General features: G+C 47.1%; 1 protein-coding gene across 1 annotated transcript; it reads left to right on the top strand.

Annotated features, from left to right (window-relative positions):
* Positions 1–12,227: 12,227 nt before the first annotated feature.
* Positions 12,228–52,386, top strand: LOC141217697 (isovaleryl-CoA dehydrogenase, mitochondrial-like). Its single transcript, XM_073665835.1, has 4 exons — positions 12,228–12,504; positions 15,076–15,162; positions 48,110–48,182; positions 51,897–52,386. The coding sequence occupies exons 2-4, from the start codon at positions 15,118–15,120 to the stop codon at positions 52,028–52,030; spliced, it is 252 nt and encodes an 83-aa protein (XP_073521936.1). The 5' UTR covers positions 12,228–12,504; positions 15,076–15,117; the 3' UTR covers positions 52,031–52,386.
* The last annotated feature ends 19,703 nt before the right edge of the window (positions 52,387–72,089 follow it).

Raw genomic sequence — 72,089 nt, 5'->3', positions numbered from 1 at the left:
TATATGTATATGTGTATGTGTGAAAAGTTGTTTGCCCCTTCCTGATTTCTCATTCTTTTGCATGTTTGTCATACTTAAATATTTCAGATCTCAAAACAAATTTTAATATTAGACAAAGATAACACAAGTAAACACAAAATGCAGTTTTTAAATGAAGATCCTAATTATTAAGGGAAAAAGAAATCCAAACCTACAGGGCCCTGTGTGAAAAAGTGATTGCCCTCTAAACCTAATAACTGGTAGAAGCACCCTCAGCAACAACAACTACAATCAAGTGTTTGGGATAATTGGCAATTTTTGCCCACTCATCTTTGCAAAATTGTTGTAATTTAGCCACATTGGAGGGTTTCCAAGCATGAACCGCTTTCTTAATGTCAGGACTTTGACTAAGCCACTGCAAAGTCTTAATTTTGTTTTCCTTAAGCCATTCAGAGGTGGACTTAATAGTGTGTTTTGGATCATTGTCCTGCAGCATAACCCAAGTGCACTTCAGCTTGAGGTCATGAACAGATGGCCGGACATTCTCTTTCAGGATTTTTTGGTTAACCAGCAGAATTCATGGTTCCATTTACCACAGCAAATCTTCCAGGTCCTGAAGCAGCATAACAAACCCAGACCATCAAGCTACCGCCACCATATTTTACTGTTGGTATGATGTTCCTTTTTTGAAATGCAGTGTTACTTCTACGCCAGATGTAATGGGACATACACCTTCCAAAAAGTTAAACTTTTGTCTTGTCAGTCCACAGAGTATTCTCCCAAAAGTCTTGGCGATCATCAAGATGTTTTCTGCCAAAACTGAGATGAGCCTTTGTTCTTATTGCTCAGCAGTGGTTTTCGTCTTGGAACTCTGCTATGCGTGTAATTTTTGCCCAGTCTCTTTCTTATGGTGTAGTCATGAACACTGTCCTTAACTGAGGCAAGTGAGACCTGCAGTTCTCTGGATGTTGTTGTGGGGTCTTTTGTGACCTCTTGGATGAGTCGTTGCTGCGCTCTTGGGGTAATTTTGATCAGCCGGCCACACCTAGGAAAGTTCACCATTGTTCCATATTTTCGCCTATTGTGGATAATGACTCCCACTGTGGTTCGCTGGAGTCCCAAATCTTTAGAAATGGCTTTAGAACTTTTTCCAGACTGATAGATCTCAATTACTTTGTTTCTCATTTGGTACTGAATTTCTTTGGATCGCAGCATGATGTCTAGCTTTAGAGGATCTTTTGTTCTACTTCACTTTGTCAGGCATGTCCTATTTAAGTGATTTCTTGATTGAGAACACGTGTGGCAGTAAACAGGGCTGTGTGGGGCTACGGAAATTGAACTCAGCTTCCCAAAGATGTGACAAATTACAGTTAATTTATGTTTTAAGGAGGGAGGTGCATCACTTTTTCACACAGGGCCCTGTAGGTTTGGATTTCCTTTTCCCTTAATCATAAAAACCTTCCTTTTAAAAACTGCATTTTCTGTATACTTGTGCTATCTTTGTCTAATAGGAGTCTGCTGCTGACATTGGTATTGGGGTAATGTCCCCCAATTCTGTTAATATCCTCCATCCTGGTATGTATGGTCCCTCCTTCCTGGTTATATGTGGCCCCCATCCCATCTTGGTATACGTGGCCCTCATCCCCATCCTGGAATGCATGGCACCCCTTGATCCCCCATCCTGGTATTCATGGCACCCCTTTGATCTACCATCCTGGTATGCATGGCACACCCTGATCCCCATCCTAGTTTTCATGGCACCCCTTGATCCCCCATCCTGCTATGCATGACACCCCTTGATCCCCCATCCTGGTATGCATGGCATCCCTTGATCACCCATCCTGGTATGCATAACACCCCTTGATCCCCCATTCTGGTATGTATGGCACCCCTTGATCACACATCCTGGATATATACAGTAACAGACCAAAAGTTTGGACACACCTTCTCATTTAAAGATTTTTCTGTATTTTCAATGACTATGAAAATTGTACATTCACACTGAAGGCATCAAAACTATGAATTAACACATGTGGAATTATATACTTAACAAAAAGTGTGAAACAACTGAAAATATGTCTTATATTCTAGGTTATTCAAAGTAGCCACCTTTTGCTTTGATGACTGCTTTGCACACTCTTGGCTTTCTCTTGATGAGCTTCAAGAGGTAGTCACCGGAAATGGTTTTCACTTCACAGGTGTGCCCTGTCAGGTTTAATAAGTGAGATTTCTTGCCTTATTAATGGGGTTGGGACTATCAGTTGTGTTGTGCAGAAGTCTGGTGGATACACAGCTGATAGTCCTACTGAATAGAATTTGTACTATGGCAAGAAAAAAAAGCAGAAAAACACTTCCCCAGCATGAGACACCCATTCAGGGCCGGTGTAAGGGCAGGCCTCCAGCCCGTGGCGTGCCGCTATAGGGCCCGTGAGTTCGTTCCCCCGCATTGCGCATTGAACTGTATCGGTAGCGGGGGAATGACTGTGCCTGCAGAGTGGAGCTGCTAAGACGCTCTGCAGAGCATGGAGCAGCTGGAGAACGAGGAGAGGGGAGTATTGTATGTATTTGTTTTTTATACGTGGTGACCATAATACTGCAGAACTGGGGGGCTGCATTATACTGTATGGAGTGGCTGAATTATACTCTATGGTTGGGGCCGAATTATACTTTACGAGGACTATGGGTTGCATTATATTATATGTACTATATGTTTGGCTGCATTATACTCTATTAAGGACTGAGGAGAAAGCATTATACTATATGAAGGACTATGGGGAGTGCATTATACACTATGAAGGACTATGGAGAGTGCATTATACTATAGGGAGGGCTATGGTGAGTGCATTATACTATAGGGAGGGCTATAGGGAGTGCATTATACTATATGGAGGGCTATAGGGATTGCATTATACTATATGGAGGACTATGAGGTGCATTCCATTCTATGGAGGACTATGGGGAGTATAATATACTATATGGAGGGCTATGGGGAGTGTATTATACTATATGGAGGACTATGAGGTGCATTATACTATATGGAGGGCTATGGGGAGTGTGTTATACTATATGGAGGACTATGAGGTGCATTATACTATATGGAGGGCTATGGGGAGTGTATTATACTATATGGAGGGCTATGGGGAGTGCATTATACTATATGGAGGGCTATGGGGAGTGTATTATACTATATGGAGGACTATGAGGTGCATTATACTATATGGGGGGCTATGGGGAGTGTATTATACTATATGGAGGGCTATGGGGAGTGTATAATACTATATGGAGCTCTATGGGGAATGCATTATACTATACGGAGGACTATGAGGTGCATTCCATTATATGGAGGACTATGGGGAGTAAATTATACTATATGGAGGACAATGAGGTGCATTATACTATATGGAGGGCTATGGGGAGTGTATTATACTATATGGAGGGCTATGGGGAGTGTATTATACTATATGGAGGGCTATGGGAAGTGTATTATACTATATGGAGGATTATGGGGAATGTATTATACTATATTGAGGAATATGGGCCACATTATACAATATGGAGGGCTGTGGGGCGCATTATACTATATGGAGGACTATTGGGAGTGCATTATACTATATGGAGGACTATGGGGAGTATATTATACTATATGGAGGACTATAGGGAGTATATTATACTATATGGAGGACTTTGGGGAGTGCATTATACTATTTAGAGGGCTATAGGGAGTGTATTATACTATATGGAGGACTATGAAGTGCATTATACTATATGGAGGGCTATGGGGAGTGCATTATACTATATGGAGGGCTATGGGGAGTGTATTATACTATATGGCGGACTATGAGGTTCATTATACTATATGGAGGACTATGAGGTGCATTATACTATGTGGAGGGCTACGGGGAGTGTATTATACTATTTGGAGGAATATGGGTCACATTATACAATATGGAGCTCTGTGGGGCACATTATACAATATTGAAGACTTTGAGGGAGTGTATTATACTATATGGAGGGCTATGGGGCAGTATATTATACTATATAGAGGGCTATGGGGCAGTGTATTATACTATATGGAGGGCTATGGGGCAGTGTATTATACTATATGGAGCGCTATGGGGCAGTGTATTATACTATATGTAGGGCTATGGGGCAGTGTATTATACTATATGGAGGGCTATGGGGCAGTGTATTATACTATATGGAGTGCTATGAGGTGCATTATACTATATGGAGGGCTATGGGGAATGTATTTACTATAGTGAGGAATATGGGCCACATTATACAATATGGAGGGCTGTGGGGCACATTATACTATATGGAGGGCTATGGGGAGTGCATTATACTATATGAAGGACTATGGGGAGTATATTATACTATATGGAGGGCTATGAGGTGCATTATACTATATGGAGGACTATGAGGTGCATTATACTATATGGAGAACTATGAGGTGCATTATACTATATAGAGAGCTATGGGGAGTGTATTATACTATTTGGAGGAATATGGGCCACATTATACAATATGGAGGGCTGTGGGGCACATTATACAATATGGAGGACTATGGGGAGTATATTATACTATATAGAGGGTTATGGGGAGTGTATTATACTATATGGAGGGCTATCGGGAGTGTATTATACTATATGGAGGACTGTGGGCCTCATTATATAATATGGGGGGCTGTGGGGCACATTATAAAATATGGAGGACTATGGCATGTATTATACTAAACAAGCAAAATGCTGCCTATTCATCGAGTAATTGGATTGTTTATGCCAGAACAAAAATCCTTGTTCTCAGCAGCACATCGGCCGGTGTAACCTGCAGATGTGCTGCTGATAACATGATGCTGTATGGGGACAGATTGATCTATTAGTGATTGTTCTGTATCCATCATTCTTCCTCAGCTGGTGTAAAGAGGCCGGGAAACAAGTGTCGAACGGCTTCAGTATTGTGGATTGCGCTCGTTTAGCGGCCTGATCTCAGCGCATGTAAATACAAGCTAAATGTTTGTGTGGTGCTGTATGTCAGCATTTGGGACCCCACTTTAAACTTTTCCCCAGGGCCCCACTTTATCTAAAATCGGCCCTGCACCCATTTAAATGGTTCCCGTCCGCTGCACAGACTGGGAGAGAGAGGGGAGACTATTTGGGGCTTATGTAGTGGCGCTCAGTTTTGTGGACATCGGAGGGAAAGTTTTCTTTTAATTTATGAAATTCAATTCATGTCCTAAATGTAAAAAAATATTAGTAACAATTCAACTTTATTTTAATCCTTAGGTTATGGGTGAGGATCTTTTGGCAGAAAGAACAGAGGAAGGACAAACGGACACAAAAACCACTCAGACATTGGCCTCTTACATAATGGCGTCTGACGCCGAGTTCAGAGTCAAATGGTTTCAGAAAGCGACCACTTTCCTAATGAGCAGCGAGTAAAGATGATCAGCTCTCCGCCATCACTGACTGTCTGCCAACTGGAGCTTGTCCATCTCTAATCATTCCTGCTCAATGGGGGCCACAATATTTTGACTTCACAGTAATCACTGACATCTTTTTGGAGTATATTGTATACATAGTGATCTTTATACGGCTGGAGCACTTACAGTAGCCAATCAGATGGCGTGCAGGTAGCGTTGTGCGAGATCCAGTATGCCGTCCTGCTTCTATCATTAGAGGGTCCTGCTAGAGAACAGCGGCCACACTATTATACTGTGTCCAGAGTTACAGGAGTCTGTCAGATGTGGACTGCTACGTTCCAAAAAATGCTTAATGAGTTATTTTTTTTCAAACTGGATTGATATGCAAAATATTTTTAATAAAATCATTTTCTTATACTTGCAGGGTTTCTGTTTATTCAGTAATGTTGTAGCTGTTTTCTCTCATGCTGTGGATGATTGTAAATGAATACAGTTTCCTACATAATCATTGCAGCGGATCAGTTAAAAACGGGTGCCGTATGTGTTGTACCCAGGGCCGGCATCACCACCCGGGCAAGTGCCTGGACCCTGAGCGAGCAGGGGCCCACTCACCCTCTGGGACACCAGCGCGCTATGGGGCCCATGAGTCAGCGGGGCCTGATGCCAGCGAATGGGCACTTGCACTGGGACTTCCCCAGTGCTTTAAACTGTTTGCAATACTTACCTCTCCCTGTTCCTCTGCTGCTCCTCTGTCTTCTGCGTCTTCTTACTCTGTGACATCTCAGGGCAGAGGGCGCAATGACGTCACTACAGAGCACCCTCTGCTGAGCAGTCCCAGTGCAGAGAGTCAGAAGACGCTGATGAGACAGGCCTGCTTCCAGCAAGGAGCGGTGAGTATTTGATTTTTTTTTTTATGTTATGAGTATTATATGGGGCTCATTATCTATTGAACAATATATGGGGCCCATTATGTATGGAGTATTATATAGGGCTTATTATCTATTGAACAATATATGGGGCTCATTATGTATGTAGTATTATATGGGGCTCATTATCTATTGAACAATATATGGGGCCCATTATGTATGGAGTATTATATAGGGCCCATTATCTATGGAGCATTATATGGGGCCTATTCTTTATGGAGCAATATATTGGTCCCACTATTTATGGAGCAATATATAGGGCCCATACTGTATGGAGCAATATTTGGGCTCCATTATTCTGTATGGAGCATTATATGGTACCCATTATGTATGGAGCAATATATGGGGCTCATTTTACTTTATGGAGCAATATATGGGATCCATTATACTGAATGGAGCAATATATGGGGATCATACTGTATGGAGCATTATATACGATCCGTTATTCTGTATGGAGCAATATATGGTGCCCATAGTACTGGATGCAGGACCATGTGGTGCCCATAATACTGTATATGGAGGACCACGTGGTGCCCATAATACTGTATGGAGGACCACGTGGTGCCCATAATACTGTATATGGAGGACCATGTGGTGCCCATAATACTGTATGTGGAGGACCACGTGGTGCCCATACTACTGAAAATGGAGGACCACGTGGTGTCCATAATACTGTATATGGAGGACCACGTGGGGCCCATAATACTGTATATGGAGGACTACGTGGGGCCCATAATACTGTATATGGAGGACTACGTGGGGCCCATAATACTGTATAGAGGACTATATTGTCTGGTCTGAACTGTGCGCTGGGAGGATTCGCCGGTTTCTGAGCTGTTGTAGACTTTACAATAGATATCACTCATGTAATGTGAGAAGTCAGTGAAATCTTTAGCATTGTACTATACCTATATTTCTGTGCATCATGAATCGTGGTAGGTGTGAAAGGGGCCCACTGAGACTTTTGCCCGGGGCCCATGAAGTCCTGGAGCCGGCCCTGGTTGTGGCATCTATTTCTTTTTGTACTGTATGCATGAGTTTTAATGGCGAAATTCTTTCAAAAAACAGTGGGATAAACCGTCATCTGAACTTGTCCCTTAACTTACATTGGTCTGTGAGGTGATCTGAAAGCAGAAAATCCAGTGCTGACTTCTAGAACATTTGGGGTAACTTTCCCGCATTGGTCTCTACATGATCTGTGAATTCAGGGAACTGCTAGATCTGCGGCAGATAAAAGAGGGATTATATCAAAATGACATCATGCAGACCAGCAAGTGACACATCGCTGGGATAAGGTCCTCTGCCCCGACTTGTTGCTTTTAGATTACATAGCAAAAACCTGATGACAGTTTCCCTGTAATAAAATCCCAGAGCTTCTCACATGGGAAATCCAGCGGGTGGCAGATACTGGCCTGGAATCCTGTAGATACACAGCACTGCCGTCGCCTATACACTGCATTGTGAAAGGATTTGGCCCCCTTGAACTTTTCTACCTTTTGCCACATTTCTGGCTTTAAACATAAAGATATAAAATTCTATTTTTTGGGGGAAGAATCAACAACAAGTGGGGCACAATCGTGACGTGGAATGAAATTTATTTGCTATTTTAAACTTTTTTAACAAATTAAAAACTGAAAAGTGGGGCGTGCAATATTATTCGGCCCCCTTGAGTTAATACTTTGTAGTGGTAGGGGTATGCCTCTATCAGTTTTGCACATCGAGTGGCTGAAATTCTTGCCCATACTTCCTTGCAAAACAGCTCGAGCTCATTGAGGTTGGATGGAGGGCGTTTGTGAACAGCAGTTTTCAGCTCTTTCCACAGATTCTCGTTTGGATTCAGGTCTGGACTTTGACTTGGCCATTCTAACACCTGGATATGTTTATTTTTGAACCATTCCATTGTAGATTTTGCTTTATGTTTGGGATCATTGTCTTGTTGGAAGATAAATCTCCGTCCCAGTCTCAGGTCTTTTGCAGACTCCAACAGGTTTTCTTCCAGAATGGTCCTGTATTTGGCTCCATCCATCTTCCCATCAATTTTAACCATCTTCTCTGTCCCTACTGAAGAAAAGCAGGCCCAAACCATGATGCTGCCACCACCATGTTCGACAGTGGGGATGGTGTTTTGAGGGTGATGAGCTGTGTTGCTTTTACGCCAAACATATCGTTTTGCATTGTGGCCAAAAAGTTTGATTTTGGTTTCATCTGACCAGAGCACCTTATTCCACATGTTTAGTGTGTCTCCCAGATGGCTTGTGGCAAACTTCAAACGAGACTTTTTATAGATATCTTTGAGAAATGGCTTTCTTCTTGCCATTCTTCCATAAAGCCCAGATTTGTGCAGTGTATAACTGATTGTTGTCCTATGGACAGACTAACTCACCTCAGCTCTAGATCTCTGCAGTTCATCCAGAGTGATCATGGGCCTTTTGGCGGCATCTCTGATCAGTCTTCTCCTTGTTCGAGATGAAAGTTTAGAGCAGTGTTTCCCATACTCCAGTCCTCACAGACCCCACAGGTCATGTTTTCAGGATTTCCATAGTATTGCACAGGTGAGAAAATTCCTGATGCCTTGATGATACTTCCATCACCTATGCAATACTAAGGAAATCCTGAAAACATGACCTGTGGTGGTCCGTGAGGACTGGAGTTTGGGAAACACTGGTTTAGAGGGACGGCCGGGTCTTGGTAGATTAGCATTGGTCTGATACTCCTTCCATTTCAATATGATCGCTTGCACAGTGCTCCTTGAGATGTTTAAAACTTGGGAAATCTTTTTGTATCCAAATCCGGCTTTGAACTTCGCCACAACAGTATCTCGGACCTGCCTGGTGTGTTCCTTGGTCTTCATGGTGCTCTCTGCACTTGAAACAGAACCCTGAGACTATCACAGAGCAGGTGCATTTATACAGAGACTTGATTACACACAGGTGGATTCTAGTTATCGTTACCAGTCATTTAGGACAACATTGGATCAGTGGATTCTAGTTATCGTTACCAGTCATTTAGGACAACATTGGATCATTCAGAGATCCTCACTGAACTTCTGGAGTGAGTTTGCTGCACTGAAAGTAAAGGGGCCGAATAATATTGCACGCCCCACTTTTCATTTTTTATTTTTAAGTTTAAAATATCCAATAAATTTCATTCCCACTTGTTGATTCTTCCCCCAAAAATGTGAATTTTATATCTTTATGTTTGAAGCCAGAAATGTGGCAAAAGGTGGAAAAGTTCAAGGGGGCCAAATCCTTTCACAATGCACTGTATCTACCACTCGCTGACCTCCCTCTGTGAGAAGCTGATGGTTATTAATGATGGAATACAATGTTTTATTATAGCGGTGAGTGCCGCATTCACTTCTTACACTCATTCATGTGGATTTGTCTGATTAGTGACCTGCACCAGCTTATATCATGGGGCTGCTCAGAGTATAAAAATTTACCAAAAAGGTGTGTTCTGTTTATTTTCTTTTGGTTTCCATTTTTTTTTACTTTTCTTCTTTTTTTCCTTTACGTGGATCTGTAAAAAATAAATAAATAAAAAATAAAATATAGTCAACCTCTGGTATGCTCTACTACCATGAGATCCCCATAATAAAGGCAGAATTTAATAAAGGGTTACACATTTATCCAAGACATTGAAAGTTATGGTTAAAAAGGTAAAAAGACTTTTCTTTTTTTGCAGCAAAATTGGCTACAATTGCCCAGACAGGTTATATTTGCCCACAGCGTCGGACTGGGGAGACTGGGGCCCACCCTACAGCTAGATGCAGATACCTGTTAGCCGTTATCCCCGTTATAGTGGGACCTCGACTGTAAAACACAGGCGGCTCCTGCACATCTACTGTGCGCACAGCACAACTGGGATGGACAATTACGGTAGTTTGCATTAAAGGGCTTCTTTGGTGAAAACAAGTTATCACCGATCCATGGGCTCCTCAGGATTGGTGATAACTTAATGATCGTTTGGGTCCGACCATTGGAAACTGCACTGATCAGAATTGGGAAGTTTTATCCCTGACAGGACACTTTTATCCCCATTTTAAAATGCAGCGGCAGGTGGGATGTCTGACCGCAGATTCATTCATTCTCTTTGGGGCTTCCAGAAAAAAACAAGAGCAGCGCTCGCAGCCATTGAGGGAATGAATGGATCAGTGGTGAAGTCGTACATGCTGCTCCAGTCTAATGGGGAGAAAAGCTCCACATTCTACTAATCGGTGCGGGTCCCAGCAGTCAGACCCCCACCAATCAATACCTTATCACTTATCCTTTGGAAAGGTGATTACTTGTTTTCACAGTAGAATTCCTGTAAGTGCATCTTGTTCCAAGTATTTAATCACAAATCTAAATAAAGATTATTCTCCTAATATCAGAGAGAACAATTGACTGCTGTACACAACACACTCCACTTTTTCAAGACCAATAATACCACATTCAAGGGAGAACTAAAGTGACACTGTGACCAGACCACATATTACCAGCATAAAGCGACCGAATAATCCCACGTAGAAGGGAGAAATACAGCCACACCGTGACCAGACCACATATTACCACCACATAGTGACCGAATAATACCACATATTGTATAAGGGACAAATATTGCCACACCATGATCAGACCAGATTTTAGCAGCATATAGCGACCAAATTATTCCACATAGAAGGGAGAACTACCGTCACACCGTGAGCAGACCACATATGACCACCACATAGTGACCGAACAATACCACATATTGTATAAGGGACAAATATCGCCACACCATGACCAGACCAGATTTTAGCAGCATATAGCGACCAAATTATTCCACATAGAAGGGAGAACTACCGTCACACCGTGAGCAGACCACATATGACCACCACATAGTGACCGAACAATACCTCATACTGTAAAAGGGAGAAATATCGCCACACCATGACCAGACCAGATATTACCAACATATAGCGACCAAATAATTCCACATACAAAGGAGAAATACCACCACACCATGTCCACACCACATAGTGACCAAATAATAACACATACAGGGATAAATACCACACCATGACCGGACCAGATATTACAACATAGTGACCGAATATTACAATACTGATCATTAATGAAATGTCCTCGGATGCACATTCAGTTGAAACCAGTGGGCCCCCTCTACGTCCTGCTCAGGGTCCTGCCAAGGACCCTGGCCCACCGGATAATCGTCCAGTGTCCCGGTGCTCCAGTCAGACCCTGTTTGCCCACCAAACTCATCCATTTAAATGTCTGATTTTAGAGTTTGCATTGTGTTCCTTTTCTTAGCTTATAAAAACATAATAATTATAGTCTATGGACCTTTTCTGATGCTGATGGTTCACAAAAGAAATTTGAGACATGTTTGATTGTAATCTGATTTGCAGATAAAACTGCCCATTCAAATGATTGGATTGCCAAAAAAAGATCCATTTGCATCCTTGTTCTGTATGTTTTTCACTGACTAATGTTAGAAGTTTGTAAATCTTCATCACTTTTTTTCTCTCATCAATAGGTGGCAGAAAATGTCATTTTACAACATGAGGAGAGAAAACTTCATTCCATCACTTTACCTGATGGGCCCATGCAGGGTCGGACTGGCCTGGTGTGATAAATTCCCGGTGGGCCCCGATGAGAGAGTGAGAGAATTGGTAACGGGGGCTCTTAAAAAGTGCGGGCCCTTTAAAAGCGCAGCCGAAGGAAATGTAGCGTCGCGTGCGGCGCTCCTACTATTCAGTGGTGACAGCGGGTGACGCGCATAGTCACATGACAGGAGGACGTGTTCTTGGTGGGCGGTGACACGCACCGCGCTCTGCTTTCCCGCTGGTGGCTGGCAGTTGTGTGGTGTCAGGTGACACGCTGACGTCACGCTCTCCTCTCCCTGCTCCCCTGCCGGCTTTTGATACGCCGACGCCGCGCTCTGCTCTCCAGTCCCGGCTCCTGCTCCCTTGGAATTGGCCTTGTAACACCGGCTCCCGTCCGGGTATGTAACACCGCACCAGCACCGCGCACCGCCCTCTTCTCTCCTGCTCTCTTGGCCTTTTAAGCCGGCTCCTGGGCTGAGTATGCGGTGACCTGCACTCTGCTCTCTCACCATCACCCTGGAAACAAGGCTGCCGGCCCCGGCTACAGCTCTCCCTGCTTCAACTTCAAGTCAAGTGCAATAGCCACATTTTTCTGGGTGAGTGTTCCCAGCATTGGTCATCATCCATATATGGAGGGGTCGCAGGCTGGTCACATGGGGACATGGATGGAGACATGGGGCTGAAGGGGGGGCTGGATGGACCCGTGGGGACATGTATGGAGACATGGGGCTAAAGGGGGGGGTCTGGCTGGACCCGTGGCGACATGGATGGAGACATGGGGCTGAAGGGGGGGCTGGTTGGACCCGTGGGGACATGGATGGAGACATGGGGCTGAAGGGGGGGCTGGTTGCACCCGTGGGGACATGGATGGAGACATGGGGCTGAAGGGGGGGCTGGCTGGACCCATGGGGACATGGGGCTGAAGGGGGGGCTGGCTGGACCCATGGGGACATGGGGCTGAAGGGGGGGCTGGCTGGACCCATGGGGACATAGGGCTGAAGGGGGGGCTGGCTGGACCCATGGGGACATGGGGCTGAAGGGGAGGCTGGCTGGACCCATGGGGACATGGGGCTGAAGGGGGGGCTGGCTGGACCCATGGGGACATGGGGCTGAAGGGGGGGCTGGCTGGACCCATGGGGACATGGGGCTGAAGGGGGGGCTGGCTGGACCCATGGGGACAGACATGGGGCTGAAGGGGGGGCTGGCTGGACCCATGGGGACATGGATGGAGACATGGGGCTGAAGGGGGGGCTGGCTGGACCCATGGGGACATGGATGGAGACATGGGGCTGAAGGGGGGGCTGGCTGGACCCATGGGGACATGGATGGAGACATGGGGCTGAAGGGGGGGCTGGCTGGACCCATGGGGACATGGATGGAGACATGGGGCTGAAGGGGGGGCTGGCTGGAACCATGGGGACATGGATGGAGACATGGGGCTGAAGGGGGGGCTGGCTGGACCCATGGGGACATGGATGGAGACATGGGGCTGAAGGGGGGGCTGGCTGGACCCATGGGGACATGGATGGAGACATGGGGCTGAAGGGGGGGCTGGCTGGACCCATGGGGACATGGATGGAGACATGGGGCTGAAGGGGGGGCTGGCTGGACCCATGGGGACATGGATGGAGACATGGGGCTGAAGGGGGGGCTGGCTGGACCCATGGGGACATGGATGGAGACATGGGGCTGAAGGGGGGGCTGGCTGGACCCATGGGGACATGGATGGAGACATGGGGCTGAAGGGGGGGCTGGCTGGACCCATGGGGACATGGATGGAGACATGGGGCTGAAGGGGGGGCTGGCTGGACCCATGGGGACATGGATGGAGACATGGGGCTGAAGGGGGGGCTGGCTGGACCCATGGGGCCATGGATGGAGACATGGGGCTGAAGGGGGGGCTGGCTGGACCCATGGGGCCATGGATGGAGACATGGGGCTGAAGGGGGGGCTGGCTGGACCCATGGGGCCATGGATGGAGACATGGGGCTGAAGGGGGGGCTGGCTGGACCCATGGGGCCATGGATGGAGACATGGGGCTGAAGGGGGGGCTGGCTGGACCCATGGGGCCATGGATGGAGACATGGGGCTGAAGGGGGGGCTGGCTGGACCCATGGGGCCATGGATGGAGACATGGGGCTGAAGGGGGGGCTGGCTGGACCCATGGGGCCATGGATGGAGACATGGGGCTGAAGGGGGGGCTGGCTGGACCCATGGGGCCATGGATGGAGACATGGGGCTGAAGGGGGGGCTGGCTGGACCCATGGGGCCATGGATGGAGACATGGGGCTGAAGGGGGGGCTGGCTGGACCCGTGGGGCCATGGATGGAGACATGGGGCTGAAGGGGGGGCTGGCTGGACCCGTGGGGCCATGGATGGAGACATGGGGCTGAAGGGGGGGCTGGCTGGACCCGTGGGGACATGGATGGAGACATGGGGCTGAAGGGGGGCTGGCTGGACGCGTGGGGACATGGATGGAGACATGGGGCTGAAGGGGGGGCTGGCTGGACGCGTGGGGACATGGATGGAGGCACGGGGCTGAAGGGGGGGCTGGCTGGACGCATGGGGGGACTTATGGATGGAGGCACGGGGCTGAAGAGGGGGCTGGCTGGACGCATGGGGAGACACATGGAGGTGAAGGTGGCCAAGTTGGGGACCTGGATGGACACATGGAGGTGAAGGGCGGCAAGCTGGACACATGGGGACCTGGATAGATATATGGGGTGGGGTGGGATGCATATATGGGGGGGACAGGGTGGACACATGGAGGCCCGGATGGATATATGGGAGGGGCAGGCTGGACACATGGAGACCAGAATGGATATATGGGTGGGGGGGGGTCAGGATGGATAGATGGGTGGCCTCGCTGGACAAGGGACTTTATTACTGTTTAGTGGCCAGATTGAGGAACTTTATTAGTTTATGATGGCGAGTGGGGAACATTATTACTTTAAAGTCCAATTAGGGACATTATTACTTCTGTAATATAATTTACTTTTTAGGAAACTGTTTTCCATAAGAGGGGACAAAAGGGGGGTCCTGTTACTGTGCAGGGCGCCACTATGTCGCTTTATTTCTTCAACTGGTGTAGTGTAGAAGCCTGGGGAAAAGTGGGAATGTGCTCTAAAAGAGATCAGTTATTGATAACTGTGTGTTATTTTCTGCAGAGATGATTCCTCGCTGGAAGAAGTGATGGCGGACTGTGCCAGATGAAGAAAAGCGAAGATGAAGAACTTCACCTAGAGACATCACTGGTGAGTCAGTGTATTACTGTACACTTACACTATATAGTATATTCAGAGCTCCTGTGTATGTCACTGGTGACCAGTGTATTACCTATACACTATATACAGAGCTCCTGTGTATAATGTCATCGGTAATCACTGTATTACCTGTACACTATATACAGATCTCCTGTGTATAATGTCACCGGTGATCACTGTATTACCTGTACACTATATACAGATCTCCTGTGTATAATGTCACCGGTGATCACTGTATTACCTGTACACTGACACTATATACAGAGCTCATATGTATAGTGACAGTGTTGTTAGTATTGTGGTTTGTATTCCTGATCAGTATTGTAGTATTTGGTCACTATGTGGTGGTAATATGTGGTCTGGTCATGGTGTGGTGATATTTGTCCCTTTTGTATGTGGTATTATTGGTGTTATTATAGTGGATTATGTTGTGTATGGCGGTCATTTGTTCTCGCTGAGATTAACTAGGAAAAGATTTTTTTCCATGAGGCCACGGCTTCACTATCAGTATTTGGTCAGTATTGTTTCTCAGTAGTGAGAGGCAAAAGCAGGAGTGGGTGATAAATCCAGAATTGGTGACTTGTTTCTATTATTCTCTTTCTCTGATTGTTCCTCACCTGGTTTTGGCTCCCACTCCTGAGAATAATCCTGACTGAATACTGATAGTGTGGCTGTGGCCTTAGAGATGAAATACTTGGAGCAGAGCGTCAGAGATGCACTTACAGGGGTTCTCCGGTGAAAACAAGTCATCATCTCTCCACAGGATAAGTGATAACTTATTGATTGGTGGAGGTCTGACTACTGGGACCTGCACCGATCGGCAGAATGTGGAGCTTTTCTCCCCATTAGACTGGAGCTCATGTGCGACTCGACCACTGATCCATTCATTCCCTCAGAGGCTGCGAGCGCTGCTCTTGTTTTTTTCTGGAAGCCCCAAAGAGAATGAATGAATCTGCGGTCAGACATCCCACCTGCCGCTGCATTTTAAAATGGGGATAAAAGTGTCCTGTCAGGGATAAAACTTCCCAATTCTGATCAGTGCAGTTTCCAATGGTCGGACCCAAACGATCATTAAGTTATCACCAATCCTGAGGAGCCCATGGATCGGTGATAACTTGTTTTCACCAAAGAAGCCCTTTTTTGGAAGCCCCCAAGAGAACGAATGAGGCTGTGGTCATACGTCCCACCTGTCGCTGCATTGTAAAATGGGGATAAGTGTCCTGTCAGGGATAAAACTTCCCCATTCTTCCAATCAATAAGTGATCACCTATCCTGTGTAGCCCATGAATCTGTGATCACTTGTTTTAACCACAGAAGCTCTTTCATGCAAACTCCAGAAATTGTCCGTCCCTGTTCTAGTCTGTGCACAGTAGATGTGAGGAGCCGCCAGTCACTGCTCCACTATAACAGGGAGAGCAGAGAAAAGAGATCTGCATATTGCTGTAGGTGGCCCCTAGAGTCAATGTCCCCTGTGGGCCCAGACACCCCAGTCCGACCCTGCTGACATCTGATTAAGGCCTAAGGCCCCGTTCACATGTCAGGTTTTAATCAGTGTTTTTTTTCTCATTTTCATCTGATTTTGGTCAGTGTGGCAGTTTTTCTCCTCAGTGGGGCATATTTTTTTATATGTAAAGTAAAAAGCTAAAGGTTTCCTAGCCTCGCTTGCCCGGCCTATAGACACTGGAGAACAAGCAGTACAGGCAACATGGTTGGTTCTGGCCATTTTTCTGACAGACTCATTGACTTCAATAGATGATCTTTATCTACAAATCGGATGAAAATCGGACCGGTCTCAGTTCTGATTTACAGATCAATCGTCCACAAAAAATAGAGCTGTAAACCTGTCCCCGGTCTATAACGGAGCATATTCTACCTGTTAGAGAAATAACCAGACGTGAAAAGAGCCATGTGCTATTCTTACAGGGAAGGGGCCACCATTTTATGTTTTGTATTAATAATTATTGATTATGTAATCAATTATTTTTAATACAAAATTAAATGTCCGACTTTATTAGTTTTTTAGTTATTTATGCTGACATTGGCCACTGGGGGCTGCCATTTTTATTTGGGGGGGGGTGTAAAAAGTGCTCTTACACACCTCATTTACAGCAGCCCTGGCCATAAGAGACAGTAGTCTGTCACCGACCCCATCTCTAACATTAGAGGCCGCTCCTCCTGCCTCTAGCTGTGACCTGGGCACGCCCCCTTGGCTGTTCAGGTCGCAGCCGTGGGAGGAGATTGCAGCCATCTTTGTGGAGCCTGCAGTGTAAGCTGTACATTCCCCCTGTCGTCGCACGCACTGCTCAGTCAGAGCGTGCCATGACAGGAGCTGCCGGGGAGGAAATGCCTGGGAGTGGAGGCCCCGAGTGAGTATCTGCGGCGGCGCCGTGCGGTGATCTCAGCTTCTCTGCTGTTATCACTGCCGACATCTTCAGGCAACACAGACACAGCGCTGCGTGGGAACGTGGAAGGTGAGTAGAAGCGTTTATTGTTTTTTTTTTTTCTCCTTTGCATTGAATATATGGGGGCATAAACCCACCAGGATGGAGGAGGAGTCATAAACCCACCAGGATGGAGGAGGAGTCATAAACCCACCAGGATGGAGGAGGAATCATATACCCACCAGGATGGAGGGGGGGCATATATCCACCAGGATGGATGGAGGGGGGCATATACCCACCATGATGGATGTAGGGGGGGGGCACATACCCACTAGGATGGATGGAGGGGGGGCATATACCCACCAGTATGGAGGGGGGGATATACCCACCAGGATGGATGGATGGAGGGGGGCATATACTGACCGGGATGGATGGAGGGGCATATACACTTACCCAGGATGGATGGATGGAGGGGTATATACACCTACCCAGGATGGATGGATGGAGGGGCATATACACCTACCCAGGATGGATGGATGGAAGGGTATATACACCTACCCAGGATGGATGGATGGAGGGGCATTTACACCTACCCAGGATGGATGGATGGATGGAAAGGCATTTACACCTACCCAGGATGGATGGATGGGCATTTACACCTACCCAGGATGGATGGAGGGGCATATACACTTACCCAGGAAAGATGGAGGGGCAGATACTCCTACCCAGGATGGATGGAGGGGCATATACACCTATCCAGGATGGATGGATGGAGGGGCATTTACACCTACCCAGGATGGATGGAAGGAGGGGCATTTACACCTACCCAGGATGGATGGATGGAGGGGCATTTACACCTACCATGGATGGAAGGATGGAGGGGCATTTACACCTACCCAGGATGGATAGATGGATGGAGGGGCATTTACACCTACCCAGGAGGGATGGATGGATGGAGGGGCATTTACACCTAGCCAGGATGGATGGATGGAGGGGCATATACAGTATAGACCAAAAGTTTGGACACACCTTCTCATTTAAAGATTTTTCTGTATTTTCATGACTATGAAAATTGTACATTCACACTGAAGGCATCAAAACTATGAATTAACACATGTGGAATTATATACTTTACAAAAAAGTGTGAAACAACTGAAAATATGTCTTATATTCTAGGTTCTTCAAAGTAGCCACCTTTTGCTTTGATGACTGCTTTGCACACTCTTGGCATTCTCTTGATGAACTTCAAGAGGTAGTCACCAGAAATGGTCTTCACTTCACAGGTGTGCCCTGTCAGGTTTAATAAGTGGGATTTCCTGCCTTATAAATGGGGTTGGGACCATCAGTTGTGTTGTGCAGAAGTCAGGTGGATACACAGCTGACAGTCCTACTGAATAGACTGTTAGAATTTGTATTATGGCAAGAAAAAAGCAGCTATGTAAAGAAAAACGAGTGGCCATCATTACTTTAAGAACTGAAGGTCAGTCAGTCCAAAAAATTGGGCAAACTTTGAAAGTGTCCCCAAGTGCAGTTGCAAAAACCATCAAGCGCTACAAAGAAACTGGCTCACATGAGGACCGCCCAAGGAAAGGAAGACCAAGAGTCACCTCTGCTTCTGAGGATAAGTTTATCCCAGTCACCAGCCTCAGAAATCGCAGTTTAACAGCAGCTCAGATTAGAGACCAGGTCAATGCCACACAGAGTTCTAGCAGCAGACACATCTCTTCAACAACTGTTAAAAGGATACTTTGTGCAGCAGGCCTTCATGGTAAAATAGCTGCTAGGAAACCACTGCTAAGGACAGGAAACAAGCAGAAGAGACTTGTTTGGGCTAAAGAACACAAGGAATGGACATTAGACCAGTGGAAATCTGTGCTTTGGTCTGATGAGTCCAAATTTGAGATCTTTGGTTCCAACCACCGTGTCTTTGTGCGTCGCAGAAAAGGTGAACGGATGGACTCTACATGCCTGGTTCCCACCGTGAAGCATGGAAGAGGAGGTGTGATGGTGTGGGGGTGCTTTGCTGGTGAGACTGTTGGGCATTTATTCAAAATTGAAGGCATACTGAACCAGCATGGCTACCACAGCATCTGGCAGTGGCATGCTATTCCATCCGGTTTGCGTTTAGTTGGACCATCATTTATTTTTCAACAGGACAACAGGCTGTGTTAGGGCTATTTGACCAAGAAGGAGAGTGATGGGGTGCTACGCCAGATGACCTGGCCTCCACAGTCATCAGACCTGAACCCAATCCAGATTGTTTGGGGTGAGCTGGACGGCAGAGTGAAGGCAAAAGGGCCAACAAGTGCTAAGCATCTCTGGGAACTCCTTCAAGATTGTTGGAAGACCATTTCCGGTGACTACCTCTTGAAGCTCATCAATAGAATGCCAAGAGTGTGCAAAGCAGTCATCAAAGCAAAAGGTGGCTACTTTGAAGAACCTAGAATATAAGACATATTTTCAGTTGTTTCACACTTTTTTGTAAAGTATATAATTCCACATGTGTTAATTCATAGTTTTGATGCCTTCAGTATGAATGTACAATTTTCATAGTCATGAAAATACAGAAAAATCTTTAAATGAGAAGGTGTGTCCAAACTTTTGGTCTGTACTGTACACCTACCCAGGATTGATGGAGGGGCATCTACACCTGCCCAGGATGGATGGATGGAGAGGCATCTACGCCTACTCAGAATGGATGGATGGATGTAGGGGCATATACATCTACCCAGGATGGATGGATGGAGGGGCATATACATCTACCCAGGATGGATGGATGGAGGGGCATTTACACCTACCCAGGATGGATGGATGGAGGGGCATTTACACCTACCCAGGATGGATGGATGGAGGGGCATTTACACCTACCCAGGATGGATGGATGGAGGGGCATTTACACCTACCCAGGATGGATGGATGGAGGGGCATTTACAACTACCCAGGATGGATGGATGGGCATTTACACCTAGCCAGGATGGATGGATGAAGGGGCATATACATTTACCCAGGATGGATGGATGGAGGGGCATATTCACCTACCCAGGATTGATGGAGGGGCATCTACACCTGCCCAGGATGGATGGATGGAGGGGCATCTACGCCTACTCAGAATGGATGGATCGATGGAGGGGCATATACATCTACCCAGGATGGATGGATGGGGGGGGCATATAAACCTACCCAGCATGGATGGATGGAGGGGCATTTACACCTACCCAGGATGGATGGATGGAGGTGCATACACACCTACCCAGGAAAGATGGAGGGGCAGATACTCCTACCCAGGATGGATGGATGGAGGGGCATATACACCTACCCAGGATGGATGGCGGGGCACATACACCTACCCAGGATGAATGGAGGGGCATATACACCTACCCAGGATGGATGGATGGAGGGGCATATACTTCTGCCCGGCATGGATGGAGGGGCATCAACACCTACCCAGGATAAATGGAGGGGCATATACACCTACCCACAATGGATGGAGAGGCATCTACACCTACCCAGGATGGATGGAGGGGCATCTACACCTGCCCAGGATGGATGGAGGGGCATCTACGCCTACCTAGAATGGATGGATCGATGGAGGGGCTTATACATCTACCCAGGATGGATGGATTGGGGGGCATATAAACCTACCCAGCATGCATGGATGGATGGAGGGGCATATACACCTACCCAGGATGGATGGAGGGGCATATACACCTACCCAGGATGGATGGATGGAGGGGCATACACACCTACCCAGGAAAGATGGAGGGGCAGATACTCCTACCCAGGATGGATGGATGGAGGGGCATATACACCTACCCATGATGGATGACGGGGCACATACACCTATCCAGGATGAATGGAGGGGCATATACACCTACCCAGGATAGATGGAGGGGCATATACTTCTGCCCTGGATGGATGGAGGGGCATTAACAGTTACCCAGGATGAATGGAGGGGCATATACACCTACCCAGAATGGATGGAGAGGCATCTACACCTACCTAGGATGGATGAATGGAGGGGCATCTACACCTGCCCAGGATGGATGGATGGAGGGGCATCTACGCCTACCCAGAATGGATGGATCGATGGAGGGGCATATACATCTAGCCTGGATGGGTGGGCATATAAACCTACCCAGCATGGATGGATGGATGGAGGGGCATATACACCTACCCAGGATGGATGGATGGAAGGGCATATATACCTACCCAGAATGGATGGATGGAGGGGCATATACACCTAACCAGGATGGGGACCATATACCATATACGAAGATGTGGCCATATACAAGTATGGGGAGGGCATATACTGTGGGGCATATATGGGACCATTACGCTGTAGAGCACTATATGGGGCCATTACGCCTTTGGCTCACCATATGCGGCCATTACGCCTTTGGCTCACCATATGTGGCCATTACGCCTTTGGCTCACCATATGTGGCCATTACGCTGTGGCTCACCATATGGGGCCATTACGCTGTGGCTCACCATATAGGTCCATTACGCTGTGGGGCACCATATGGGGCCACTGAAGTTCTCCACCGAGGGGGTTAAAAACTCCTATTACAGTTACTGATGATTACTGCATGGCTCCTGTCACACAATTATGTTATAGCCTATTGACTTTGTACTTATATATAAAGATGATAATCATAGTGTCTTTTCAGCAGGGACAGATGTTACAGACTTTGCAGTAACTAATAAAAATGATGCCTTAAAACATTCTCTCATTATTCTGGCATTTAGCAAATATTAAAAATTATGGTAATCCTAATTGACCTAAAACGGGAAAGATTTATTCTGATTTCATGTCAGATATTGAGAAAAACATGCAGATGTGTCTATTTATACAGTGTATGGAAACTTCTGATTTCAACTCTGTGTGTGTGTATATATATATATATATATATATATATATATATATATATATATATATATATACATACTAGCTATTGAACCCGTTCTACGCCCGGGTGGTGAGCATTTTTATTGGTATATCGTCTCCCATGCTGGTATGTGCTGCCCCCATCCTGTACCCACCATCCAATCCCGGTATGCGTGGCACCCCTCACCCCCAATCCTGGTATGCATGGCACCCCTCACCCCCAATCCTGGTATGCGTGGCACCCCTCACCCCCAATCCTGGTATGTGTGGCACCCCTCATCCCTATCCTGGTGTGTATGATATCCCTCATCCTGGTATGCCTGGCACCCTATCCCTCACTCCCAATCTCGGTATGCGTGGCACCCCTCACCCCCAATCCCGGTATGCATGGCACCCCTCATCCCGGTATGCGTGGCACCCCTCACCCCCAATCCCGGTATGCGTGGCACCCTCACCCCCAATCCCGGTATGCGTGGCACCCCTCATCCTTATCCTGGTGTGTGTGGTATCCCTCATCCTGGTATGCATGGTACCCCATCCCTCATCCCTATCCCGGTGTGTATGGTATCCCTCATCCTGGTATGCATGGCACCCCATCCCTCATCCCCAATCCCGGTATGCGTGGCACCCCTCATCCCCAATCCCGGTATGCCTGGCACCCCTCACCCCCAGTCCCGGTATGCCTGGCACCCCTCACCCCCAGTCCCGGTATGCGTGGCACCCCTCACCCCCAGTCCCGGTATGCGTGGCACTCCTCACCCCCAGTCCCGGTATGCGTGGCACCCCTCATCCCCAATCCCATTAAGCTTGGCACCCCTCATCCCGGTATGCATGGCACCCCTCATCCCTATCCTGGTATGTTTGGCACCCCTCATCACTATCCTGGTGTGTATGGTATCCCTCATCCTGGTATGCATGGTGCCCCATCCCTCATCCCGGTATGCATGGCACTCCATCCCTCATCCCCAATCCCGGTATGCGTGGCACCCCTCATCCCCAATCCCGGTATGTGTGGTACCCCTCACCCCCAATCCCGGCATGCGTGGCACCCCTCACCCCCAATCCCGGTATGCGTGGCACTCCTCACCCCCAATCCCGGTATGCTTGGCACCCCTCACCATCAATCCTGGTATGCGTGTTACCCCTAACCCCCCAATCCTGGTATGCGTGTTACCCCTAACCCCCCAATCCTGGTATGCGTGTTACCCCTAACCCCCCAATCCTGTTATGCGTGGTACCCCTCACCCCCAATCCCGGTATGCGTGGCACTCCTCACCCCCAATCCCGGTATGCGTGACACTCCTCACCCCCAATCCCGGTATGCGTGGCACCCCTCACCCCCAATCCCGGTATGCGTGGCACCCCTCACCCCCAATCCCGGTATGCGTGGCACCCCTCACCCCCAATCCCGTTATGCTTGGCACCCCTCATCCCGGTATGTGTGGCACCCCTCATCCCTATCCTGGTATGTATGGCACCCATCATCACTATCCTGGTGTGTATGGTATCCCTCATCCTGGTATGCATGGTACCCCATCCCTCATCCCGGTATGCATGGCATTCCATCCCTCATCCCCAATCCCGGTATGCGTGGCACCCCTCATCCCCAATCCCGGTATGCGTGGCACCCCTCATCCCCAATCCCGGCATGCATGGCACCCCTCACCCCCAATACCGGCATGCGTGGCACCCCTCATCCCCAGTCCTTGTATGCGTGGCAACCCTCATCCCCAATCCCGGTATGCGTGGCACCCCTCATCCCCAATCCCGGTATGCATGGCACCCCTCAATCCCGGTATGGGTGGCACCCCTCACCCTCAATCCTGGTATGCATGGTCCCCTCACCCCCCAATCCTGGTATGCGTGTTACCCCTCACCCCCCCCAATCCTGGTATGCGTGGTACCCCTCACCCCCCAATCCTGGTATGCGTGGTACCCCTCACCCCCCAATCCTGGTATGCGTGGTACCCCTCACCCCCCAATCCTGGTATGCGTGGTACCCCTCACCCCCCAATCCTGATATATACATGGTCCCCTCACCCCACAATCCTTTTATGTGTGGCCCCCTCATCCCTTTCACACTGTACACAAAAAAAAACAAAAAAAAAAAAGTTACACTCACCTTTGTAATAAAGGTAACCAAAAAATTAGAGAAATATTACAAAAATACTGGTACATACTGAGACAAGATCCCCTTCTACGGGATGTACTACCAGAGAGACCAGGCATCACCTTTAGAAGGGGTAAAACACTCAGAAACATTATAGCACCTAGTCGCTTGAAAAAATCTGTAGTGAAAAGCTCTGGAAAAAAACAAACGTCTCTCCAATCTAAAACTACTAATCCTATAATAAAAAAGACAACCAATACACTCAATGGCACTTTTAAATGCAACCAGAAAAAGTGCCAATGCTGCCAAACAATAACCCATGGCCATCAATCTATCACCTCCAATAGTACAGGAGAAACCTTTCCCATAAAACATCACCTGACTTGCACTAGCAGCTATGTTATATATGTAATTACATGTAGTTGCGGAATGCAATATGGTGGCCGGACGACACAGATGGTCAGATCACGTTTAAACGCACACCGACATAATGCAAAAATTGGGCTACTATCACATAGCCTATCGAGACATCTCTTACTAAATCATAATAAGAGCTTTGAGATAAGTTTGACTCCTGTCGAAGAAATTCCGCAGAATATATCAAACAGAATCCATCTACTGAACAAGAAAGAGGCTTTCTGGATGTACAGATTGCGCTCTCTACATCCGGACGGCCTCAATGATAGACTGGAGAACATATAGAACATCGAATTAGATCAGGGCAGCGTTGCTGACCAATAGAAATATATAGAAAGAATGGAATATATGGTAACCCAGGCTAGATATTTTTTATGATATATTCTTGGGTTTGCCCATAAACCCCTGACTAGTGAAGCCAGCATCATGAGGACATCCACAGCATAGAAGTAAATACCAATGAGAGAAACACAATAGACCCTGGAGTGTGGACTACACGAGTTCAATCCCAATAGAAAAAACTAACTTATCTAAAAAGTTCCCACAGCAATTAAAGATATAGAACTCACAATATGATTAGATTAATGTAATATGATTATTCTTTTTATTTTTTAATTATTTTTTTTTTGTGTTGTGTTTTCTCTCATAAGAAAAGTTTTTCTAGTAAAAGAAGTATAATATAATAGTCCTAATATGATCATTGAATATATGCTGTATGTGTGGATAATGCCATAGATTTACATTTTTTTATACATCCACTCATGCTGTACACTAGTGTTGAGCCACCCCCGTAGTGTTCGAGTTCGGTTCGGTTCGTCGAACACCCGTGTGTTCGTCGAACTGTTCGTCGAACACCTTCGAACACCGTTAAAACCAATGGCAGGCAAACAAAAACACATAGAAACACATAGAAAACACCTTCAAAGGTGTCCAAAAGCTGACAAACTGCTCAGAAGACACAACTAACACATGGAAAAGTGACAAGTACATATAGTCATGTGAAAAGAAAAGAGGTGGAGGAGTAAAAGGAGGGGGAGACACAGATATAGGCATGTCATGCCCTTCTAAAATCCAAAAAGTGAGAAGCCGACACGGCCAGTCCGTTCCTGCCTGTGCCACCTCCGTGTCGCCGGGTTTGTGCCAGAGCCGCGGTGGACCCTGACGGCCAGCCCCCCTATCCCAATACTGGTGCCTGTCCGCCGGTGGGTCGAGGCCCCCCACGGTGGGGGGGGAGTAACATCTGCAGAAGAAAGACCATCTTCCAGCCAAACTAAGATGTCGACTTCTTTTCGTGGACAATGTGATACGATCCCATTCTTACGGACACGCCCATCGCTACAAATTCTAGATGAGGCACAAAAACAGCAGGTGCTTCAACGGATATCAAGTGCTCCTTCAAGTGGGCTCTCCATCACCTCAATTTCAACATCACAAATACTCCAGTCCTCAGAGGTGTCACCCCAATCGCACTTGCTTCCTCACAGCTCCCAAGTCTCCAGCTGCCCGTCTGAGTATGGGATAACACAGATGGCTGAGTCTGCCCAGCTGTTTACTCATACTATAGCCTGGGAAACGGAGGTCTGCTCCAGAGCTTCTGTTAATCCAGATGAGGAAATGATCTGATCCGATGCCCAGAATCTTTATAAGTTGGATCCAGGACCAGATGAAGAAGGTTCTGAGCATAATGTAGACCCTTGTTCGGTGGAGACAATGATGAAGACGATGATGAGACTCAAATACCTGATTGGAGCGACAACTTGACTTTTCGGTCAGGGCAGGAAGAGGTTGGCTCTGAGGGCGACGGGTGTGATAACACACAGGGTGATGATGACGAGGTTGGAGATCCCACTTACTGTCAACCCACAGTCAGACAGTCGATGAGGTCAGCAGAGGAGGTGGAGGAGGATGTGACTAGCCCTGGGGATGGGGATGACTCGGTACCCGGACATTTGCCTGGCCTTGGGGATGTCGCGGTGGTCGGCTCCCTGGCCCGTACCCTGGGGTCTCTCTTTAAAAGGGTGGATAATTGTTAATTTTATAAGAGTTCATGACGCCACCTGTGGTATCTGGTGACAAGCACCAGCGCTGCAGCAGTCCACTGAGGCCGGTGATAAGGCAGCTCGATGGTATAGCTCCCCACAGGTGGAGCTAGGTCTCAGGGCAGCGTATGCAGGGGGAATGCAGGACAGGCGAGACCCAGCTGGATCAGAGCAAGAACGGGAACGGACACGGTAGTCACTTCAGTACCTTTTACTGGTGGAAATTCAGGCACATCCCGGAGCACTGTAGGGTGAAGGGTGCATATCAGGATCCTCCCCAATGAGCGGGTGTAGGGCCTCCTGTTTCTTGCCTCTGCGCAGTAAGTTTCTGACCTGCCTGGAGCTAGGCCTAACTTTGTCTCTGTCCTGCGCTGGCTGACCTTGTGGTAGGGCCTTCTCTTGGAGTTCACGCTCCCAGTATGCGGGGCCTAAGCGTCTCCTGGCTCTGTTACATATCAGCACCTTAGCGATCCTGGGACTTGTAGTTCTCCAGGGATTCCGGTTATGCCTTACTGGGTCATAGAGATACCGGTAAGCTCGGATCCTGTGTCCGGTAAATGCTTCGGGGTGAGCTGGTTAAGCTCCTCTGCCCCTTATGTACTAACTCGCCACTCGCCTTCGGCCTACTCGGGCCCTCACTAGGCTATACACACTAACGGCAGCTTGCCGCGCTTCATTGATCTTACGGCACCGGCACACCTTAAGCTCTATCTGGGCTCGCTGAATCTAGCAAGCAGGAGCTTCGTGCTCCACTGCTGAACTATTAACTGCGTTCTCTAGACTAGACTGAGCTCCACTGCAGACTGACCTCTCTTAGGCTTCTCTACTGCAGGAACTCTTCAGAGGAACTGAACTGCCTAGCTCCACCTTCCCTATTTATATCCCTAACGGGCTCCCTCTGCTGGACTGAGGTGGAAGGTGGAGATGTGTGAATGTGACTCGCCCCCTGGGCCGTGGGGCACGCGGATCCGGGCGATAGGGAGATGCTGGGAGTAGTAGTGGCGGCCCGGTCCCGCGGCTCAGGGTGGTCAGACCAATGGTAGTCTGCTACTGTACTTTAGATAATGTCCGACTACGCCACCCGTGGATTGCGGTTATTAGGAACCGCCGCTGCAAGGCAGTCCGCTGGGGCTGATGATGGGTGCAGCTGAGGTGATGTGACTCCCCACGGGAAGAGTGCAGCCCCAGGGCAGTGTAGTGGATGGTGGGAGTGATGGTAGTGCGAGTCCCGGTGCTGATAGTGCTGGAGGCGCGAAGGAGCACACAGACAACAAGTTAAAGTCCAGGGTCTTTACTCACAGTTCGTTTGTTCCGGGTCACTTCTGTCAGCAGTGACCGCCCGAGCCGTGCTGCGTCCACCAGGTGAGGGGCTCGGTCAACTCCCAGGCAGCTCAGGAGCATGGCACAGGACCCCCTTTAATCCTTTCTCTGGCCTGCCTTACCAGTGACCCACTTTTGTCCAGCTGCCGCGGACTTGTGCGGTTAAACGTGGGCCCCGTCCTCCGCTGTCCTATATGGTGCCTTCCTAGCAGGTTTGATGAGGTGTCGCACCAATAGATGATCACGACGACCGGTCTTTGGCTGAGGGTTGTTTCTCCTCCACCAACTTGGGATCCGGTACCCTTAATCTGCCTGACCCTGCACCCTGGATTCTCGTGGGTTCTTAGGGTCCCTTCCACCTTCTTGTTCCTGAGCCCTTCTGTTTCTCTGTCTCTCCTTCTTTGCAGTTCCTGTTCTGTTCCTTTCTGTTCCTTTCTCTTGGAGCTGAGATGAGCCAGAATCTCAGCTCCCCTTCACCTCCTCCTCGGCCTCTCACTAGGCCCTCCTGGAGTAGAGCTCCTACAGAGCCTCTACTCCCTGTCTTCTCCTCTGGCTGAACTGACCCAGAACTAAGATGGTGCCCACCTTTTATACCTCCCTCTAGCCATGAGCCCAGGTGACCAGCAACCAATGGGCTCCTTCCTACACTCAGGAACCGCCCCCTATCTGCCCCTACAGTACTGGGTGTTCCACCCCTCCCTCCCCACTCCAGCAGGGACATGGTCGGTCGTGCCTGCACTTATGTCTAGTGGGAGCACCGTTGAGCTGTCCCTCGGAAATGGGGTGTGTGTGCTGCATGCAGCTAACTGAGCCCTGGTCCACACTCCATCCTTACCCGGGAGTGGAATACCACACCTCTGGCAGAGGTGCAATACCCCTGTAGCGGCCGAGCCCTCGGGGCGCTACATTCCCCCCCGGTAAACCACAGCACGTCCTCGGGCTGGAAAAGAGCAAAAACAGATAATTACAGGACATGCAAAAACTTTTTCAATAACTTTTCACATCAGAAAACAGGTAACATGGTTCAATTCCCTTTATGGGAAACACTCCTCTTCTCTTGCCACTACCACAAAACACTTTGCTAATGCCTCTGGAACTCTTTTGTCACTTATCATATAAAACGGTCTCAAAATTATGTAAAACATTTTCTAGCAGCATATAAAACTTTCTCATGTAACACATTTTTAAGTAAAGCACATTCTTGGATTCTTGGCTGCGGTGCAACTTGCAACCAGGTAAAGGTGCAACAGTCCAGTAAATCTTGAGGTAGACGTTGCGGTTTTTGTATAAAACCAGTAGGGGGCGCTTTAGGAAGCGCAACTATATACAAAGGGTTGACCGCTCTCAGTCCTCGGCCAGTTTTGGGAAGGGAATGGCTGCTCACAGTCCTCAGCCTGATAGGGGATGAGGGGCACACAGGTAGCAGTTCAATATTTGTCCCAACGGGGACCACACTTTCAAGACGGGAACAGTCCCAAAAACAGTTCTGATACCCTGACGGGTAACTATGTACACGGGTACTTTGCTACTTACTAGTAGCGGTGTCCTCCATATGCTCCTTCTTCCTCCTCATATGGTTCTTCAGACCCGTCCGGGTCCTCTTGGCTCTCCTCATAGCCGCGGTATTGTAGCTCCTCCTCGGTGAGCCGATGAACATGTAGGGCGTATGGTCCTTTTGCACCCACGTGGCGGGTAAAGGCGACCACATCACCAGGGTACAGGTCACGGCCACGATGCCCCTCAGGTAGATGACTCTCCACGTCCCTGCGGGTCACAAAGACCATCGCCTGCGGTTTCTGGGCCCCTGATGAAGCCCCAGCCGTTCTCCATGTGGAACTTGACTACGGTCCCGGTGATTCGGGGACCACGGGCTGCTTGGGGGTCTTGGCGGGCCTTGCGCTTTTGTTCAGCACTCTGGACTTGGAGCCGTTCCTCCCTGACGTGCCTCTCTCGTTGCTCCCGCTCAAAGGTCGCCAGTTGCTGGTGACAGGCCTCCAGACGACGGACCGCGTCTGTCCGGGTCTCTTGAGAGAACCCCATCAAGTTCTCGCCGGTGGAGTCCCACGCAAATTGGACGTCTTCTAGTGGGGGTAGGGTGACCTCGACGGGTTCAGGAGCCGGTATCAGAGGCTCGCGCGGGGGCTGGGCCTTCCATGGATGATTGCCGGTCACTTCAGCCAGCCACTCCAGCGGCAGTCCATCCGGACCGGTGTGATGGGCAAACAGGTCCACGCCCAGCGATGGTATAGTGGGGGGACCTGATCTGGGAGCAGCGCCCGGGGGCACTCGGCCTTGCGACCAGGCCGGGGGTCTTGTGGCTGCGCTAGGTGGCAGTCCCATCCGGGACAGGGGCGCAGACTTGGCGATGGCGCCCGGGTCATAAAATGTGGGCACCACATTTTAAAAAAGACATAGACAAACTGGAGCAAGTTCAGAGAAGAGCGACCAGAATGGTGACTGGTCTGCAAACCATGTCCTATGAGGAACGGTTGCAGGATTTGGGAATGTTTAGCTTGCAAAAAAGAAGACTGAGAGGAGACTTAATAGCTGTCTACAAATATGTCAAGGGCTGTCACATTGTAGAAGGATCATCTTTATTCTCATTTGCACAAGGAAAGACTAGAAGCAATGGGATGAAACTAAATGGGAGGAGACACAGATTAGATATTAGAAAAAACTTTTTGACAGTGAGGGTGATCAATGAGTGGAACAGGCTGCCACGAGAGGTGGTGAGTTCCCCTTCAATGGACGTCTTCAAACAGAGGCTGGACAGACATCTGTTTGAGATGATTTAGTGAATCCTGCTTTGAGCAGGGGGTTGGACCAGATGACCCAGGAGGTCCCTTCCAACTCTACATTCTATGATTCTATGATCCAGGCCTTGCGACCGGGCCGATGATGCTTCCTGCTTTACGGCACCCGGGGTCAAGGGGCATGGCGCTGGGCGGGGCGTGGCCGCGGCGCTCGCCGCTTGAGGCCTAGCCGGGAGCAGTGGCGGCGCGGCAACAGGTGCGGTGAGTGGGGCCTCTGGTGCTGCGACGGGAGGCTGGGGCAGGCATGCGGGTGCTGGGCTTGGGGTGGTGACGTCCCCTTCACTTGCCTCAGTCCTCGTGGCTCCCTCTGCGGCGTCGCCTCCGGTCCTCTCTCCTCCTGCGCCGTCCTCCGAGGCAGGCAAACCGCGGGGTGCGGCTGAAGCCTGTCGCTGGTGGGTCTCGGCCTGCCGGGCCAGTTCCTCTCTCCACTCGGTGAGTGCACTCCGCTGCGCCCGGACCATCCTCCGCTCTAGGTCCTCCAGTGCAGCTTGCGCACGCTCCGGATCTCTGGGGAGCTGCGCCAGGACTTCTGCTAGGCTGCAGAACGGTTCGGCCTGCAGCAGGCTTCGGGCCAGGAGGCTGGTGCTGCTCAGGGCGTCCATTCCCGGGTGCGGTCTGTCTGGACTGATCCAGACCACTCCCTGCCCCGCAGTTTTCTTTCCTATCCGCCCCCATGGGAGGTGGTCCTGGGGCATTCTGCTGACAATCACTCTCAGGGGCAGCCCCCCCACGTTGACGGACATTTCCACAGCAGTGCTCATGGTTGTTGGGGGCGGGCTTCCTCTTTGGCGCCATTCTGGGACCCGGCCCACGATGGGAGGCGGCCTCCTGTGGTCTTTTGGCGCGCACATTATGGCGCTCGTTCTTCTGGGGCGGGCGCCATCTTTAGTACCGTGAAACAGTCTCTTTTCAGGCGCGCAGTACCCGTGGTTAGCGGGCACGAAATCCTGCCGACTACGCCAAAGCTGACTCGCCCCCTGGGCCGTGGGGCACGCGGATCCGGGCGATAGGGAGATGCTGGGAGTAGTAGTGGCGGCCCGGTCCCGCGGCTCAGGGTGGTCAGACCAATGGTAGTCTGCTACTGTACTTTAGATAATGTCCGACTACGCCACCCGTGGATTGCGGTTATTAGGAACCGCCACTGCAAGGCAGTCCGCTGGGGCTGATGATGGGTGCAGCTGAGGTGATGTGACTCCCCACGGGAAGAGTGCAGCCCCAGGGCAGTGTAGTGGATGGTGGGAGTGATGGTAGTGCGAGTCCCGGTGCTGATAGTGCTGGAGGCGCGAAGGAGCACACAGACAACAAGTTACAGTCCAGGGTCTTTACTCACAGTTCGTTTGTTCCGGGTCACTTCTGTCAGCAGTGACCGCCCGAGCCGTGCTGCGTCCACCAGGTGAGGGGCTTGGTCAACTCCCAGGCAGCTCAGGAGCATGGCACAGGACCCCCTTTAATCCTTTCTCTGGCCTGCCTCACCAGTGACCCACTTTTGTCCAGCTGCCGCGGACTTGTGCGGTTAAACGTGGGCCCCGTCCTCCGCTGTCCTATATGGTGCCTTCCTAGCAGGTTTGATGAGGTGTCGCACCAATAGATGATCACGACGACCGGTCTTTGGCTGAGGGTTGTTTCTCCTCCACCAACTTGGGATCCGGTACCCTTAATCTGCCTGACCCTGCACCCTGGATTCTCGTGGGTTCTTAGGGTCCCTTCCACCTTCTTGTTCCTGAGCCCTTCTGTTTCTCTGTCTCTCCTTCTTTGCAGTTCCTGTTCTGTTCCTTTCTGTTCCTTTCTCTTGGAGCTGAGATGAGCCAGAATCTCAGCTCCCCTTCACCTCCTCCTCGGCCTCTCACTAGGCCCTCCTGGAGTAGAGCTCCTACAGAGCCTCTACTCCCTGTCTTCTCCTCTGGCTGAACTGACCCAGAACTAAGATGGTGCCCACCTTTTATACCTCCCTCTAGCCATGAGCCCAGGTGACCAGCAACCAATGGGCTCCTTCCTACACTCAGGAACCGCCTACTATCTGCCCCTACAGCACTGGGTGTTCCACCCCTCCCTCCCCACTCCAGCAGGGACATGGTCGGTCGTGCCTGCACTTATGTCTAGTGGGAGCACCGTTGAGCTGTCCCTCGGAAATGGGGTGTGTGTGCTGCATGCAGCTAACTGAGCCCTGGTCCACACTCCATCCTTACCCGGGAGTGGAATACCACACCTCTGGCAGAGGTGCAATACCCCTGTAGCGGCCGAGCCCTCGGGGCTCTACAAATGTTTATGGGGGCCTCATGTGGAGGATTCCATCAATGCACTCTTGTAGGATCTGTGATACCAAGCGCAGCGGGGCATCACAGATGCTATTGACGACGAGGTTAGGTTGCGCCTTCCTGAACAGAGACGGAGTACTGGAAGCACGTCAACAACTGCATCCTCAACCACAACTCTGCCTCTGACCACAAGTCGTAGTGGCTCTTCAGGTCACATGGGCTCTAAGCCTTGCATAGCCTGGGCATTTATTCAGATCGATAAGGATGACCCAACTCGTGTTATCTGTAATATTTGTCAGCAAAAGCTAAGTAGAGGCCAAAAAATCCATAGTTTGAGTACTTCATGCATGTACCGTCACATGGATATGAAGCATAAGTTGCAGTGGGAAGCTCACTGTGCTACAATGCGGCCTAGCCGGCTGGGCCAACCACCGTCTGCCCCATCTTGTGCATCCGCAGCCTCTTCATCCTCTGTGACTGGGGGGACAGCAGTCACACATGTTTTTGGACGCAGACCTGCCACCTCTTTACCCGCAACAGCCAGTGTGATTGGCAGGTCGTCAGTTCATTGGGAAGTGGAAACACCTGCTAGTGTTGAGCGCTCTCCGACATCGAGAGCACCACCTTTGGATCAAGGCAACCTAACATGTCCGCCTGCATCTTCCTCACAGATCGGCAGTTGCCGGGGACACCCTACTCAACACCGTCTAAGCACAACAGCCAGCCCTCGGTCCCTCAGATGTGGAAAAGTAAAAGACCATTTCCTCCTAGCCATGAGAAAGCTAAGAGGTTGAATTTCACCATCTGCAAGCTGTTGACTACAGAAATGCTGCCTTTCCACCTGGAGGACACAGAGGATTTTCAAGACCTTATGTCCGTCACAGTGCCCCAGTACCAGATGCCCAGTCGGCACTACTTCTCAAAGAAAGGTGTGCCTGCACTCCACTAGCATGTCGCACACAACATCACCGCTTCTTTGAGAAACTCTGTGTGTGACAGGGTGCACTTCACCACAGACACTTGGACGAGAAGGCATGGACAGGGGCGTTACATGTCGCTGACTGGGCACTGGGTAACTATGGTGACAGCAGGACAAGGGGCTGCTGTCCAAGTCTTACCGTCCCCACGAGTTGTGTGTTAATCCTCTTTATCTCGAACTTCCTCCACTGCTTCTGCCTCCTCAACCTCCTCTCGGTCCTCCACCTGCACCCAAAGCCTGTCTGGTAATGCCACCTGCTTTCTAACTGCGCAGAAGGAATCCTGCACACCTCCTTACTATGCTGGCAGCTGGGCTCAACGCATCAGTGTTTACTTTGAAATGTCTGGGAAATGTGAGTCACACAGCTGAGGAGTTTTGGTCAGCTCTGGAGACCCAGTTTCATGAAAGGTTGTCTCCACTGGACCTGCAACCAGGGAAGGCCATGTGCGACAATGCTGCAAACCTGGGTGCGGCCCTTCGCAGGGGCAATGTCACACACGTGCCTTGTATGGCTCACGTGTTGAACCTGGTTGTCCAGCAATTTTTAGCCCATTATCCCGGACTAGATGGCCTTCTGCAGAGTGCACGGTCGCTGTGTGCTCACTTCCGCCGTTCGCATCCCGCAGTTCAACGACTTACATCTCTACAGAAGTCGTTGGGCCTGCCAGTTCACCGGCTGAAATGCGATGTGCCGACACGGTGGAATTCAACTCTGCACATGTTGCAGCGACTGTGGCAGCACCGACAAGCCCTGGTGCAATACGTTCTGACGTATAGCCTGGGCCAACGAGATCCAGAGGTGGGGCAAATCACGCTGGAGGAGTGGTCTCAGATCAGGGACCTATGCACCCTTCTGCACAGTCTTGAAATGGCGACGAAGATGTTTAGTGCTGACGATGCCATTATCAGCATGACTATTACGGTGATTTACATGCTGGAGCACATGTTAAACAGAATTCGGAGTCAGGTGGTGGGACAAGAGGAGGTGGAGGAAGTAGAGGAGGAGTCGTATGCGGAAGGGATAACATCTCCAAGGTCCAGACGGTTGGCAGCACCAAGGCGGCAGGCATGGGAGGGTGGGGGAGAGGGATTAACCAGGGCGCATGGTAGCAGCCAAACTGTTGAGGAAGGTGCAGGAGCCGAGGAAGAAGTGGAGGACGAACTGGCAATGGGCATGGAAGACTCATCAGATGAGGGAGACCTTGATCACATTTCTGTTGTGCGAGGTTGGAGGGAGAGGGCAGAGGAAGGAAGCATGATTCTTACCTCGCTACCAACACAACAAGGACTTGGTCCTTCTGGATGCGCAAGACACATGAGTGCCTTCTTGCTGCACTACCTGCAACATGACCCCCGGATTGTCAGAATTCGAAGTAATCCCGACTACTGGGTTGCCACACTCTTAGATCCCCGGTACAAAAGTATATTTGCCGAAATAATTCCTGCCATAAAAAGGTATTGACGAATGCAGGAGTATCTGTTGCAGAATCTTACATGTGCTTTTCCACAAAACACCAGTGGTGCACGTAGTGAATCTCACAGTTCTAACTTGCCAACGGTGGGACTGTCGAGTCTTCATCACTCAAACAGTAACAGTAACACAGTATCTGCTGGTAACAGCAATTTTGTGGAATCGTTTCACCACTTTTTTAGACCATCCTTTGCAAGGCCACAGGAGACAAGAAGTCTGACACATAGTCAATGCCTAGAGAGGATGGTACAGGAGAATCTCCAAGTGAACATCGAAGCCATGACTGTGTCATTGGACCCTTGCTCATTTTGGTATTCCAATCTTGAAAAATCGCCGGAGCTCGCCACTCACGCCTTGGAGATCTTGTCATGCCATGCAGCCAGCGTTCTCTCTGAACGTGTGTTCAGCGCTGCTGGTGGTGTGCTGACAGATAAGCGCACGCGGCTGTCCACTGAGAATGTAGACAGACTCACGTTCATAAAGATGATCAAATCATGGATTCGCAAGGACATTTCTACCCCTGTGTCATCCTTGGGAGACTAAAAGCTTGGGGATTTGGTAAAATCACCTCACCAACCGTTTTAAGCAACAGTGGGGCAATTGATGCCACTTAACCCTAGAACGCATGACCATAAAAATCTACACTTTCACATACCTGGGGCCCTTTAGGCCCGTGTGCAAATAACATGGAATAACTCAAACTCAAATGACAAACAACTATATACATGAAGAATACCTAGAGTTTCAAAATTCTAACTAAAGCAATCTTGCAGAAAATAGAAAACAATTAACTGGGCGGGCCTGCAAGGCCACAGGTATGCGTTCTAGGGTTAAGTGGTGTCTGTGCCACAATTTTGGGAGTCCCCTTGCTGTGTCTTACGTGACGTTGGCATCGTCAATTCCAGGTGGGTTGGGTCGCACCCCCCCTTTTAACTGTAAGAAACTACATACACTATGGCTTGGGGTAACACAGATGGTTGAGTCTGAAGAGCTGTTTACTCAGAGGTCTGCTCCAAATCTTCAGTGTCTGCTAGTCAGCGTAGAATTTTTAACTGTATCTAGCCTAGGCAATACTTTGGGCATAGTAGCCCAGCTGCGAAGCAAGCTGCACCGCCTGTGTATCTAATAAGAATTTTTAAATTAATCTAGCCTAGGCAGACTGTGGGGACCCCCAACCAAACCCAGATGCTCAGTCCCCCTACCGCCCCCCTTTTATGGACAACCCAATAATGTAACTCTTACAACTGGATAGGTGAGGATCGGTCACAGCTTTATTAACTCTTTATACTCATTCCATTAGAAAGGCATTTTATTTCTAAAATAATTCAGCTTGTTGCAGCATGCCCTGGGTCCCCACTCCGGCAAGTTGGCCAACAAGTGTAACTCTCCAACATGTCCTTTCTATTTCCAGGCCACGGAGGATCCAGCGTACTCGTATGCAGGACTCTGACCCCCACCCATCACTCTTAACGCTTGTTCCACTCTGTCCTGGAGTCCTGACAGGAATATGTCCAGTCCAATATCTATTAAGTGAACACCGTCGGGCCGTATGAGGCCTGCTTTATCTCCTTCCAGTTGTCGGTGTCGTATCACTACACCGCCTCTGTCTCTTCTAAATTTTGCCATCCGAATATTTATTACCCGCCTTGTCCATTCGATGGCCGTGATGTCTCGCGCACCTTGCCATACCGCTATCGGCACAATCTCTGACCATACTATAGCTAATTTTGTGAAAAATTCTCTGAAGCGCTCAGTGTCTAGTTTCATTATTGCCATTAGTTATGCGCTCTTGTGATGACCTAGGTTGTTTCCCCCGGCCTGTATAACTAAGATGACCGGACCTCTTGCCTCTCTCCCTACCTTGATTACCTCCATTAGTACCTGTGGCCATAGCAGGCCTCTAATACCTCTCCAGTTGAAATATGTGTTATGAAACTCTAATTTCCTCCCGCCTGGGCGGACTTTCGCCCTTTTTTGTGCCCAATATATATACGAGTGGCCTATCACTCACACTGTTGGCTTATCGTCACCTGTAAAAGAAACAAACCACGTTAGGATAACAAGTCCGGTCTTATGTATCTCGCCAAACACGTGGATCGCCATCTCCCTATCCTCTGAACTTCCGTTTCTGACAGTCCTGCTCTTGCTGCTTCCGTGGCCGCACCTATGCGGAATGAGTGTGTCCCGTAATCTTTGGGGTGGTTCCCTGCCGATGTTATGCATTTATTAAATATAGCTTGGAACAGGTATCTTGATAATGGCGTTCCATCAATGTGTGATACGAAGAAATTACTTTGTGATCTGATGGTTAGATATGTTTTTACTATTGTTACCCGACTCAGTGTACCGTTTGTGGGTTGTAGAAGTACCCAAGTACCCCTGCCCGCTGGAACCGTTTTCGATTGGTGTATGCGTACACGTATTGCATTATTGGCTATGACTACTTCCTGGTGTAATAAGCGTCCACTGGTGGTAATTTTGGATTGAGGGACTAATTCGCTTATACATAGCGCCCCGAAGAAGGCGATCACAAATGCAGTAGACATTAGTGTTGCTTCAAATTGTGAGTGTCATGTTAATGGTGTTAGGGATAAGATGTGAGAAATCAGTTTTAGTGACACGGGACGGGACGTCTACATTCCTGACTTGGCTGACCCCTTTTCCACCCTTTTATGGATTGTCTGATGATGAATCTTTGTCACATCTCCCCAATTCAGTAGTTGGAAGTGAAATGCTACTCCGGTCCGCCACCGCTGCGCTGACGCCCCTGATATGCCCCTCATCATTAGCTGGTGGAGAAATTCTATGGTGACTTGTGATCTGGCTTGTTCACATTGGTCAACCCGTCTGCCTGCTACTAGTCGTGTCCACTCTTCCCATGCCTTACCGTATGCTTGCCACGTTGACGGGGCAACTGACGCTCTGATTAATGGCATCAACTATTCGCCACTAGATCCCATAGGGAGGGTGGGCAACTGTTGCCCGATGGGTGGGCGTTGTGGAAGAGCTCTGTGAAAATCTGCCAATTGAATTGTTATAAAGCGTTAGCAGCAGCTTTATACCCCTCAACATAGTGGCTAGCGCGGACCCATACATTGTGTTTTAGGCACAGGAATACTAGCCTGCGTAGTAGGCCTAGCACTGGGAGAGACGATGATGCCATCTTATTAATGCAGTGCGCTAGGCTGGTGTTTTGTGTTATTAAGCGTATATTTTTGTTAGCCAGGCGCGCGCCCCATATTTCTATTGCTACCACTATTGGGAAAAATTATTTTCAGGGCTAGATGCAGCTAAAAATTATTATTAATTTCAAAGCTGGTGGAGCTTGGTATAGATGGCCTAATACAATGAGACCCACACACTGCTAGAAGGCCAAATATTTTTTCAGAGGTAGATGCAGATAAAAATTATTTTTAATTTGCAACCTGATGGAGGTCAGTATAGATGGACTAATAGAACAAGTCCCACACACTGCTAGAAGGCCAAATATTTTTTCAGAGCTAGATGCAGATAAAAATTATATTCAATTTGCAACCTGATGGAGGTCAGTATAGATGGACTAATAGAACAAGTCCCACACACAGCTAGAAGCCCAAATATTTTTTCAGAGCTAGATGCAGATAAAAATTATATTCAATTTGCAACCTGATGGAGGTCAGTATAGATGGACTAATAGAACAAGTCCCACACACAGCTAGAAGCCCAAATATTTTTTCAGAGGTAGATGCAGATAAAAATTATTTTTAATTTGCAACCTGATGGAGGTCAGTATAGATGGACTAATAGAATGATGCTATGCCCAAAAGATTTTACTTCACTAGGTGCAGTAAAAAAATTGGTATTCTATACACAGGTGGTATATCTTGCAACACAGATAGGCTACTCCACTGACTAACACACTCTGCAATAGGCCAAAAAGGATTAGCTTTGCTAGATTCAGCCAAATGCTGTGAAAAAAACTTGCACAGCACTGGCACAGACCTGCCTGGCAAAAACTGATAGGAACTGATGTAACCTAGTCCTGAAAAGGACTGCAATTACAATTAGTCTTTACTCCCACAATCTATCTATTTAAGAGCACAGACCTGCCTGATAAAAGTCGTAGGAAATGCTGTAACCTAGTCCTTAAAAGGACTGCAATCACAACTATTCCCTACTCCCAAGCTATCTGTAGATTTGTGCGAAAATTGGCTTGAAATTAACAAGGTATAGCGCACACAGCAACAGCGGTGCCGTCTAACACGCAGCTGCAGCAGTGAGAAAATGGTGGCGACGGGGAAAATGGCTTGGTCTTATAGGGCAAGGACATGTGACATACACTGCCAATCACACATGCCCTTGCTTGTGTGAAAAAAAGCACTTCGCTCCGTGTGTGCGCTGCTGATAGGCTGACAGATTGCACCTCCCCACTGCAAATGCGGGAAAGAGAAAAAAAAATGGAGATCTTCATTGTTCCTGCAGAGATCCATCCCCTGCCCCTCCCCCCACCCCGCTGTACACTCAAACTGCGTATTAACATTAATTTTCATCATTACTGAGAAAAAATCCAGTTATGATTTTGGTGCACGAACAGTTATCGAACATAACCTCGAACAGCCGAATTTTTCTCAAATTGTTCGTGTTCGCCGAACGGCTCGAACACCGCCCAAAACAGCTCGAATTTGAGATTGGCGAACAGTTCGAGTAGAACAACGCTCATCTCTACTGTACACACGCAAATCAATGTTTGTAATGTTTTTCATGTGTGTGTGTTTTTCACCATATATTTTATCATGTACTGCAAATATACCTGTAACAACAAAAGAAACAAGCATACTGAAAACCACCAAGCAGCAATTAAGCTAATGAAGAACCACCAGGTCTTGACCATTTAACCTAATTAATTTATTCAAGTGAACCTATATAGACTATATAACTCTAACAGACTGTAAAGCAATATCTTACCTGAGGAAGGCTATTCTGTACCAATATATAGCCGAAACGCGTTGTTCTATGTATCGTTTTTTTATGATGATTTTTATCTAAGTAAATTTCTGAAGACTTTTAATACCTCCGCCTGGTGCCTGTCTCCTGGGAGCGCTGAACAGACTAGATGAATCCTTTCATTTTCTCCTGACCTTCTCAAGAACAGAGGAATTTTAATTTCATATTTTTTTTTAATCAAATCATTCTGAACTTCAATTCCCATAACCCACCCTAAACCCAAATCCCAACACTCCAGAGAACCATTTTCAGAGCAGTTCTAGAATAACGGACTATAGCATTCGTAGAAGGGGAAGAAGATAAAAAAGTGACTAACAAAGGGGTAGCAGCGTTTTAATGTTATCATTTACTGCTTGATGCCTGAGCCGGGGAGTGCACACTGAAAACTGTTGCAGGCTGCTGTAATCACAGGACACAAGCAAACAGCATGGCATTTCCTATCAGCAGGGAGGAAGTAAAGGGCGACAGCAATGAAAGTCTCCTCCTACTCCGCTCCATATTGAAATGAATAGTGTGCATCCTACAAATGAGATGCATACAGCAAACAATTGATTTTCCATACATAGGTTTTGAGTTGACCACTGGATATACACATGTGTATCACTAATTACCAGAACTGGAAATCGAAAAAAAAGAAGAGCAAGTTTGGGGTGAATCCTGCCTTCATTACTGCACAGCCGCTCATAGAGGGATCGGTGCTAGGAACAGCAGGAGTGCCGGCGATGTTCACAGATTTACCTGCTGCGGGACTGAAGGAGTCTGATCGTGCTCGGCTCGAAGCTTTTTACCTGGTTTACGATAGGAATAATTGAAAGCTGTGCTTCAAAGGCGAGGAAGAAGTTTGCCACAGTCTGCGCTTGAATACCCTTAAGGGGGGAAAAAAAAGATATATACAAATACTGAAACATCTAAATGCATTAGAACATCAAACCTGGTGAAGCGGTAAATGACTTGTCCTCCAGGGATACAGGCTACTGTCATTCAGTAATTATTTAATAGGAATTTTACATTTTATGTGATCACCACGCTAGAATGTAAATGGAGAAAAACACAACACAACTCCTCATCATATGAAGATATTTTGTGTTATAGAACAGGATTTCTGTGGCACAACAAGACTGATTTACTATGTATGTGTGTCACCCTGGCCTGGATGCCACAAGTGTAATTAAAGCTGTGTCTGAGAGCAAGGGGGAGGTTCTCTAGTCAGGGGAACATTAGCATGCAATGCCTCCTGTCTCAGGCCAGTAGGGGGAGCTGGCTGCCCCTATAAAAGCTGGTACTGGGGGCAGGGTTAGAGAGAATGGATGGCCTGTCTCAGCACTGAGACGTGTCCCAGAGTGGAGCAGGGACAGAAAGTTGATTGCACCTAAGAGGAAGTGTGGCAGTAGGAGAGCCACCAGCCAGAGACGAGAGGCGAAGAGAGCCTGTCTTGGCAAATCAGAGACTGACCTTACCAGACTTTGGTGTCTGAGGCTGGAAGGATTCCACATCCCCCAGCAGAGAACCAGTCCGCAAGGGACTGTATATTCCTTGGCCTAAGAAGCCTGGAGGCCCTGCCACAACCGAAGGGACCAGTAAAGCCATACAAGGCTGGGAGCAGAAAGGAACCCACGTCGCAGGCCATACAGGCGAGAAAACACGGAAAGCTCGGAAACGTGGGCTGTTACCCTATCAGGAGGAGATAGCCAGAAGGAGCGCAGAAAGCACGGTAGGCCTACACCCTCACCCTGACCAGGGCCAATTTCCCCGTTACTCTCAGACATCCAGGTCCCCCTCCTAGCCGGGACTGTTTATGGGTCAATTTACCTGTTCTAGTAAAGACCCTGGACTGCAACCTGTTGTCTGTGTGCTCCTTGCTTCTCCAGCACTATCAGCACTGGGACCCTCACTACCATCACTCCCACCATCCACTATACTGCCCTGGGGCCGCACTCTTCCCGTGGGGAGTCACACTACCCTAGCTGCACACCTCAGCCCCAGCGGTCTGCATGCAGCGGCGGTTCCTAATAACCGCAAATCCACGGGTGGCGTAGTCGGACATAAACATCAGCACATAACGGACTACCACTGGCCTGACCACCCTGAGCCACGGAACCGAGTTGCCACTACTACTCCCATCGTTCCCCTACTGCCCGGATCCGAGTGCCCCACGGCCCAGGGGGCGAGTCATATGCACCATAGCCTTCATTTGATGTCACTTACTTAGCACCAACACCTTGCCCCAACTCTGCAATCCCCAATATCAGTCCATGACCTCAATGGGGTCACTATAAAATTATAAAGAGGACTGGTCATGTCTTTATTAGAAAATAGACAAACTTAGGATAGAAACAATATGAACATATACCCTGCTATAAGTAAGTAAAAAGCAATAGGAAATATATATAATATAGGGTACTTAGTAAACATGTTGTTTGATTAAAAAAAAAGCCATCCCACCAGCACCAAGGTGCACCCAGTCAGTTATGTGAAGTATATAATAAAATACACTTTAGTACAATATTAGTATCTTGTCCCTTTAAATCTGCAGCTACTTCTGTCACCATGGTAACTGCATTCATACTCAGCCAATAGGATTGCTCGGTTTGAATTTGAAGAAAAAAAAAAAGTCCTATATCGTCAGTTTGTTCCATCTCATCTGAGTGTGAAGACAGACACCTGCGATCAGCGAGATTATAGGTATAAGACGTGATATAATATAACGGACGGAGCCACATCCCATCACACGCACTCAGCGACCACAACTGACAGGAATCAGCACATTTATCAGAGGAGAAGTCATTATTCCCCAACACATGATAAGTGACAACTTCTAGATCTGCTGGGAACCCAACTAATCCCTGCTAGTACCTCCCCGGACCACCGCTCCATTCATTCTCTATGCAGGAGAAAGCTGAGTACAGCGCCCCCCATAGAGAATGAACGGACCGGCGGTTGAACATTTGCACTTCGCTCACTTCTATCTATAAGTGCTGTTCTGCTGATTGGGTCATAGCGGCCAAACCCACCGATCTAAGAGTCATCACCTATCCAGAGATCAGTGAGAACTTGTTCCAACTAGACATCCCCTTTAATTGAAGAGATCACATATCTAACAGCCAATCCTATTCATTCCCAATCTTCCCTGTGCCCAGTAATGCCCCTGGGTATATCGCCAATATGAGCCAATCACCAAACCCTCTGCTGACTGTTCCCCATGTTTTATAGATTTTGGATCCGTTTCTACAAGAGAAGATATCAGCGGCCTCCATGGGGATGGGTTACTCTGCCAGCGATGGAGCAGGTAGTATCCACCAGCCGGTGATATCTCACCTTCCTCCATATTCTGCTCTTACATGCGTTTCTTCAGCTTTACCTCTTCCCAACAGAACCAATTGATGGTTTTTTCTGTTTTTTCCTTGGCTTTTTCCAAGGGCTATAACTTTTCATGTCTGTCCACATAGTGTGAGGTCTTGTTATTTTGCAGGATGAGCGGTACTTATAAATCCCACCATTCATTTACCACATAGTACTAGAAAACGGGAAAAACATTCCAAGTGCAGTAAAAGTGCGAAAAAAAAAGCCTGACCTTGTTTTTCTGGGAAGGGTTTTAACGGCGCACATAGTGTGGTAAAAATGACCTGGTAATAGGATCCTACTCCTCAGTGTGATTACAGCAAGACCAAACTTCTCCAAGAGTTTTTCTGAGACCCGTAACATTTTCGTTTTTCGGGTTGATGGAGCTGTGTGGGGGCTTATTTTTTGAAGGGCAAGAGGACTTTATTGATAACATTTTGGGACACATATGACATGGTCATCGCTTCTTACAGGATTTTCTGCAGTATTGTGGCGAACGAAAAAAATGCAATTTTGTCTTTTTGAATTTTTTTCTGTGTTCACTGATCGTTTGTTTTTTATATTTGGATAGATTGTATTTCTCTGAAAGAGACCATACCACAAATGTGTATATTTTTATTATCTTTATTTTTAGTGGGAGGTGAGCTGAACGTGTGGGGTTTTAATATTTTAGACTTTTTTTTTTTTTTTTAATTTTCACTGCATTTGTATACATTATCTGATTGCTTGTGCTATATACAGCGATACCACAGTAATGCTCCATATAGCAAAATCACTTTCTTCTTTACAGCCCAAATGAAGCTTTATTATGACAGGCACGGAGGCTTCAGCAGACCCCCGGATGTCATAGCAGTCCGTGTGTGCCCTGTGATCGCGTCACAGGAGCGCCGGTGGGCGCATGGAACGATGCATCCCAATGCCGGCGCGCTGTTAATGCTGCTGTTAGAGATTGACAGCAGCACTGAACAGGTTAACAGTGGTGGGCAGATCTTCGCTCCACTCGCAGCTCTTAGAGGCAGGTCCTGGTTGATTGTCACAGCCATTATCTGCCATGTACGGGGCGAGCTGACTCTGCTCCATACACCCGCTACTGACTTATACCATACATGTACGGCAGATGTTGGTAAGGAGTTAAAGCGGTTGTCCTGCTTTGCGGCCATTTGTTTTTTTTACTTTAATGCAAGTATTTGGGGCTAAAATTGATTTCCGTTATTGAGTTTCATTAAAAATGTTGCGTTCTGTAGCATCTGTGCTGCACTGTCTATTCCTGGCTGCAAAATTAGCTAACTGAGAATCTATCAGTGAGCTCCTTCTGACAGTCTTAAGGGAGAGTTTGTAGATCTTTCATCTGTTTTTTTTTCCTGAGTGCCTTTTAGCTGATCTATGCCCAAAGAAAACATGAAACTTGAATGTGCAGGGAAGCAATAAGTCTGTAATAACCAGTGAAAAATGAAATCTAAATGTAAAAAATTACTTTTAGTAGTAAATACATGGACATAAGAAAATACACACTGCAATGTCCTGCATTAGGAGGAACTCAGGGCCCACTGCACCAGCATATTGTCTCACAAGGGGCCTGAGGATCTCATCTCGGTACCTAATGGCAGTCAGGCTACCTCTGGCGAGCACATGGAGGACTGTGCGGCCCTTCAAAGAAATGCCACCCCACACCATTACTGACCCACTGCCAAACCGGTCGTGCTGAAGGATGTTGCAGGCAGCAGATCGCTCTCCACGGCGTCTCCAGACTCTGTCACGTCTGTCACATGTGCTCAGTGTGAACCTGCTTTCATCTGTGAAGAGCACAGGGAGCCAGTGGCGAGTTTGCCAATCCTGGTGTTCTGTGGCAAATGCCAAGCGTCCTGCACAGTGTTGGGCTGTGAGCACAACCCCCATGTGTGAACGTCGGGCCCTCATACCACCCTCATGGAGTCAGTTCTAACAGTTTGTGCAGACACATGCACATTTGTGGCCTGCTGGAGGTCATTTTGCAGGGCTCTGGAAGTGCTCCTCCTGTTGCTTCTTGCACAAAGGCGGAGGTAGCGGTCCTGCTGCTGGGTTGTTTCCCTCCTACGGCCCCCTCCACGTCTCCTGGTGTACTGGCCTGTCTCCTGGTAGTGTCTCCAGCCTCTGGACACTACGCTGACAGATGCAGCAAACCTTCTTGCCACAGCTCTCACTGATGTGCCATCCTGGATGAGCTGCACTACCTGAGCAACTTCTGTGGGTTGTAGAGTCCGTCTCATGCTACCACGTGTGTGAAAGCACAACCAACATTGAAAAGTGACCAAAACATCAGCCAGAAAGCACTGGTACTGAGATGTGGTCTGTGGTCCCCACCTGCAGAACCACTCCTTTATTGAGGGTGTCTTGATAATTGCCAATAATTTCCATCTATTGTCTATTCCATTTGCACAACAGCATGTGAATCATAGAATCATAGAATAGTAGAGTTGGAAGGGACCTCCTGGGTCATCTGGTCCAACCCCCTGCTCAAAGCAGGATTCACTAGATCATCTCAGACAGATGTCTGTCCAGCCTCTGTTTGAAGACGTCCATTGAAGGGGAACTCACCACCTCTCGTGGCAGCCTGTTCCACTCATTGATCACCCTCACTGTCAAAAAGTTTTTTCTAATATCTAATCTGTGTCTCCTCCCATTTAGTTTCATCCCATTGCTTCTAGTCTTTCCTTGTGCAAATGAGAATAAAGATGATCCTTCTACAATGTGACAGCCCTTGACATATTTGTAGACAGCTATTAAGTCTCCTCTCAGTCTTCTTTTTTGCAAGCTAAACATTCCCAAATCCTGCAACCGTTCCTCATAGGACATGGTTTGCAGACCAGTCACCATTCTGGTCGCTCTTCTCTGAACTTGCTCCAGTTTGTCGATGTCTTTTTTAAAATGTGGTGCCCAAAACTGTACACAGTATTCCAGATGAGGTCTGACCAAAGAGGAGTAAAGACCGATAATGACTTCACGTGATCTAGACTGTATGCTTCTGTTAAGAACACCAGAATTGGCACCGAAGAGGAGACCCCACCGAAGAGGAGACCCACCGAAGAGGAGACCCAAGAGGAGACCCACCAAAGAGGAGACCCCACCGAAGAGGAGACCCCACCGAAGAGGAGACCCCACCGAAGAGGAGACCCACCGAAGAGGAGACCCAAGAGGAGACCCACCGAAGAGGAGACCCAAGAGGAGACCCACCAAAGAGGAGACCCCACCGAAGAGCAGACCCCACCGAAGAGGAGACCCCACCGAAGAGGAGACCCACCGAAGAGGAGACCCAAGAGGAGACCCACCGAAGAGGAGACCCACCAAAGAGGAGACCCCACCGAAGAGGAGACCCAAGAGGAGGCCCACCAAAGAGGAGACCCAAGAGGAGACCCCACCGAAGAGGAGACCCCACCGAAGAGGAGACCCCACCGAAGAGGAGACCCCACCGAAGAGGGGTCTTATTAAACATTGACCTGTCTTTAGATGAAAAGGGAGCTTTTTTTTTTCTTTCTTTCTTTTATTGTATTCCTACTTCTTCCCTGAACATGATTTTTTATTTTTTTTTAAATCTGCCATACTGTTCCAGAGATATGGGCCTTTTTACTTACTGCTAAATTTTATGATCTATATCAAAGGGGGCGTGGCTCACAGGATCCTCAGGGGCGTGTCTTTAGGCTGCTCTGCATAATTATCCTGTGGGCCACGCCCCCTTATAAAGATTACACACAATCAACACTAAATAAAAAGGCCCATATCTCTGCAACCGTATGGTGGATTTAAAAAAATGAAAAAGTGTAATACTCGGGGGAGCAGCGGGAATAAAGTAAGGGCAAACACTGGTCACTTCTGACTTGGTGACATGTCCTCTTTAAAGTAGAATTTTTGTTCTTCTTCAATTCTGGTTATTGTATGTGATAAATTGGGAACATGTCATTTACTTACAGGATTGTGCTGGCGTTATCCTTTACTCTGCTGAATCTGCTACCCAAGTGGCCCTCGATGGTATTCAGTGTCTAGGTAAGGAGAGTCTAACCTGTGCCTTTTGGCCAACACCTAAATCCACCAGCACTACTGATACATATTTATTCTTCAGTTTTGCCCTCGATGTTTCCAGCAGTCCACAACACAAAGCGATCACCATTACGGCTGTGGGGGTTTTTTTTGGTTTTTTTTTGCCTAATGTTTTCAGCCGATTCATCAATTGAGCAAACTCTGTGCCCGAAAAATATAACCTCCATAATTGATTTTATATGATACATTTCTCGCACAAAATTTTGCGCTGTGTTAGAGGAGCATCCAATTTTTTTTTCATTAAAGTCACAAAAAAAAAAAGATTAAAGACGAAAATAAAGAATTCATTGTACTGTGTGCGCCATTTTGAAGAATTATTTTGGTGCAAAAAAAACCCCATCAAGTAATGATCCAAGATGTAAAAAAAAAAAAAAAATGAGAAAATGACTTTAAATTTTAACTGCAAATGAAACTTGCCCTATGTGTCTTCACCTGTATGAAAAGACTGGGATGGCTCTGGGAGCAAGCGCACCACCACCGCTGTGTTTTCATATATAGGCATCTCCAATGTTTAGGAATTCAGTGTTGACAAGCGTTGCGATTTGTGCAAGTAAAGGTGTCAGGTTTAGATTGTTGCCTGTATTCACTTTAAGGGAATCTTTAAGTAGGTTTTTGTTATATAATCGGAGAGCAGCATGGTGGAGGGGCAGAGACCCTGATTCCAGCGATGTGTCATTTTTGATACAAAAACAGTTTTCTCTGCTGCAGAGCTCTAAATGCTTAGCCCTGTATAACCCCTCCCACACCACTGATTGGCAGCTGTGTATAACACCCGCCCACACTACTGATTGGCAGCTGTGTATAACCCCCGCCCACACTACTGATTGGCAGCTGTGTATAACCCCCGCCCACACTACTGATTGGCAGCTGTGTATAACCCCCGCCCACACTACTGATTGGCAGCTGTGTATAACCCCCGCCCACACTACTGATTGGCAGCTGTGTATAACCCCCGCCCACACCACTGATTGGCAGCTGTGTATAACACCCGCCCACACTACTGATTGGCAGCTGTGTATAACCCCCGCCCACACTACTGATTGGCAGCTGTGTATAACCCCCGCCCACACCACTGATTGGCAGCTGTGTATAATCCCCGCCCACACCACTGATTGGCAGCTGTGTATAACCCCTGCCCACACCACTGATTGGCAGCTGTGTATAACCCCCGCCCACACCACTGATTGGCAGCTGTGTATAACCCCCGCCCACACCACTGATTGGCAGCTGTGTATAACCCCCGCCCACACCACTGATTGGCAGCTGTGTATAACCCCACCCACACTACTGATTGGCAGCTGTGTATAACCCCCGCCCACACCACTGATTGGCAGCTGTGTATAACCCCTGCCCACACCACTGATTGGCAGCTGTGTATAACCCCCGCCCACACCACTGATTGGCAGCTGTGTATAACCCCCGCCCACACTACTGATTGGCAGCTGTGTATAACCCCTGCCCACACCACTGATTGGCAGCTGTGTATAACCCCCGCCCACACCACTGATTGGCAGCTGTGTATAACCCCTGCCCACACCACTGATTGGCAGCTGTGTATAACCCCCGCCCACACCACTGATTGGCAGCTGTGTATAACCCCCGCCCACAACACTGATTGGCAGCTGTGTATAACCCCTGCCCACACCACTGATTGGCAGCTGTGTATAACCCCTGCCCACACCACTGATTGGCAGCTGTGTATAACCCCCGCCCACACCACTGATTGGCAGCTGTGTATAACCCCCGCCCACACCACTGATTGGCAGCTGTGTATAACCCCCGCCCACACCACTGATTGGCAGCTGTGTATAACCCCTGCCCACACCACTGATTGGCAGCTGTGTATAACCCCCGCCCACACCACTGATTGGCAGCTGTGTATAACCCCCGCCCACACCACTGATTGGCAGCTGTGTATAACCCCTGCCCACACCACTGATTGGCAGCTGTGTATAACCCCCGCCCACACCACTGATTGGCAGCTGTGTATAACCCCCGCCCACACCACTGATTGGCAGCTGTGTATAACCCCTGCCCACACCACTGATTGGCAGCTGTGTATAACCCCCGCCCACACCACTGATTGGCAGCTGTGTATAACCCCTGCCCACACCACTGATTGGCAGCTGTGTATAACCCCCGCCCACACCACTGATTGGCAGCTGTGTATAACCCCCGCCCACACCACTGATTGGCAGCTGTGTATAACCCCCGCCCACACCACTGATTGGCAGCTGTGTATAACCCCCGCCCACACCACTGATTGGCAGCTGTGTATAACCCCCGCCCACACCACTGATTGGCAGCTGTGTATAACCCCTGCCCACACCACTGATTGGCAGCTGTGTATAACCCCCGCCCACATCACTGATTGGCAGCTGTGTATAACCCCCGCCCACACCACTGATTGGCAGCTGTGTATAACCCCCGCCCACACCACTGATTGGCAGCTGTGTATAACCCCTGCCCACACCACTGATTGGCAGCTGTGTATAACCCCCGCCCACACCACTGATTGGCAGCTGTGTATAACCCCTGCCCACACCACTGATTGGCAGCTGTGTATAACCCCCGCCCACACCACTGATTGGCAGCTGTGTATAACCCCTGCCCACACCACTGATTGGCAGCTGTGTATAACCCCTGCCCACACCACTGATTGGCAGCTGTGTATAACCCCCGCCCACACCACTGATTGGCAGCTGTGTATAACCCCCGCCCACACCACTGATTGGCAGCTGTGTATAACCCCCGCCCACAGCACTGATTGGCAGCTGTGTATAACCCCACCCACACTACTGATTGGCACCTTCCTGTGTATAACCCCCGCCCACACCACTGATTGGCAGCTGTGTATAACCCCCGCCCACAGCACTGATTGGCACCTTCCTGTGTATAACCCCTGCCCACACCACTGATTGGCACCTTCCTGTGTATAACCCCTGCCCACACTACTGATTGGCACCTTCCTGTGTATAACCCCCGCCCACACCACTGATTGGCAGCTGTGTATAACCCCTGCCCACACCACTGATTGGCAGCTGTGTATAACCCCACCCACACTACTGATTGGCACCTTCCTGTGTACACTATATATTGATAGAAAGCTGCTGATCAGACACCTAGTGCTGTAATGATAATATCCTGCTGATTTAAGACTGATTTTATTGATACAGCAGCACACAGCCCTGTAGTAACACATTGCTGGAATCTGGCCGGACATTATTCTGATCTCAGATTACATAGACAATCCTGCTGACAGATTCCCATTAAAAGGTTCTTCCCGTCCTCTGCTCCCCATCCTCTGGCTTCCTGCTTGCTCCTGATGATTGACAGTTCGGACCAGAGGTGCCACCCGTCCTGTGCGCTCTCCAGTGCTGCAATCAGAAGCAGCCTTCCCTCCTGGAGAATCAGAGGACAGAGGCATAATGAAGCCGGCCGGATCCAGAGCGGACAGCACTCCTTCCCTAGGAGACCGACCACCTCTGACAGACTGGCAGAGGTGGCTGGTGACCTAAAAATATCTCTCTTCTCTAGGTCTGAGAGGATTTTTAATAAGAAGTAAATTGAAAAGTTTTTACCGTATTTTGCAATTTTACCCATGAAGACTGAGACCACCCCATGTTCACTGTTCTTTTATAAATGTTTATTTCTCCACAGGGGGCAATGGCTATATAAACGACTACCCGATGGGCCGCTTCCTTCGTGATGCCAAGCTTTATGAAATAGGGGCTGGTACTACTGAGGTTCGGAGACTGGTCATAGGAAGAGCCTTCAATGCTCTGTACAAGTAACCTGCCGACCTTGGAGATCACCGATCATGGCTCTAACTCCGAACTCAATCCGCAAAAATCTCTCTGCACCCGGGTGGATGAGGAGCGATGGGCACTCACTGCCTAAAACACTTACCTCGTAGCTGCGAGCCTCGTGGCCGCACAGACTGGACTGTTAGGAGACCGGACCGGTCCAGTGCTCTGTCTACCGACTCTTTATCAAGTGAATGTGAAGATTCTTATACCGGGGACATGAAACCATGAACCGTATAGTTATATCCAAGAGATGGGGGGCTCTGATCACCCCCACTGATCACTGTTTATGGAGTCTGTGTATTGCTCCAGGAACAAATAAAGCATACGTCAATCATCTGTCATTATTTTCCCCAGTGCTGTCTATAGTGATATCTACAGCCTGTTAAAGGAGTTGTCTGGGACTTAAACATTTAACATTGATGACTTATCCTTAGTATAGGTCATCAATGTCTGATCGGTGGGGGTGCGACACTCTGCACCCCCGCCAATCTGCTGTTCCTGGTGTCAGCGGCCAGGACTGATCAGTTACAGAGCTGCACAGTGGGTGCGACCGGGCACTGCACTCCACCGGGCACTGCACTCCACCTGCTATTGATTTGAATAGGGGGCGGATGTGCAGTACCGGCCGCGGCCACTATACAGGCGCTGTGCAGATCCATAACTGAGCAGTTTTGTGACGCCGCCGACATCAGGAACAGCTGACTGGTGGGAGTCCCGGGTGTCTCACCCCCACCAATCATACATTAGTGACCTGTCACCAATGTAAGTCTTAAAGGGGTTGTCTAAGTGTAACCCACCCTGTAAGAGCAGAGATGCATTACAGAAAGTGGATGCTTCATCTCTTCATTCCTGTCCTGTCTGTCATCCTGCATAGTCCAGTGAAGGCAATGGCAGGAGAAATGCATGCTGGGAGGTGAAAGGAAGTCAGTTCCAGCTCCTATAGTGCTGATGAAATACTGCACATTCAGAGTATGAGAGTTTTTGGACATATTAGACTATATCAGCACCAGTGGCGGTTTTAGCTTATTGTGGTGTATGTGGTCGGCTTCACTCTGCTTTTCTACAGGATTTATGTGAAGGGCTTTAAGAAAATATAAGCTCTTAAGAAAAATTATAGAAAATTTCAGTTAAATTACTTGTAAAAATCACTGATTCTTCTGTGGCAGAATCAGGGGGAGATCTGGAATTTTTACAAAGAATATAACTCAATTTTTTGTTTTTAAGCAAGCGACAGGTTCTCTTTAGCAGTAGTCCTAAATAAAATACACATGGAATAAATGGGGAAAGAGTTGATACGAGGAGTAAAATAATAGAAATATATCCCCCCGGTGGAGGTTTAGTAGATTGCAGGCAGGTGTCACAATGTACTTTAGTGACCCCTGCTGGTAGTGGTGGGGATTTGTTTTCAATTGTATTTTAATTCTATTCTTGCTGCATCTCACAATAAATACTAAGGAGGGAAATTTCCTAAGACAGGCGAGTCACAGTCCAGTCTGATTTGTGCTGGATTTATGAAGAGGGGAACACCATGTAATAAATAAGGTAAAGATTTAGCCGTTCTTGAAGCAAATTGAAATCTCCATCTGCTGTGAGCAGCCATAGAGCTGCTTTATGTGCTGAATTCTGGTATATTATAGAAAGTCTATCAGATGTATAGGCCGCCCCTCAGGCCTAATCACAGACACTTTATAAAAAGAAACAATTGCAAGTTTTAGCACAAGACAGATTTCTAAATAAAACATTTAATAGATCGCCCCTATGGGCATATTATTAAAATCTAAAAGAAAGTTATTCTATCCATTAGCACATATGCTCCTAACATGGGAAATAATCACCACAGAATTGTTTAATATGCAGTAAATGAATAACCTGCCAGACACCCGACGGACTGACCGCGGCAGGGGCAGAAATCACACTTAGGCCACGGCCCCACTATCAGTATTCGGTTAGTATCTTTCCTCTGGAGTGGGAGCCAAAACCAGATGAGGAACAATCAGAGAAAAGGTATAATAGAAACAAGTCACCAATTCTGGATTTATCACCCACTCCTGGTTTTGTCTCCCACTCCTGAGAAAAAATACTGACTGAATACTGATAGTGGGGTCGTGGCCTTAAAAGGGTTATTCCCAAATGGGTATTGTTGGATAGTTCTTGTAAATACAAGTGATTTTTGCAATTTACTGCTTATTAAAATTGTCAGTCGTTCTTGAAATATTAACACTTTATTCTTTTAGTTACAGCTCATTGCTTTGGAGACCGACCACTGCTGCTGGACAGCAGAACATAAGCAGTGCTTACATGCTCTTTTCCATTGAGCTTGTAAGCGCTGTATTGAACCTGTCCCGAAACGCTGAAGCGCACCACAACTTCCTAACCAGTTTCAGCACAAGGTAGACCACAGCGGTGGTCGGTCTCCAAGGCAACAAGCTGTAAACAAAAGAAAAGCGTTAACTCAAGAACGACTGAAAAGTTTAATAAGCAATGAAATGCAAAAGTGCTTGTTTTTACCAACACTATCTGACAGTGCCCATCTATGAAGATGAGGAAAAACCCTTTTAAAGGCCACTGACAAAGGAACAATATTTGCAGCCTGTTTTAATATTTCTCATCTGGAGCCTCCCTCACAGCAGTATATGCCGAATTTGGGGGTCTGTACGTCCATTTCACTGTTGCCTTCACTAGCTCGCAGGTATCTGCACCGAGGTCTCTGCTATAGCGGCCATGTAGTGGTAGATACCAGTTATTTTTCCCTATTACTGTACGTGCTCCTCTCCGTGAGTCACATAGTATTCATGTCCCCGTTGTGCCCTATAGTTGGTAAAATTGCCTTCTAGAAACATGAATGCTACCTGTGGATTCATTGGAAAGTTATCATACCCTGAGTGTCCCTATAGTGTAATAATGCCCTTTAGGTGTCCACTGAACTGCTAATAATGCCCCCCTGAGGATTCCTTTTACAGTTATATTGACACTGTCGCCCACAAAAAATAGGGCCCAAAAATGTAAAATAATTATATATTCACCATAAACCGGATCCTGAGTGATCTGCGTCCTACAACGCAGGCTGCCGTGAGCACTTCTGCCTATCAATGGGTACTGATTGTACAGAAACTCCTCCGTACTCCAGTAGATGTATGTAACATCAAAATCAGATTTAGGCTATGTGCCCACGATGCAGAATAGATGCAGATTTTTCCTGAGCGTTTCTGCCTCTCCCTGGCAGAAAAAAAAACACATGCAGATTTTACATGCGTTTTTTTCTGCCAGGGAGAAGCGTTTTTTAAGCATTTTTGCATGCATTTCCGCATGTAAAAAACGGGTCATGCAACCGCCGACATCAGCGGTCGTGTGACCATCACATGACTAAATGACGTCAGCGCAGGTCCTTTTAGAACACGGCAGGACGCCAATTACAGAGGACACCGCGGAAGAGGTAAGTATAATGTTTTTTTTTTTTTTTACGTTTTAATTCTTTTTTTTTTTACTAATGGTACCCGGGTCGGATGAGAGTCTCCTCTGCTCCAGACCCGGGTACCATCCACGCATTGAACCGCATAACATTCGCATGCATACATGCGGATGTTATGCAGTTCAATGCAAGTCAATGGCGGCAATTACGCACAAGAAATGGACGTGCTGTCGATTTTTCCGCAATGATAATACGCAGCGGAAATTTCTGCAGCATGTGCACAGCACATGCAGATTACCAAGCGTTTTTAATGCACTTTCGTGGTGGAAATGCATTAAATCCGCATCGTGGGCACGCAGCCTAAAACACTTTATGCAATAAAATGAAATTGAATTAAAAAAATAGTTTACTACCTGTTTGCAAATGACAAACTGCACTTTTACTATTTCTAGACGATTTATGAAAAAAATCACGGCCAGACGATATTTATTACGGACACATTGGAAAACCATAATAAATGCTTGTGATTATAAGTGATAAATGTCCACAGCCCATAATCCTGATGTGTAACGTCAGCTGCAGTCACTGTAATCTGTAACATGATGAGAATTACTCACAATAATCTGCAGAAGTTTCTTCAGCTTCAGAAAATGTAATTGTTTCTCCAGAGCGGGCGATAAAGTGCCGTATTGTTCTGTGCTGGAGTTTGTGGTGGGCCGGCGACCCTGGTGCTGGTTATAAGCCCGGTCTATGGACCTCAGCGTTACAGGTCACCTAAACACCTCTACATGGAGCCTGTAACCTGTATTCTCAGGCCGTGTAAGGGACGCCATAATGATAAGGCGCCTGCCTGGTAACAAGTGCAGATTAATGGCCGCTACAGTGAAGAGAATGGCCTGTGGTGAAAGGGTTAATACTGGGGCCCTGCATCAGTAATAGCCCCTGTAGTCACCATGACAACTGTTATGAGGTCATAAACACATGTCATAAAGAAGATTCCGTGAGAGAAGGCCGCGCTGCCACGATCAGCGCCATTACTGATGGACCGAGGACCTGGAGCGCGGCCCCCCACGTAATGTACCCACCTGGGTGTAATATGGAGGTTCTAGCAGGGGGAGGGGTTGTCCGCTTTAGACGCCCCCAGGGTGTATGAAGATAATAGATGGGGGTCCGCAGCAGAGGATAGAGAGACCCTCTACATACAGCCCCTCTCCTCAGGGTGAACATGGATAGACCTATGAATTTCATGGGTGCTGTGGGGAGATGGGTAGAGGTGAGGGGGGATTTATCCTATTAGGGGTCATCCATAACCAACAACCCCTGTAACCGAGTGTCCAACTTCTTGTGACTTGGACCTGGATCTGTAAGGGAGAGTTATAATAATTTCTGTAATGAGTATATCATGTCATCCATGTTGTATATATATATTCACTGTGTCCATTAGTGGAGATTTGAATCCTTAGTTATGTTCTCTATAGTCAGCAGCAAGAATTAATTGTAACTGACTATTATCTGATTCTGCATTGTCTGTATAACCTTGATCACAATGTATTAGGGTCAGACAGCCGCTCAGCTTGTTTGTCTCCTTGTTAACAGGTAAACAGAGTTTTACTTCAGAATTCAGGTGTCGTCTTATCCTCTTGGTAAAAGGTGAAATTCTCCTGTCATCTTGGTCCTTCGAGCCGGAATTCATCATCTCCTCCAACATGAGGTAAGTGCTGATACCGCGCACGAGGAGGGATGGAAATACCCTCTGTGGAACAAGTCCTCCGCCTGAATTGGCGTCAAAAGAGGCCAAGGAGAATTGAGAGTCGACCACATCTGAATTTGGGTAAGAAAAATGGTATTATTATTATTAATTAGGTAATATTATTAGTCCAGTATTAATGGTATTTATAAGTTGCTGCAATTGGGGTTCGTGTGACCCCTGGAAATTGCTGCAATTGGGGTTTGTTTGACCCCTGTAATTGTTGCTATTGGGGTTGTGTGACCCCTGTAAGTTGCTGCAATTGGGGTTTGTGTGACCACTGGAAGTTTGACCCCTGGAAGTTGCTGCAATTGGGGTTTGTGTGACCCATGTAAGTTGCTGCAATTGGGGTTTCTGTGACCCCTGTAAGTTGCTGCAATTGGGGTTTCTGTGACCCCTGTAAGTTGCTGCAATTGGGGTTTCTGTGACCCCTGTAAATTGCTGCAATTGGGGTTTGTTTGACCCCCTGGAAGTTGCAAATAGTCCATAGTCTATGTGAGAAGACTACAGGAATAAATAACTCTGTGTGCCCATTAAACGATCTACATGGTGAGGGTCTAGGACCAGGGGGCATTGTTAATAATCCGCTGGGCTAACTTGCAATAATACTGATGGTTGTGTGTGTGTATGTATGTATGTATGTATGTATGTATGTATGTATATATATATATATATATATATATATATATATATATATATATATATATACATATACACATATATATATATACACACATATATATATATATATATATATAATATAGAAAAAAAGAAAAGAAAAAGAGCAGCACAAGCAAACAACCAACTTGTAAATGGGTGGGTGCCCATCCTCCAGGTAAATAGCAAACCTCCTTACATATAAAAAAAAAAAAATAGCTCCACAGTCACCATCAGGGCGGCGTCAGCACCCGACGCACCCGGGCAAATGCCGGGGCCCTGAGCAGGTAGAGGGGCCCACTGGCGGTCGGGCACCCCGCCGGGCTATGGGCGGAGGAGAGCTGTGCCAGCGCCCGCCCTTCTCCGCCGCTTGCTCAGCGCCCCGGCAGCCGGATACTTACCTCTCCCCATGCCTCCGCAGATCTGCTGTCTTCCTGCTCTATGCTCTCTGTGACGTCTCAGGTCAGAGGGTGCGGTGACGTCTTTACACCGTGCCCTCCCCTGAGCCGTCACAGGCCGCGCAGAGCGGGAATATACCGGCGAGTCGGCGACGCTGGAGTCCGGAGCTGAGGCATGGGACATTATATGGGGGGGGGGTGACATCCTGCATGGGGCATTATAAAGAGAGGGGGGGGGTGACATCCTGCATGGGGCATTATAAAGAGTGGGGGGTGACATCTTGCATGGGGCATTATACAGAGGGGGGGTGACATCCTGCATGGGGCATTATACAGAGGGGGGGTGACATCCTGCATGGGGCATTATACAGAGGGGGGGTGACATCCTGCATGGGGCATTATAAAGAGGGGAGTGACATCCTGCATGGGGCATTATAAAGAGGGGGGTGACATCCTGCATGGGGCATTATAAAGAGAGGGGGGTGACATCCGGCATGGAACATTATAAAGAGAGGGGGGTGACATCTTGTATGGGGCATTATACAGAGGGGGGGTGACATCCTGCATGGGGCATTATACAGAGGAGGGGGTGACATCCTGCATGGGGCATTATACAGAGGGGGGGGGGTGACATCCTGCATGGGGCATTATAAAGAGGGGGTGACATCCTGCATGGGGCATTATAAAGAGGGGGGTGACATCCTGCATGGGGCATTATAAAGAGAGGGGGGGACAGCCTGCATGGGGCATTATACAGAGGGGGGGGGGTGACATCCTGCATGGGGCATTATAAAGAGAGGGGGTGACATCCTGCATGGGGCCTTATACAGAGGGGGGGTGACATCCTGCATGGGGCCTTATAAAGAGGGGGGTACATCCTGCATGGGGCATTATAAAGAGGAGGGGTGACAGCCTGCATGGGGCATTATAAGGGGGGGGGGGAACAGCCTGCATGGGGCATTATAAGGGGGGGGGACAGCCTGCATAGTGCATTATGTGGGGGGAACTGCCTGCATGGAGCATTATAAGGGGGGGGACAGCCTGCATGGAGCATTATTTGGGGGTCAGTATCTTGTATGGAGCGTTATAAGGGGACCAGTATCCTGTATGGAGCGTTTTATGGGGGCCAGTATCCTGTATGGAGCGTTATATGGGGGCCCGTATCCTGTATGGAGCTTTATAAGGGGACCAGTATCCTGTATGGAGCGTTATAAGGGGACCAGTATCCTGTATGGAGCATTATATGGGGGCCAGTATTCCGTATGAAGCGTTATATGGGGGCCAGTATTCCGTATGGAGCGTTATATGGGGGCCAGTATTCCGTATGGAGCGTTATATGGGGGCCAGTATTCTGTATGGAGCCTTATATGGGGGCCAGTATTCCGTATGGAGCCTTATATGGGGGCCAGTATTCCGTATGGAGCCTTATATGGGGGCCAGTATTCCGTATGGAGCCTTATATGGGGGCCAGTATTCCGTATGGAGCCTTATATGGGGGCCAGTATTCCGTATGGAGCCTTATATGGGGGCCAGTATTCCGTATGGAGCCTTATATGGGGGCCAGTATTCTGTATGGAGCCTTATATGGGGGCCAGTATTCCGTATGGAGCCTTATATGGGGGTCAGTATTCCGTATGGAGCCTTATATGGGGGCCAGTATCCCGTATGGAGCGTTATATGGGCGCCAGTATTCTGTATGGAGCGTTATATGGGGGCCAGTATCCTGTATGGGGCATTTTATGGCGGCCAGTATTCTGTATGGAGCGTTATATGGGGGCCAGTATTCCGTATGGAGCGTTATATGGGGGCCAGTATTCCATATGGGGCCTTATATGGGGGCCAGTATTCCGTATGGAGCCTTATATGGGGGCCAGTATTCCATATGGAGCCTTATATGGGGGCCAGTATTCCGTATGAAGCGTTATATGGGGGCCAGTATTCCGTATGGAGCCTTATATGGGGGCCAGTATTCCGTATGGAGCCTTATATGGGGGCCAGTATTCCGTATGGAGCCTTATATGGGGGCCAGTATTCCGTATGGGGCCTTATATGGGGGCCAGTATTCCGTATGGGGCCTTATATGGGGGCCAGTATTCTGTATGGAGCGTTATATGGGGGCCAGTATTCCGTATGGGGCCTTATATGGGGGCCAGTATTCTGTGTGGAGCGTTATATGGGGGCCAGTATTCCGTATGGGGCCTTATATGGGGGCCAGTATTCTGTATGGAGCGTTATATGGGGGCCAGTATTCCGTATGGGGCCTTATATGGGGGCCAGTATTCTGTATGGAGCGTTATATGGGGGACAGTATTCTGTGTGGAGCGATTCGCCGGTTTCTGAGCTATTGTGGAATTTACAATAGATATCGCTCATGTAATGTAAGAAGTGAAATCTTTGCATTGTACTATATATATATATTTCTCTGCTGTATCTCTGCATCATGAATCGTGGTATGTGTTAAAGGGGCCACTGAGACTCTTTCGCCCGGGGCCCAGAAAAACATATATATATGCCGGTATTTTGTTGTTATATATTTATGTATTTATGTATACGCCGGTATTTTGTTGTTATATATTTATGTATATATGTATACGCTGGTATTTTGTTGTTATATATTTATGTATATATGTATACGCCGGTATTTTGTTGTTATATATTTATGTATATATGTATACGCCGGTATTTTGTTGTTATATATTTATGTATATATGTATACGCCGGTATTTTGTTGTTATATATTTATGTATATATGTATACGCTGGTATTTTGTTGTTATATATTTATGTATATATGTATACGCCGGTATTTTGTTGTTATATATTTATGTATATATGTATACGCCGGTATTTTGTTGTTATATATTTATGTATATATGTATACGCCGGTATTTTGTTGTTATATATTTATGTATATATGTATACGCCGGTATTTTGTTGTTATATATTTATGTATTTATGTATACGCCGGTATTTTGTTGTTATATATTTATGTATATATGTATACGCCGGTATTTTGTTGTTATATATTTATGTATATATGCATACGCCGGTATTTTGTTGTTATATATTTATGTATATATGCATACGCCGGTATTTTGTTGTTATATATTTATGTATACGCCGGTATTTTGTTGTTATATATTTATGTATATATGTATATGCCGGTATTTTGTTGTTATATATTTATGTATATATGCATACGCCGGTATTTTGTTATATATTTATGTATATATGCATACGCCGGTATTTTGTTGTTATATATTTATGTATACGCCGGTATTTTGTTGTTATATATTTATGTATATATGTATATGCCGGTATTTTGTTGTTATATATTTATGTATATATGTATATGCCGGTATTTTGTTGTTATATATTTATGTATACGCCGGTATTTTGTTGTTATATATTTATGTATATATGTATACGCCGGTATTTTGTTGTTATATATATATGTATATATGTATACGCTAGTATTTTGTTGTTATATATTTATGTTTATATGATATGCCAGTATGCTGTTGTTATATATTTATGTATATATGTATACGCCGGTATTTTGTTGTTATATATTTATGTATATATGTATACGCCGGTATTTTGTTGTTATATATTTATGTATATATGTATACGCCGGTATTTTGTTGTTATATATTTATGTATATATGTATACGCCGGTATTTTGTTGTTATATATTTATGTATATATGTATACGCCGGTATTTTGTTGTTATATATTTATGTATATATGTATACGCCGGTATTTTGTTGTTATATATTTATGTATATATGTATATGCCGGTATTTTGTTGTTATATATTTATGTACATATGTATATGCCGGTATTTTGTTGTTATATATTTATGTATATATGTATACGCCGGTATTTTGTTGTTATATATTTATGTATATATGTATACGCTGGTATTTTGTTGTTATATATTTATGTATATATGTATACGCCGGTATTTTGTTGTTGTATATTTATGTATATATGTATACGCCGGTATTTTGTTGTTATATATTTATGTATATATGTATATGCCGGTATTTTGTTGTTATATATTTATGTATATGCCGGTATTTTGTTGTTATATATTTATGTATATGCCGGTATTTTGTTGAATTTTGTCTTTTGTCAATCGTGTCATTGTCATTTGTCTTTTAATATCGTAAAATCAAAGACATAAAATGTATGTTTTCTGTAGACACATGAGGCTCCTTGAATGATCTCTAGAGTGAATGTATGAGGATTAGATATAAAATCCTGAGTGTATAAGGGAGTCCAGTTAGGTGCGGTTGACGGTCATTTGTGGACTGAAGACAATTGATAGGTTATTATAACTGTGTAAACACCAAGGTACACGGCACCTGATCCCATGGATGATATTTCTTGTCGTCTTACAGAATACAATCTGTATTGTTCTATGTATACTTCTTATAATAACACAGAGTGACTGAAACCTCCACGTTTCAAAAGTGAACGCAGGGTTAAACCTGTGGCGGTTGAGCGAGACCTCGTCACGATCACTGTGGAGTTAGTAGAGTCCGCGACGGTGGTGTTCTGAATACCTGATTTTAAGAACGGGAACGTCTCTGGATATAAAGAGACGGTGTCGATAGACTTTATCTCAGCACTTCAGGTCTAGGAATACGAGGGAACTTTTGTCTATTGTCTTATCGTTTCTCTTGTCTTAATTCTGTGGGTCACATGTCTTCATGTGCGTGGTTGTCCAAACGCTGATTGTGAAAGTTGTTGTGAATTGTGTGTTTGTATTGTTATCCTCGTCAATTACACTGTGCTGCCATATTCCTCCTTTACAGGCCTTCATTGGACAAAGGTGGGAACACATAGAATATCCAGTAAATAAGCAGAGATCTCCTTCCTGGATTCAGGTGTTGTCCGATCTCACTTGTAGGTGAAATTCTCCTGTCAGAGAGATGGTCGATCCACCTGCGCAATCAGATCAACCAAATTCGTTCTAGCAATCAATATGGTGGAAGATATCGCAGCTGGATCTCTCCAACATCCACTTTATCACATTTATCATCTACATTTGTTATGTCGTTCTCTGTAAATCTGGATAAATGTACAAATTGTAAAACTCTGCAGTTCCACCTGTTATATATCGGCACTAACTCTCTAAGCCCAAGGGAAGGGCAGCCCTCCAGCCATGGTTCCCTAGAGGTTTCCTCCACAGGGGGTTTTCCTCTCCTGAGTGCTGGAGGGTGACTCTTCGTGAGTCGGGGGTTGTGCCATTTTCGGTGTCATGTAAATTTAAATAAAATTCTGACTATTTGACACCTAATTGCAATGCTTTGTGTATTTATTTTGTGTGCTTCTGTCTGATTCATTTTATTTGGGGGTTGGGGTCCATCACATACGGCTGGACATCTGCCGGCCGCACAGGACGTAGTAAGCATATTATGCCCCGGGGGTCGCCCCTGCTCTGATGATGATGATGGAGAAGAGGAGACAAGCATTACAGCACAACTCCTGAACGTGTGCTCTCATCATTGGAATAAAGAATTGTATTACAACATTATTAAAAAGCAGATTACTTGTCTATTCCTGTAGCTCACATTGTTTTCAAAGGAGAAAGCTGTATGCAAGATGGTCTGTGGGAACAGGGGCTACACAAAATCTTCTTTATCCTGATGGGTCATCCCTGCCACCAGATGGGAGCTGCACCCCCGACCTAAGGGGCAGCCTCAAAATAATGCTTCCTTAAAGGGAAACTTTTATGTCTGATAACGCTATAAACCTGAACATATAGGGTTAATCTGCAGGTTAATAGCTTTAGGAAGGTGCCCAACCGCTGGACAGTAAGTGTGGCACCCGAGAGAAAATTAACTTTATTTATCCTAGGAGACGCCATCTTTCAGTCATTCAGACATGGCCCAGAGCAATTATTGTCACCGCTCACAGGACTGAGAGCAGCAGCTGTAAGCATGCCCCGGCACTGACTGACAGCCGGCTATGCAGTGCAGTCAGTGCCAGGCCGTGCTCACAACCGCCACTCTCAGCAATGTGAGTGATGGCTGTAATGTTGTTTTAGTACCAAATTTGTAATTTTCACAGGGGATAATAGGAGAACACGGACCCCATAATTTGTTACACAATTTCTCCCGAACGTAATGATGACCCCTGTGCGGTCAAAAACTGCAGTGGGAGCAGACGGCCGGGCTGGGAGAGGAAAGAGCGCTATTGGATTTTGGACTGGAATAGATTGTGAATGCTGTCTCACATGTGAAGACCCCCTGACATGCCAAAACAGCAGAAACAACCCACAAGTGACGCCATTTTGGAAACTAGACCCCGGAAGGAATTCTTCTAGCTGTGCGCTGAGTATTTTTAACCCACAGATGATTCACAAAACTTTATAACAATTAGATGTGAAAACAAAAAATAAATATTTTCCACTGAAATACTGTGTTAGCCCAAGTTTGCAATTTCCACAAGGGATAATAGGATGAAATGGATCCATATATTGTTATGTAATTCCTCCGAATGCAGTGATCCCCAGGGCCGTATTCACAGGTCATGCTGCCCCAGGCACTGGTCATAAATGCCCCCTGATTACAGGCCATTTATAACAATTATCCGTATGGGAAGGTCATGTCTAGTCAGGCGCAATGCTAATCAGTCAGTAATAACAAAGGAGAACCTGAATAATAAAACTATTGTCTATAACTGATCACTAGTTATAATAATGTAATAATAATTGGCACCAGTTGTACAATTTCCAGAAGTCTGATCCCCCCAGCGAGCAGCCTGGTCCTGGTGGTCAGTGGTGGGGATTGTGTCCTAATCATCTGGTCTTCTGGAGCACATAGTAATAAATGCTGAGACTAAATATTATTCCTATACAGAGACAGAATAATACCGCTATATCACTTCCTAATAACAGCACCACACACCCATACAATGAGTATATAGTCCCATCATATCACCGCCACCTTGCTGGGATTGGAGAACCATCATACATAGACTGAATAATACCACTATGCTGTGACTGAATAACAAGACCAAAGACTGAATAATACCGCCATATTGTTACCAAATAAAAACAATCCTATGGGAATCCATACAATGCAGAAAATGTAACTGAGGGCTCTGTGCACACAACGTCTTCTCAGGCGGATTCCTCTGCAGAAACTGCCTGGAAAACCTCCCAACCAATGTCCAAAAGAAAGAACATCTTCATCTCCATGTAAAGCCACTTGCTTTGCTCATGTTCCGACTTCTGAACGTCTTTTAACCACTTCAAATTCCTAAAAACGCCAAGAGACTAAAAGAAGCGACCTGAGCGCTGTCTGGAGTTTGCTGCTGGGAAGACGCTGTTACGTTACAATGCAAGTCAGTGTTAGAGCTGAGATTGTGGACTTTCCTCTCTTCCTCCAGACTCTGGATCTTGATTTCCAAATGAAATGCAAAATTTACTTTCATCTGAAAACAACACCTTGGACCAGCGCTGCCATCGGGGCTTTAGTGCCCTTACTAGATTCCTCTTTCATTGCCCCATGCCCCCTTAAAGTATGATGCCAACAAAAGTGCCCCCCAAACACAGTATGATACCCCCATGGTGAATTCCTCCACATACACAGTATAATGATCCCTACTGGACCCCTACCGTACCCCACCAACTCCCAAGTCAAAGTATGGTGACCCCCAACACAGCATGATCCCCCAACTGTGACCACCACACAGCCCCCCATGCTGTATAATGGGCCTATATACATTATAATGACCCCACACCTCTCCACACTCCACATAGTATAATGCACTTGTCATGGTCCTCCACACAGTATAACGCACTCGCCATGGTCCTCCACACAGTATAATGCACTCGCCATGGTCCTCCACACAGTATAATGCACTCGCCATGGTCCTCCACACAGTATAATGCACTCACCATGGTCCTCCACAAAGTATAAGACACTCGTTATGGTCCTGTACACAGTATAATGCAGCCCCCCATAGGGTAAAATGCAGCCCCCAGTCCTCCAGTATTATCAGTACACACTGATTTATAAATAAATACATACTTACCGCTCCTCGCTCCCCGCTGCTTCAGTCTCTGCAGCGCGTCTGTCATCACCTCCGCAGCTGCCAGCTCCACTGTCTGACAGAGCGTGGAGCGTCATCATGCCGCTGCGTCAGACGCAGAGGAGGAATGATGGGAGAGGGAGTGTCACATGACGCTCCATCATTGCTTTCCAACCAGGGCCGGCTCCAGGTTTGCGTGGGGCCCAGGAGAAAGAGTCTCAGTGGCCCTTTTAACACATACCACCATTCAGGATGCACAGATACGGCAGAGAAAAAAAATGTTATATATATATATATATATATATATATATATATATATATTAAAAAATAATGCAGCATGGCTCCATATGGCCAAGATACGTCTTAACAATGAAAATATTGGATCTAGACTGTTTTTTGCTCAGGAACAAGTACTTACAAAAAAACAAAGGTTTTTAGCGCATAAATTGGCTCATATTGTTATAAGGGGGTGTAACTGCCTCTTGCTGATTCTGCACTCCTCCCAGTAACCAGCTGGTGATGTATAAACAGTTCTACTTGCCCTCTAAATGTAGATGTATTTAGCCCAGAAAAAGACGATTGTCCGTTTAGTTGTAGGCTTGTAGCCCGAAAGTGGCATGTAAGGCAGAGTAGTTACCCATCAGGGGGAGGTTACCTTGCCATGGTTGATGGGCACACATGAATTGGCCAATTTATGAGCTAAAAACCTTTATTTTTTGTAAGTACTTGTTACTGAGCAAAAAAACAGTCTAGATCCAATATTTTCATTGTTAAGACATATCTTGGCCATATGGAGCGCTGCTGCATTATTTTTTAATATATTTTATAGTTAGAGGAGCTGGCACCAGTTCACACTAGGAGGTGCTGGTCAGGTTTATCTGGTTCATAAATATATATATACACTACCGTTCAAAAGTTTGGGGTCATTTAGAAATTTCATTATTTTTGAAAGAAAAGCACATTTTTTTCAATGAAGCTAACATTAAATGAATCAGAAATACACTCTATACATTGTTAATGTGGTAAATGACTATTCTAGCTGCAAACGTCTTGTTTTTATTGCAAGATCTACATAGGTGTATTGAGGCCCATTTCCAACAACCACCACTCCAGTGTTTTAATGGTACATTGTGTTTGCTAACTGTGTAAGAAGGCTAATGGATGTTTAGAAAACCCTAGAAAACCCTTGCAGAAGTATGTTAGCCCAGCTGAAAATGGTTTGGCTGATTTGAGAAGCTATAAAATTGACCTTCCTTTGAGCTAGTTGAGAATCTGGAGCATTACATTTGTTTGTTCTATGAAACTCTCAAAGTGGCCAGAAAAAGAGAACTTTCATGTGAAACTCAACAGTCTATTCTTGTTCTTAGAAATGAAGGCTATTCCATGCGAGAACTTGCCAAGAAACTGAAGATTTCCTACAACAGTGTGTACTACTCCCTTCAGAGGAGAGCACAAACAGGCTCTAACCAGAGTAGAAAGAGTAATGTGAGGCCCCGCTGCACAACTGAGCAACAAGACAAGTACATTAGAGTCTCTAGTTTGAGAAATCGACGCCTCACAGCTCCTCAACTGGCAGCTTCATTAAATAGTACACGCAAAACGCCAGTGTCAACGTCTACAGTGAAGAGGCCACTCCGGGATGCTGGCCTTCAGGGCAAAGTGGCAAAGAAAAAGCCATATCTGAGACTGGCTAATAAAAGGAAAATATTTTTATGGGCAAAAGAACACAGACATTGGACAGAGGAAGATTGGAAAAAAGTTTTATGGACAGACGAATCAAAGTTTGAGGTGTTTGGATCACACAGAAGAACATTTGTGAGAAGCAGAACTACTGAAAAGATGCTGGAAGAGTGCCTGACGCCATCTGTCAAGCATGGTGGAGGTAATGTGATGGTCTGGGGTTGCTGGTAAAGTGGGAGATTTGTACAAGGTAAATGGGATTTTGAGAAAGGAAGGCTATCACTTCATTTTGCAACGCCATGCCATACCCTGTGGACAGCGCTTGATTGGAGTCAATTTCATCCTACAACAGGACAATGACCCAAAGCACACCTCCAAATTATGCATGCAGGGAAGAAGCAGGCAGCTGGTATTCTGTCTGTAATGGAGTGGCCAGCGCAGTCACCAGATCTCAACCCCATTGAGCTGTTGTGGGAGCAGTTTGACCGTATGGTACGCAAAAAGTGCCCATCAAGCCAATCCAACTTGTGGAGGGGCTTCAGGAAGCATGGGGGGAAATTTCTCAAGATTACCTCAGCAAATTAACAGCTAGAATGCCAAAGGTCAGCAATGCTGTAATTGCTGCAAAGGAGCATTCTGTGACGAAAGCAAAGTTTGAAGGAGAAAATTATTCTTTATAATAAAAATCATTATTTCTAACCTTGTCAATGTCTGGACTATATTTTCTAATCATTTTGCAACTCATTTGATAAATTAAAGTATGAGTTTTCATGGAAAACACAACATTGTCTGGGTGACCCCAAACTTTTGGACGGTAGTGTATATATATATATATATATATATATATCTATAATATAACCGGGGATGCGGGTCTCTGTCCGAAGCCTCGATAGACTGCGCATGCGTGACGCGCAGTCTGGCTCCAGGCAGAAGACCGCATCCAGCCGTTACAGGTAAGAGGAGGTGTATGGCGTCGGAGATCGCTGTATGCGTAGGCACTGAACGCACACTGCGATCTCCGGCGCCATACTTACCTGACCGGGAAGAGCGTTGCCGCGGCGCCTCTCTTCAGCGGAGACCGGGGGCGGAGTGAGACGTCGGATCGGCGCGTGCGCATAGCGCTATCCGGCGCCATTTTACTGAAGACACATTTACAGTGTGTCTTCAGCAAAATGGCGCCGGACAGCGCGGAGCTCTGTCGCCGCACTCCTCCCCCGGCCTCCGGCAGAACAGGACAATTTAACACCATATTTTAGACTTCAGTGCAAGAGGAGACCCAAGAGGAGACCCCACCGAAGAGGAGACCCCACCGAAGAGGAGACCCAAGAGGAGACCCACCGAAGAGGAGACCCAAGAGGAGACCCACCGAAGAGGAGACCCCACCGAAGAGGAGACCCCACCGAAGAGGAGACCCACCGAAGAGGAGACCCCACCGAAGAGGAGACCCAAGAGGAGACCCACCGAAGAGGAGACCGAAGAGGAGGCCCACCGAAGAGGAGACCCACCGAAGAGGAGACCCACCGAAGAGGAGACCCACCGAAGAGGAGACCCAAGAGGAGACCCACCGAAGAGGAGACCCACCGAAGAGGAGACCCACCGAAGAGGAGCCCCACCGAAGAGGAGACCCACCGAAGAGGAGACCCCACCGAAGAGGAGACCCAAGAGGAGACCTACCGAAGAGGAGACCCACCGAAGAGGAGACCCACCGAAGAGGAGACCCAAGAGGAGACCCACCGAAGAGGAGCCCCACCGAAGAGGAGACCCACCGAAGAGGAGACCGAAGGGGAGACCCACTGAAGAGGAAACCGAAGAGGAGACCGAAGAGGACAGAACTGCACCTTAAGATCCCTAGGGGGAAAGGGATGGCCAAAGGCCAGAAAAGACAACAATCGATCCTACAACAAAAAGGAAGAAGCAGAACCAGAACAAAGTCCGCCATTACATCAACCGGTATTTGAGAGGAAAGAGGAACATCATGTGGACCATCCTGCTGGGACCTCTCTGCCGATAACATCATACGGCAATACCGGCTGGTAAGTATAAATCCACCAAAGTAATAATAGCAGGATAGTAGTAATATAGTGGCAGTATATCAGTATTAGTGTAATTTGAGTAATAATACTAGTGATAATAGTAAGAAAGTAATAAAATAACAGTAGTAATAGTAGTAGGTAGAATAGCAGTGTGATCCAGGGTTCTAGGACTGATCGCCTTTTCTCGGGGTCAAGAAGGAATTTTTCCGCTGTGACACAAATTGGCTGAAGGTGTCCTGAGGTTTTTGCCTTCTTTTGGATCAACACTCTAGGAATAGGGTAGTATTAGTAGCAATAGGAAAGAAGAATAATACCGTAATAAGATAGCGGGTTATTATTATTATTAATAATAAATATAAACTAGTTATATCTATAGAAAGAACAAAGAGTAAATAAAAATAATTATAGACGTAGTTTAATCAATACAGTAATATTAAATAGTTATAGAAAAGTTAGAGTAGTACTTTAATAAGAAAGCAGGACATAAGACAAAATATATAAAAAAAAATATATTAAAAACAACTATAGTAGTACATTTAGTACAGTAATAGTAATTACATAACTAGTAACATAATTAGGTTTGATCCAGGGTTCTAGGACTGATCGCCTTTTCTCGGGGTCAAGAAGGAATTTTTTCCCTGTGACACAAATTGGCTGAAGGTGTCCTGGGGTTTTTGCCTTCTTCTGGATCAACACTGTAGGTATAGGGCAGTATTAGTAGTGATAGGAAAGAAGAGTAATACTATAATAAGATAGCACAATGTTAATAATAACCATATCAAATAGTTAGATTTATAAAAACAAATTAAAATAACTCCAGTAGTACAATAATTAGTGTAATATTTAACTTGTAATAACATTATTAGGTTTGATCCAGGGTCCTAGGACTGATCGCCTTTTCCCGGGGTCAAGAAGGAATTTTTCCCGTGACACAAATTGGCGTTAGGTGTCCTGGGGTTTTTGCCTTCTTCTGGATCAACAGCTTTAGGCATAGGGATTTTAGTAATACCATTATTAGAATCACAAGATTAATAAAAAAAAATAGAATTTAATTTTTTTAATTAGTTTTATAACAGTTACAATTAATTGGATTAATGCAATAATAATAAATAGTAAAAATGGTGGTAATAATAAAAAAACTAGTCCCAGTTACTAAGTTAGTGTAGTGTTAGTGTAGGGACCCATCTGAAGAGGTCGCCTTGACGTTGGCAGATGGGCTCGCACAATTTGCTCAAAATGTGCGCTAAGAACCTCATATTTCTATGTACAGGAGATCTAGCAGTAATTCCATTCAGGAGATAGATATCTGTGTACACACACACTTTGTTATATACTTTTGTGCAGCACACAGGGCAGGTATACAGGTACAGGGTGAGAGTGTTACAGTGATATTATAACTTGGCCTTAAGGATAAAATGCTGACAACTACAGATCCTGGAAACACATCTGAAACTAGACCTTGTTAGTAACTGGTTCCCAGCTAGTGGTGAATATGTACAGGGCAGTCCGGTACCAGGACCCGCTCTATAGGACACATTATCATCAGGCAGGTCCTGTCAGGGCTCTTACAAGATCTGCGGCAGAAGTGTGGCTGTATAACACATTCCTGCTCCTGCCTCAGCCACCGACAGTGGAGCCAACCCTGACCCTGGCAATTTAATCCACTGTATGACACAGTAGGGGGCTTCCACAGCATTTAGGCACTTTAGACAGGAGAGGGAGGCGCGATCATGGTGCCGATGAGTTTCTATGGCAGCCGAGATCTAACAATGGACCCCATGACGGCCATCTAACTGCTCCTATTAGACCCCGGCTGAGCAAAGGTCTATGAGGACGCCGGTGAGACTTTTGTCGCCTGCTCTGCACATATTAGAAATGCCTAGAGCTGATTAGTTTGCCATTTGTAAATCTGATCCAGCAGTGCTGGGCTACCACTGACGTGATCAGGGCTATTGAGCTCCTAGATTGGGCAGAGGAGCTCGGTCTTCAGCAGGAGCTGGCCGAGGAGAGCGGAGCAACTTGCATGGGGCTGCTGCACAAGAAGTAACTCAAAAGGTGGAGATTTACCCAGA

Source organism: Phyllobates terribilis, unplaced genomic scaffold (assembly GCF_046119375.1).
Source record: "Phyllobates terribilis strain yellow unplaced genomic scaffold, ASM4611937v1 Scaffold_243__1_contigs__length_2969482, whole genome shotgun sequence".
Classification (NCBI taxonomy): Eukaryota; Metazoa; Chordata; class Amphibia; order Anura; family Dendrobatidae; genus Phyllobates; species Phyllobates terribilis.
The sequence above is the reverse complement of the archived record's forward strand: the minus strand, read 5'-3'. Positions and strand labels throughout refer to the sequence as shown.

Bases quoted from the DNA above. Each gene is read 5' to 3' on its own strand.
- LOC141217697 (XM_073665835.1), top strand. From the start codon at position 15,118: ATGAAGAAAAGCGAAGATGAAGAACTTCACCTAGAGACATCACTG. The intron at 15,163-48,109 runs GTGAGTCAGTGT...ATTTACTTACAG, and splicing joins TTCACCTAGAGACATCACTG to GATTGTGCTGGCGTTATCCT. The intron at 48,183-51,896 runs GTAAGGAGAGTC...ATTTCTCCACAG, and splicing joins CGATGGTATTCAGTGTCTAG to GGGGCAATGGCTATATAAAC.